This window comes from Orbicella faveolata, unplaced genomic scaffold, assembly GCF_042242905.1.
Source record: "Orbicella faveolata isolate gen_17 unplaced genomic scaffold, um_ofav_v1 contig_25, whole genome shotgun sequence".
Lineage (NCBI taxonomy): Eukaryota > Metazoa > Cnidaria > Anthozoa > Scleractinia > Merulinidae > Orbicella > Orbicella faveolata.
Genome location: NW_028301553.1, coordinates 5935589 through 5990000, shown reverse-complemented (window position 1 = coordinate 5990000; position 54412 = coordinate 5935589). Strand labels below are relative to the sequence as shown.

The window sequence follows — 54412 nt, the reverse complement described above, 5'->3', positions numbered from 1 at the left end:
CAGTAGAATGGAAATAGTACTGTGGCAATGTTCAGTGTTATACCAGGCTGGCCTTCTGACTTGATTCACTGAACAAAGTGTATCTGCCTGGCTTGATGTTTTGCCCCATTTGTTTTCTTTAACAGTAGGCAGCATTGTATGGTTTTGTAGCAGTTGTATCTTTTTCCAAACTTTCACAATTTTCAACAAACCAGGTTGCGCGTGATAAGGTGCATAATATACAGTTTACAAATGTCAGTATTTCTTAGGAGGTCTGGATAATACTGAGATGTAAACCAGAATAGTTGTAACTTGTAATTTTCCTGTCTTATTTCTCCCCAGCCAAACCAAGAATCATTCAACACCCGGCAGATGTGATTGCTAATGAAGGAAGCTCTGCTTCTTTCACATGCATTGCTGATGGCGAGCCTCAACCAACTGTATTTTGGGAAAGAGAAGGAAAAGCGTCATCCACCATGTTACCAAATATGTATTATTATGGAGGACGATTCTTTGTGGCAAGATTGGGTAAATCCTTGCAAATTGCTAAAGTAGAAAAGGAGGATGAAGGAGTGTACACTTGCTCGGCATTAAGTAACATTGGCAACAGTCACGCCAAGGCAAAGCTCATTGTCATTGGTAAGGATTCTTTTGTGTGTGTCTTGTTTTGTAACTGTTGAACAGTAACACTCTGAGGTATCTTTTACTGGATCTGGGAGACAGGATCTTATTTTCCAACTTCTCACCTTTTCAGCATCAAAATGAGGGCTGTAGCAAGGAGAACTTGAAGTAATGTGTCAAACACTAAAGACTGTGTTTGCCAACATTTCCAAACACCAAGAAGAGAGTTGAAAATACGACTTCGAGGTGTTTGGAAATGTGGTTAAACACTGTCTAGAGTCTTTGATATATCTTCTCATGAATTATTAAGGAGTTTGAGAAATATTAATCCAAGCCTCCTTGCAATATTACATTTGATAATCATAACAATAACAATTTCCTCAAATGTGATTGGTGTACATACATGTAAACTGCTGTATTTTGCTCTAATTAATCTGCAAAGTTGTAATCGGACCGTGTAATCGGACAGTTGGCTGTAATCAGCTACCTGTAATTGGACAGTTACATGAGCCAATCATTTTAATCCACCAATCACAACATCATTATTAATAATAACCAATTAATATTTATCACTATTAATAACCAATTCAAGAGACTGACTTTGTAAAATTGTGGAGGTTAAGTCTCTGGTGACTGTTTTGAAAGAAACTTGAGGGCCGTTTTGCAAGCTATTCTCAATATTTTCAATTCTGATATTTGTGGGAAATTGTAATGGTTATGATTAATAGGTAACAGGACATTGTGTTGTCCAATTCAACCTGTAATCATACTCGTGATTAACAAATCAGACTCCCTTTTCATGGTCATCCAATTTTGTTAGTCACTTGTATTCATACAGACTGAATTGGACTACACTCAGTCCTATTACCATTTTACATCAGTAGTTTTGTAAAATACTTCTCCTTCTTATCCTCAGGACCAACAGATGTTCTGCCCTCAATCATTTCTGGTCCATCTAATCAATCCGTTGATGAGCGAACAAAGGTAGTTTTTTCCTGTGAAGTAGATGGTAGCCCAGAGCCATCTATTAACTGGTTTCAGAATGATGACAACGTTCCACTGCAGAATACATCATCTGTCTCAATAACGCAGTCAGGGTTGATTTCCCAATTGAGCATCACTAATGTGAATATCAGTGCCAAAGGAGTGTACAGATGTGTTGCTACTAGCAATATTGGAACAGCCTCGCAGGAAGCACAGCTTGAAGTGAAAAGTAAGTTTTCTTATGTTGAACTGACAGATTTGTAACTTGTCCCTACTTGCTCAGAGCAAGATTAAGTCAAGGGTTTGTCAGAATTTAAGACCTTGTTTAGTTGGGAAGTAATGTATTAATTATCATTTTCAGCCTGAATAAAACTCCAGTTAGCCTGAGAATGGTTAGCTGTCGTATGTACAATGTAGATGAAGGTAAATGCTAAATACACTATAGTTTAAAAATTACATTCTAAAGTCTTATCTGGTCATACATGTATAGTTCCCTAAGATAATAATAATGATATTGTTTCCGTTGGAGTTTAGATCTGTGTATGTTGAAACTCTAGCAACACACTCAGATGCTGTGTTAACTTAATAATGTATCATTAATTTTCAGAGGTGATAACTACAACAACTCCACCTCCAACTACAACACCAACACCAAAGCCTACACTGCCTCCTTTGGATCTGATGATAACTACTGTCACGCACGACTCCGTGTTGTTACTGTGGAGCTCCTTAAAACTGCCAGACTCCTCTGATGTCATATATGTTGTGGAGTACCACAAACGTGGCAGCAATGAGCAGTGGGAAACTGCTGTTAGCTCGCTGAAGCAAAACAAGTTCACTGTACCTAACCTGGATCCTGATACTATGTATGTGTTTAACGTACGAGCTGTGAGTCAAGATGGAACTACACTTACGCAAGGGTTGAAACAAGTGTCCAAGAGGACAAAGAAAAAGCCTACTGTGGTTGCCGTTAGTAAGTGATACAAAAATCTCACCTTTTAAACCAACAAGGAGATAAAAGCATGTGTACATTTACTTGTGAGGAGTTTACAGCTAAATGCAGTGGATTTTTTTTCTTTGGCTTGTCGATTCAGCTTGTTCATTCCAAAGTGAGCCAGTCGAGTTCATTTTAGATTTCAAGATTGAAAGTACACTTCACCACTCAACAAGTAACCTTTCTCTCTCTCTACAGTGACATTACACTATGTACATGTAGTGCATGCAATGAGTAATGGTTTAAGAGACTTCAGATCAAGCAGTCTGGGTTTGAAGTAAAATAAAAATAATCGTTCTGTTTTCTATTCTAGAACCCACTGCTCCTGTGAATCCAATGGAAAATGTGAAGATTGACGTTAACTTAACACCCACTGGATCTGACAAGATAAATATCTCATGGAGCGTAAGTTAATATTGAGCGGTTTTTAGTGTCCTTGATATGTTCCAGTAGTTACTGTAGTACGCAAAATTTTTCAATCAAAGGAAAACCCAGAAATAGAAATGCTAGTCTACTGAAAAGGTAAAACTTAGAGGGGTCATGGTTAAAGGTATTTCCAAGTGTTTTGCATTTTTTAGAACAGGATACATGGAAGCAACCATAAGCTTTCCTTCAATCACCACTAGCACATTTCACCACACCATATTCCCAAACACATCTGGGACCTTAAAGACAACGGCACTTAATACTCCATCAAATGGTCCATTATCAAACAAGCAAATTCATAATGATACCCTTCTTGCTGCAATTTTTGCTTGTCAGTGAAACCCTGTATCGTAATTGCTGACAGATCTACCCTCCTCAACAAGAGATTTGAATCAATCACTAAATGCTGGCGCAAGAATAAATTCTATGCACCCAATCGCAAACAAGATCTCTCCAACCACCCTACTTGAATTTTATATCTGTTGCTTCCAACGGCACGGTCTGGTGATCACTAGGTGTACATGTGTGAAACTCCAGTAACTGTCTACACATTTTCTGTCCCAAAATTTGTATACTTATTATATGGTTAGCTCCGTGAGCGGGCAAGATGAATCAAATCCTGCGCTGTGATTGGCTACCCGAGCGGGCAAGATGGAGCTATCTTGCCCGCTCGGGACTACCCGCTGTGTCCCGCAAGAAAAATTTCCCCGAAAGCCATATAATAAATCCTTTATTGACCGAGCTTGTTCGGTCAAGATGGCTTGATATTGGCCTCGTTCTTTTTTTTGCGAGTTTATGGACCTTGACTCCGTCTCGGTCCATAAACACGCAAAAAAAGAACTTGGCCAATATCCAGCCATCTTGACCTCACACTTGGTCAATAACCCATACATAATTTACATCAAGTTACTTTTCCGTGTGATGGAGCACTGTGCGTAAGGCACACTTTTACATTTAGTACACCTTTTGATATGCAGTATATTGTGTTAAATATAGCATTACAATTGACGTTGAAATGTTATTTTTTCAGCTCTCAGAACCAGTAGATGTAACAAGTGTGCTTATTTTATGGCGAAAGAAAGACACTGATGTGGATTTTTACACTAAGCCTGATAGTGCTCATGGATCTTTTTATTCACTCAATGGACTTGAGGCAAACACAACTTATGAAATACAGGTACAGATCATGAGTGGAAGCCATTCAGGACCAAAGAGTACCTCAGCGTTTGCTACAACACAAGAGGAGCAAGACGGTATGTGATTGAGCGTGATTTCATTTTGAGCTGCAAAAACAGAAAAAAAGAAATAAATTCTTTTTTTGTTACTGTTGTGTGATAACCAAATGCCATCATCATTGTAACATCATTTTTGTTGTGATCATCATCATCATCATTATCATCATCGTCGTCATCGTCATCATCATCAACATCAACGTCATCATCATCGTCATCATCGTTATCATCATTATCATCATCAACATCAACGTCATCTTCATCATCAACATCATCATCACAGTGATCATCATCGTCAACGTCCACATCAATATCGTTTCTCCAAAACATGGAGAACTGGGCCATGTGCTTCCCATCTCCATGCTGCCGTGTCAGATTCTAAAGCATCTACTGCTAGCTAGATTGTCAAGCTTATCTTCATCTCTATCAAGTGTACATGTAATAGCTTACAGTGAGGCAACTCCCAGAGAGGCCACTTGAGCAAATTCTTTGCAAACTGACCACTGGCATTTTAAAAGTTTTAAATTTTAGGTTACTAATCCAAATGACCACAAACCTGTTGCCTTTGTAATGTACAGCTTGATTACATCGATAATTTGTTACGAAACTTTTCTTAACCTCCACGATTTTTATTCGTTAAATTTGTAGAAAAATTCTTTTGGTGGCCGTGGTTAGAGTAGTCGCGCCGTAAGAATATGTACTGAAAGATGGGAAACAAAACCTGTAGAAATTGATGTTTTTAAGGTTGCTTCTTCTTTCTCGGTGGTTTAATGTAACAGCATCTTACTGCGCCTTTCAATAACATGCGGAAATTCAGAGCTCAACCAACAAATGCGTTTTTCGCTACCGTCAATCAAATGTTCGGCGGCTCCTCCCAGTTTCCAACTACTGCCAAGCGCACGGTAATCAAATCATTGAGCACAGTTCAGACAACCAAACAGTGCTCGGCAATAGTCGGAAGCTGGGAGGAGCTGCCGAACATTTGCTTAACGGTAGCGAAAAACGCATTTGTCGGTTGAGCTTTGAATTTTAGAGTCCGCATGTTATTGAAAGGTGCAGTAATGACTGAGAAAATGAGTTTTTTTTTTTTTGGAATTTTTGGTCTCTGTCGTCTCCTAGACATCTCATGTTGAAAGATCTTTTCCTTTTCTCTCAGTGCAATTTTCAGACATCATCATCATCATCAACCATCCTAAGCACAAAACTTGTTCAAAATTCGTAGACTCAGTCATGTAAATGTTAATTGTCAATCATAATTTGAATTTTCTTTTCCTCAGCAGCTGGTATTCTGTTAGGAGGAGTAAGTCCCTCACCAGGCGGTGGCAGCTCGAATGGAGAAGTCAGTATAGTGGAAGCACGTGGAGGCTCAGGAGACACTTGGCACAAGATGAAGCTGTTCATACGCCAGCCATGGTTCATTGGCACCATGGGTGCTGTGGCCTGGATCATACTCTTGATAGTGGTGTTGCTGCTTTACAGGCAAAGACGGAATAAAAAGAAGTCACAGAAGGCCTTGACGACAAGAGGTGACTTGCTTGTTCTGTTGTGCTGTGATGTTGTTTGATTCCACAGTGGTCTTTACACCTGCAGCGAAACCAATTCTAGAAGGACCTAGAAGTATGTAGGATGTTTGTCACGTTTAACGTAGCTTCCACAAATCTAATGTTACTGTGTGGTAGAGCGACTGACAGGAGTGTGGAGGCTCATGGATTTGACAGAAAAAAAATCAGAGTGAAGTAAAGTAAAGTTTAACTTTTTTAAACAGGGTAACCCGTTCAGCTCAAAGGCTGGTATCCGTAGGGGCCCTGTATAAATAACATTGTGATGTGTTCGTTCGTTGATTTCGTCGAGGTATTCTTCCTCGATTTCAATGCTTCAATTCTTATTCAAATTTACTGCTTTCACTCTTTTATTCCTAAGTGTGCGGTCCTTTCATACAGTGTACGGTAGGCCCTTCCTAACATTGGATACATCGTACAGTTTGCTTTAGTCTTCAGACTTTCATTTGGAAACTTTGTTTTTCTTGACAGTGAATATTCCAGGTGACAACGCGCCTCGGAGTTCAGGGTAAGTCTTATTTTTTCTACACGAGTCACAGAGCCCCGCGTAACACATGCATGTCCGTAGTAATTAGGGAGAAAACCGTCTAGCAGTTCCCCTGAAAAGAAGAGACTGACAGGTAGAATATACACAGACAGTTGTTTAGCCTTCCTCGCGTCTCAAAATGGTCATGTGGTTTCTTGGGCAGTCACAAATCAGGGAAAAACAGGGAAAAACTAAGTTACGCTTGCACCGAAGATAGAGCTTGCAGATCGTAAACAAAGTTACTTAATGTATGGGGCAAGTCAGACTTGCAGTGTAAAAGCAATTTGTCCGGTAGAGCGGTTCCTTGCTTGTGTGTTAACTGTTTGTTGTGCTTGTGTGTTAAATTTTTGTTTGTGAACACTTTCAGTACACGTGCTTCAAAGTTCTTGTGGATGGAGGAGAGGAATTCAGAGCCAACACAGCAACTGACCAATAACAGATCGAGTGACAGCTCGGCCTCTGATTGCGCAAAACAGATGGCAAACTGCTGTCGAGTGAGAGGAGGCTCTTCCAATGGCAGCATTGACTTTCCTAATAAGATCACTTTGAACCATTTATCGGGTGAGAATATGGGTGACTTCCTAGAAGCTGTTGTTAATAGATCGATATTCGTTACCTGCATTCGCTTTTAGTTTGGTTCAATTGCTTGAAGAAAAGTTTCTGCAAGTTTTAATCGAGAAGCCCTGAAAGAGTGAATTGATTTTCTTGCGTCAAGAAGCCCGTATTTGAAACTTTAGTGACTAACTGTACGGGAACCAAATCTGGCAGAGCCCATCTCTGGTAGAGGCAAAAGCAAAATCCTTCAAAACCAACCAGAACAAAAAGCAAAATCACTGACCACACGTGTGGCAAGCGCGGGAAATGGTGGCACAGGGCGGAAAAAGGCCGGATACATATAAGCGCCCTGGATGGCGCGAATCCAATCGCGATTGGTTTTAAAACTGTATCTGATAGGCTGGTGAAGACTATCTGCGTCAAGGCTGATTGGTTAGCTTGATTACGATTTCACTGGCTATCCGGCGCTGGTGTAGAAAGTTTTGCACAAAAACTAACTTTGTAAGATATTGTTGCTTTTGTTAATAGTTCAATTTTTTGTGTGTTTTTAATAGGAAGTGGTAATCAGCTGGATGGCCACTACAGCTCGATGAACGGTCAACCGGCGAAGACAAATAACTTACCACACTCCAACAGTCGTTACCAGGAACACGTTAATAAAAGCAACAAGTTCTTGGATTCACCAACAAACCGTAAGTAAAGATTTACTTTAAAGGGGCTCAGTCACGGTATTTTGAGTTATTTTGGCCACATACAAAATTACCTTTAAATGGTAGGAAACCTGAAAATAACAGTTTAGTAAGATAGAAAAACACCAAAGATATAAAGATAAACCATAAAGGAACAAGGATGGCTAAGGATGGAGAAGATTGACATGGATTACAAACGACGAATTTGAAAAATTGAGGCTAAACTTTTCAATATGCGCAAGCCGTGACTGAGCTTCTTTAAAGCGTTTCACTATGGCTTACTGAAACAGGAAAGTGTTTGATAACATTTTGCAACGGAAATGTGAAAGTTCGATTAAAAAGTACTTGTAAGCTCGTTGCACTTTATTTGCTAACTGGCTTTGCGACTTATCCGTACATTACGCGTTTACGTTTTCACGTGATAAGAACTCGCGAGGTCGACTCGCTTCTCGCGCGAATGTTTGTTCGTGTTGTCTCGCGCGACTTTTGGTTCGCGTTTTCCCAGTGCGTCGCAAAAAAAACTCTTTTCTTTGTGACCGCATTTTCACACGTGCTTAGTGTGAGTTTGAATTAAAATGTTTTAATAGGTAAATTGAGAGAATTTTTTTCTACTTTTTACAGAGTTTGGTACACCCAGTGGATCCAGAAGTCCTTCTGAAAGTACTCTTCCAAAGAACGGACCCAAAGAACGAATCCGTTACTATGACTACACTGAGAATGGCACTAATAGGAGCAAAAATAATCCGGGGTCCCGGAGAAGGGATCCTAACCAAACACCTAGCGACTCCAGCGACACGGAAAAGACCAAACCCAAGCTCAAGATCCAGTCTTTTGAGATGGCTGGAAATATGCACACCACTAGCACCTTCCACTCGGAGCCACCCCCCACTTACGAAGCTGTTCTGAAAGAAACTGAGATGGAGATGCAGAAGTTCCCGCTGGGCAGTGCTGACAAGGCGAAGGACGAACCCGATAGGAAATTAGGGGAGGACAAAGATGAGTCTTCCAAACAAGATGCTTCCGAGGCGCGCAAATCGCCTGATTTGGAAAGACCGTCCAGCCCAGCGAGTGAACGGAGCTGTAAGACCTCCACAAGTTGTGGTTCACTTCAGAGGAAGAGAAAGGCTCTTAAACCTCCACCGCGTTTAGCCATTTTCAACTGGGCGGATATGCTTCCCCCACCCCCCTCGGAGCCACCACCGAGCAGCCAGGGGTCCCCACCCCCCTCTCCACCGTTTAGCGAACGAAGCGCCATGACAGGGATGACCGGACGGACCGGAATGAGCGGCATGAGTGGTATGAGTGGAATGACAGGAATGAGTGGTATGACAGGTATGAGTGGAATGACTGGTATGACCGGTAGAACGGGAATGAGCGAGGCCAGTGGCGTGACTGGAATGAGCGGGATTACTGGAAAGAGCGGACTGACAGAGCCACACGGCACCAGTTCACCACGGCGGGCACACAGAAAGGGAGCTCACTCGTTAAACGATGGAGAGCATGAGCAGGGATCGGTTGCAGGCAAGTCGGAAAAATCTAAGAAGTCCCGATCCAAGCCGAAGCCTATCCCTATCGACCTCGAAGGCATCACGAGCGACATAATCATGCAATGGGCCGAGTCTGTAACGAACACGAGCGGCTCCGAAGATGACTCGTCGTGCTCGAGCCCGAGCCGAATAAGCGGTATTAGCAGCGATGGATCGTTCTTCACGGATGCGGACTTTGCTAACGCTGTACGTGTAGCAGCAGAATGCGGCGGATTTAACACCGACGCTTATGGGCTCATGGATTCGCTTGGTATACCTCCTCCCTACGCCGCCAACTGGAAACGCAGCAATTCATTCTCCAACGATAACGAGGCTAGCTTAGGAACCGCCGCTGCGTACGGTCCGTGCCCCCTTAGAAAACGATGGGAGACTGGAAGTGAGGGTGACCTTGAGTACACGCCACCCGCTCGAGTACGTCCTAGGCTAAGACGCGATAACGAAAAAGGTCCCAACGACCAGGGTCCCCCGCGTGTTCACAAAGGGGCCCCTGGAGAGCTTATAAGACAGATACCCGGTATGCGAGCCCCTGTACCTATAGTCCCTTCACAGCCGAGGAGACCCCTTCATAGAGTCGCTCGGCCAGGTGGACCACCTTTGCAAGCTAACCCAGCCATGCTTGTACAGCCTTTGAAGAAGACGACGACACTGGGTGTAGTGGATCCACGCGAACCGCTGAAGAAGAAATACGCCATCGTGAAGAAAATACCACAAAGTCAGGATAACGAGAGAGCAGGTGGATATCAAAGTTGTAGCATGAGCTCCAGCAAATCAAGCACCAGTACAGCAAGCACTGTTAAGAGCAGTTCATGTGCTCCTACTGTGAATGATGACTCTGATATGGAAGGGGTAAGAACTATCAAAACATAACTTCTCTTTACAATATTAATACAATGTCAGTTAGGTAGTTGATGAGAATATTGAAAATCATCAAGTAGGAGAAACCTTTGAATTTCGCAAGTATCTACAAAAACTGTTCATTGAGCCGAGCGGCCTAAAACTCTGCTCAAACAAGCTAAAGATGCAACGCCAGCGATCAATTTCAGAAAAAAAAAATACGAAAAATTAGCCGTCGTGGCTCACGTTCTTCAAAATACACAAAACTTGGTAATTTCACGTTGTTGTTTGCAGAGGACAACTACGAAATGTACAAATATTTATAAAGCACGTGAAGAGCTACTGTTTCGCTCATGATACCTTTTGTTTGGTGACGTTCTCGTTTGGTTTGCTTAAGCTCCCTATTGTTGACTTAACACCAAGTTTTTCAGAACTAACATATTAAAATTAAATTAAAGAAGCTCAGTCACGGTATTTTGAGTTATTTTGGCCACAGACAAAATTACCTTTAAATGGTAGGAAACCTGAAAATAACAGTTTAATAAGATAGATAAACACCAAAGACATAATGATAAACCATAAAGGAACAAGGATGGCTAAGGATGGAGAAGATTGACACGGATTACAAACGACGAATTTGAAAAATCGAGGCTAAACTTTTCAATATGCGCAAACCGTGACTGAGCTCCTTTAAGAATAATCAGAAGGGAGGTCGATGATATGAGGATAAACAAGCTGGCATACCAGGAAACTTTCGCAAAGCAACTTGCACGAAAACGTATCGTGCGTGATACACCCTGGAATGAACACGTCTTGCAGCAACTCTCGTTGTACGAAGTAGAATCGTTATCGTTGCCTCTCGCAACGATTGCGGCAACGTAACGAATTTTACACGTTATCTACGGGTCTCGCCCTAAACAGCGTTTCATGAACTTGCCCCAACATGGTGCAAAAAATTCTCAGACAACGATTTCCCTTCTCAGCTTCATCTCCGTCTTCATAAATTTCCATCGTGAAGTCGCGTGTCACTGATGGACTGATTTATTTTTGTGTCTTCTGCAAGTGTGAACTGATTTAGAGATGATTCGCGTAGCCTTGCAGAGACTTGCACGTGAGCCGTCGGAGGAACTAGAAACTTGTTTTACTTCAAGATTCAGACAACAGTCTGCGATCTCTGTCAAACGCAGTGAAGTTTCTTGTGATGCGATAAGTTACCCCAGTTTGTGATAATGCTTAGGCGCAATGTTAAATCCATTGTAGCCTGTTTAATCTCTATTTATCGTATTTTTTTTATATTTTCCTTTGCAGTCTGTGGCTTAGGTACACAGTGAACCCAAACTCCACATAAAGTAGCAGGAATGCAGGAGTAAACAAGCATACATGCCGCACTGATGTTGTGTTACGAACTCTCGTCGCGTTATTACTCATTCCAAATACGTAAAGCTGTTTAAAGAAGCTTTGCTTCAAAGCTTTAATGCAAAACGTTTATAAATAATACGTAATGATAAATAGGTAGGGCTGTTTCTACTCGCCTTGTTAAAAGCAGGAAGCTTCTGCTGTTGCAAATATCTATAGAGGGGTTACAAGGGAAGGCGTTATACAGCATGCGTTTACCCCAGTTGACTAAAGGCAAATTATTGATGATATCAGGAAAATCGTTGTACAGTTTCATGTTTAACTTTGTGTTTGTGGAAACAGTTCGTATCGATAAGATCACTAAACTGTCGGGCGTTCTTGTTTCATTTCGTTACATTTGTCAAGTTGTTAGTTATGTTGCAAGAGTTTTTCGTTTGAGACATAAACTAGGAAATGGAACTAAGGAATTTTGTGATCGCCATAATTCACGCATTTCGTGAAATATTTTTTAAATAATATCTTTAAGTGAATATTTAACCCGATGTGCGGCAAAAATGAAATAATTCACTAATTTGATGTAAAAAAGACTATATAGGTAGAGTTATAAAGGAATATTTTCGTTGTTTTTACTATGTTACTGGGACCAGCGCAATCTGGATTGACGAGAAAATTTTCTTTTTAATCTCATTTTGTGCCAAATTTTACTCAAGTTTATTTGAAATTTCTGTACAAGAGAAATAAATGTTTTTACGTTTATACTAGATACCAGATTTACTTTCTTCAAAGAATGTACTTATATTCAAAAGCTGCAAAAGAAAATATAACGTTATTTTATTTAAAGAACATTGAATACTTTGTTTTCCTATGGTTGGTAAACAAGTCTGTACCAAGCAGTGTTTTATATCGAGCATTTGGCTGTCAGCAATAGCTACCTTGTACAAATAACAGAATGCAATAAAGACAATAAAGACAATAAATGAATAGAAGTAACACTGGAGTGATATCCTAAAATGTTTTAGAATGTAGAATCATGCCCTCCTCAGATGAGAAATCGGGTGCGTTAGCATCGTTACCGTGCTCAGAGCGCGTTTACGAGGAGTTTCCCTCCATCCCACCCACACCCCCCCCCCCCCCCCATTTTGTCCAGCTTTGCGTTGCAACATTTCGGACGAGCGCAAATTACACAAATGAAATCACTCGATAAGTTCAATGAAACAATATTGACGTTATTTTGTCACCCTCCCCCCCCCCACCCCTCCCTTGTCGCCTAGCGTAATCGTAATGACCTCAGATGGAAGTCCAATCCAACTGTTTTCTGCGGCACAGTTTTAGTTTGTTCCCGATATCCTTATCACGACATTGACATGATATCGTCTGGATTTTGCAATTGCCTATTGTTCATAGTCACGCGTTCTGCCGGTGACGTTGACCAATTCCCAAACCTTTGGATTTCAGGCAGCAAAGATGAAAAGAATACCCACGAAGTAACAACACGAAGGTCACAGGGCTAGGTTTGAGAAAATTTCGCACAAACGAGGATTGCATGCTGGTGAATTTTTGAGTACGTGACATAATCATGCATAGGAGTTCATAGGACCGGTTACCAATAAAACGGCAGTTGTTCGCGCAGCCCATGGCACCAGTAACAACAACAACCTCGTCCTGGGAAGGACTGGGCTGCCGGTTATTAGAAACCATTGACCGATTTTACATTTGGTCTCGAAAACCATTGATATGTAAGAAATAGAAAGCATGTTCCGTGTTTCTATCGAGTTTTAGTAGGAATCTACCAGCTTTCTGTCACGAATGCCGTTCTCTGATTGGCTGCGCTACTCACTATCTATTCTGTGAACTTTGCTTGCATGTATAATAAATGTATGGAGTTTAAAAGAAATGTTTCCAAATTATCTCCAACAGATGCAGGAAGTGCAGAAAAAAATTCATTCAACATGCATTTCTGTTATCTACTATAGGTGTGAGTTGCGTTGTACTATTTTCTGGGTGGTTATGAGACAAAGAAAGTGTTCAGTCAATCAGTCAGTCAGTCAGTCAGTCAGTCAGTCAATCAGTCAGTCAGTCAGTCAGTCAATCAGTCAAGAACCTCTGTAATATTCGCACCTTCAATATGACCGCAATAATTAAAGGCGTTTGGTTGGTTGTTAGTTTATATACGATCAGCCAAAGGAGCCACCCGCTCCTCATTGCTTTGATTTTGGCGCAAGTCTTTGACATGAGCTGTTCAAGTACTGCAAACAAGAAAGAAGCTAGCTAGTAAGGTTATACGGAAGCTAAAATTTATTTCGATGGGAAAACATCTTAATGTTTGATTGAAACTGCTCAGATATCGAAAGTTTTAGCACACTGATTTTTGAGAGTTTAGTTGCTAAGCAGTCTGGTTGCTAAGATAACTGTCTTGTTCGTATATATATTTCAGACTTCGATATCATCTTACGCTCGATTTCCAGCAGTTTTGGGAGTACAGTTGTTAAATCGAGCCTAATGTCATCTACGCTATCGTGGTTCATGTTCAGGGCCATCCCCCCTTTTTTGTTCGTTTATTGTCGAATGCGTTTTCTGATTTCGGGTCGGTCGGTCGGAAAAGGAAAAAATAAACAAAAATAAAATTGGAAAAGGAGTCTGGAGCTAGGAGGCCCGGTACCTCAGCATAATATCCGTGGAGCCTGGAAACAACAAGGTGTGGTTACAGAGTCAACATGACGGCAATGGGGGAAGGAAAAATCGACGTCGTTGTTGAAATCAAACGAGAGCAGGGAAAAAAGGATGAACCACCAAAACTGCACACTGATCTGTCAGCATCCATGACTGAAACAATGTGTCATTGCCTTAATTGCCTTCTGCGTAACTCTTTTTCTTTTTGAAAACGCGAAAATCTGGGTCGGTCGGACGACGCTAAGGCCATCCCTGTTTATTGTCGAATGCGTTATCTGATTTTGGGTCGGTCGGTCGGAAAAGGAAAAAAAAAAAACAAAAATAAAATTGGAAGATTGAAAAGCCCCATTGGGGAGGTAACAATAAAGTATGAATGTAAGAGGAGTCTGGAGCTAGGAGGCCCGGTACCTCAGCATAATATCCGTGGAGCCTGGAAACAACAAGGTGTGGTTACAAAGTCAACATCGCGGCAATGGAGGAAGGAAAAGTCGACGTCGTTGTTAAACTCAAACAAGAACAGGGAAAAACTAAAAGTCTGTAAGGCAAAAAATTCCTTATCTTTCAGATTAAAGTGACAATTGTTTGAAATAATGTGTCATTGCCTTCATTGCCTTCTGCGTACCTTTTTTTTAATTAAAAACGCGGAAATCTGGGTCGGTCGGACGACGCTAAACAGAGGAAAAAAAGGAAATGGCCTAAACAGAGAAAAAAAAGGGGATGGCTTTGTCAGAATAAAAAAAAAACAGCGCTTTCTCACGCGTTTGTAAACTGGGGAAGATTACTTTTCGCCCTAAAAAATATACTACAATGTCAATATCTAACTTAACAAGGTTTCAAACCCAAAAGAAATCAAAGTTTAACCACCAAACTATCGCTCCTGTACCCGACTTCTTGGATCCTTCTTGACATGAATTCACTGTCGAATTCATAGTTTCAACGCGGGCGCCAGGCTAAATAATGGCGGGAAAGTTGGTGCAGACGCTTCTCTTTTGGCGCGAAATAACTATTTTTCGCCTCGCCGTCTCAACTTCACGATTTTCAAAAACACGCAAAGTCATTGTAAACTGGACGAACAAATGTTATTTTGTTCACTGGGGAATGATCTCATCTCAACTGAAAAGAACTTTGATACATTCTGCCATTAATCAAGGTGAGAGAAGTTCACGTTCGAGAATTCCCTCGTCCGATCGATCTATTTTCTAGAGCTTACAATGATGTCTATCCAAGCGTCGGGCATTGTTAAGCGTGGGTTATTGCTTATCATTGCTGTTTTAAACCAGCTATCTAGAGCTGTACCTACAATAACACTTGTTGAGTTTCTCAAGACAGGGGACTCTTCCAGCGTTCATAGGGCCTCTGAGTCGGTCGTTTCTCTAATAGCACAAATGGCAGAGGCCATGCCAAATTTATCATACATTCTTAGGGCAGATGGCCATTGCTATAGCTTTGCCTGAATTTAACCGGATCTTGGACTTTCGGTGACCCCTATTTTTCTTTTGATGGATCATTTTCTCTACCGATTTTCTTCGTTTATCGACAAAATGAAGAAAATCTATCGATTAGAAGTTTGAATTTTTTGTAAAATGCACCATCGAATTCCGTTCTTTTTATCTCTTCGTTTATCCGTGCGGCGGTTTCAAATACCTCTTGAAGGGTTAAGTTTTGTGAAATTGTCGGCAGCATTTGGAATCATTTACCCAACAGACCCAACAGACCCACTTCTACCAAACATGACTAAGATCGTTTGGCTCCGTTGACCCGCCTTTGATCTTTTTCACTATAAACCACGCTGAATTACGTGCGCCAATTTTTCAAAATCAGGGTAGTTTTCCGCACGCTCTATTTCTGAAACGAAGTCGGTAACCCCATTTTTTTTTGGCATTTCTGACACAATTAACTCAATATCTGACTGCAGTAAAAAATTAAAAATATATATATCGACTGGAAAATTTTCGCGCGAACGTCCTTAAAAAAGACAAAACTCTCTTGTGAAGTATGGCTATCATGTGATTGCTATACTGCCCCACACTGAGTTATTGCTTAATAAATATAAAATTCCTCAATATTTCATAAAATGAAGGAAAATTTAGCTCTTTTTCTGGGGATGTCATTGTTGGAGACCCTTTATGATTTTTTGAGAAAAGCACACAATATAACCCAGATTTTACATTTTGATGAAAAATGTATCTTCGAAACAAAAAAGGAGGACAATAACAACTACACTTTAGGATTAGTGCTAGTTATCAACAATTGGTTTTACTTAAGCAACCGTTGAGAGCAAATTGGCGTAAAAGTTCTTTTTCAAAAAAGCTTTTATCACAAAAAATCTGTTTGTGACGTCATCACGAAAGAACATGTCATGCGCAATGGACATCACTTTTATGCACCTGCTATGATTCAAAATAAGACATTTCACTCTGGAACTGATTTTGGGTCACTGTTTAAGCACAATGAACTATAGAAACTCACATTTAAACATCGATAGGGTTCACCACATTGGGCAGCAAAAGTTATGATCTGAATTTCCAAGTCTAGTGCACTTTCCGAAGTCCTAGAATTAACGTAGTCCAGTGGCGTTAATTCCAATATCCTCAACCTGTCCATGTTAGTTTAAAATTTGTTCGTGATTTCGTCTTTTCCTTGTCTTCTTCATCATTGGCGGCAGAAAAATCTTCTTCGGATATTTTCAACAATGAAAAACCTACAGACTTTCGAAGTTTAGGATCTGCTACGTCCAAATTTACCTCGCCAACGAGTTCGTCGAGGTCGCTATGCTGCATTGTTTGTGATAATTATCTGTATTCTAACGAAACCTTTTAGACAAAACAATTAAAGAGATCATTCTTTTCCTCAAATTATTCCATAGTCTCGACTTTGCTTGTACTTTGTCATAGCTAACAGCACAGGCGGACCACTTGTGTTCGTGGTTAATAATTGATTATTAACACATAGAGTGGTCCGCCTATGCTAACAGCAGCCTTTATTGTCAGATACATCTTGCAATGCATTATGGGTAACTGTACTATTGTGACACAGTATCCCCCTTCCCGCCAAAGCAACACATTTTTATAAGTCTGAGAGCAGCTCAAAACATTCACACTTCCATAGGCACCGTGCCTACTGCTTGTCATGTAACTCCCTAAAATACCTTTTATATGCCCTTTAATTGACCTGCTTTTAGACTTGCTCTGTTTTGGCCTGACACAGTCGCGAACCAAGTTCAATCTGTCAGCACTTAAGCACTCTTGGAACCGCAAACTGCCGCGGACATTCAGTTCTTCGAATGCAGCATGTCAAGTTACCGATCGCCAGACTTAAATGATGTCCTTTGACCACCAAAACGTAGCTATTTCTTTACTCTTTACTCTTTACTCTTTACTCTTTACTCTTTACTCTTTACTCTTTACTCTTTACTCTTTACTCTTTACTCTTTACTCTTTACTCTTTACTCTTTACTCTTTACTCTTTACTCTTTACTCTTTACTCTTTACTCTTTACTCTTTACTCTTTACTCTTTACTCTTTACTCTTTACTCTTTACTCTTTACTCTTTACTCTTTACTCTTTACTCTTTACTCTTTACTCTTTACTCTTTACTCTTTACTCTTTACTCTTTACTCTTTACTCTTTACTCTTTACTCTTTACTCTTTACTCTTTACTCTTTACTCTTTACTCTTTACTCTTTACTCTTTACTCTTTACTCTTTACTCTTTACTCTTTACTCTTTACTCTTTACTCTTTACTCTTTACTCTTTACTCTTTACTCTTTACTCTTTACTCTTTACTCTTTACTCTTTACTCTTTACTCTTTACTCTTTACTCTTTACTCTTTACTCTTTACTCTTTACTCTTTACTCTTTACTCTTTACTCTTTACTCTTTACTCTTTACTCTTTACTCTTTACTCTTTACTCTTTACTCTTTACTCTTTACTCTTTACTCTTTACTCTTTACTCTTTACTCTTTACTCTTTACTCTTTACTCTTTACTCTTTACTCTTTACTCTTTACTCTTTACTCTTTACTCTTTACTCTTTACTCTTTACTCTTTACTCTTTACTCTTTACTCTTTACTCTTTACTCTTTACTCTTTACTCTTTACTCTTTACTCTTTACTCTTTACTCTTTACTCTTTACTCTTTACTCTTTACTCTTTACTCTTTACTCTTTACTCTTTACTCTTTACTCTTTACTCTTTACTCTTTACTCTTTACTCTTTACTCTTTACTCTTTACTCTTTACTCTTTACTCTTTACTCTTTACTCTTTACTCTTTACTCTTTACTCTTTACTCTTTACTCTTTACTCTTTACTCTTTACTCTTTACTCTTTACTCTTTACTCTTTACTCTTTACTCTTTACTCTTTACTCTTTACTCTTTACTCTTTACTCTTTACTCTTTACTCTTTACTCTTTACTCTTTACTCTTTACTCTTTACTCTTTACTCTTTACTCTTTACTCTTTACTCTTTACTCTTTACTCTTTACTCTTTACTCTTTACTCTTTACTCTTTACTCTTTACTCTTTACTCTTTACTCTTTACTCTTTACTCTTTACTCTTTACTCTTTACTCTTTACTCTTTACTCTTTACTCTTTACTCTTTACTCTTTACTCTTTACTCTTTACTCTTTACTCTTTACTCTTTACTCTTTACTCTTTACTCTTTACTCTTTACTCTTTACTCTTTACTCTTTACTCTTTACTCTTTACTCTTTACTCTTTACTCTTTACTCTTTACTCTTTACTCTTTACTCTTTACTCTTTACTCTTTACTCTTTACTCTTTACTCTTTACTCTTTACTCTTTACTCTTTACTCTTTACTCTTTACTCTTTACTCTTTACTCTTTACTCTTTACTCTTTACTCTTTACTCTTTACTCTTTACTCTTTACTCTTTACTCTTTACTCTTTACTCTTTACTCTTTACTCTTTACTCTTTACTCTTTACTCTTTACTCTTTACTCTTTACTCTTTACTCTTTACTCTTTACTCTTTACTCTTTACTCTTTACTCTTTACTCTTTACTCTTTACTCTTTACTCTTTACTCTTTACTCTTTACTCTTTACTCTTTACTCTTTACTCTTTACTCTTTACTCTTTACTCTTTACTCTTTACTCTTTACTCTTTACTCTTTACTCTTTACTCTTTACTCTTTACTCTTTACTCTTTACTCTTTACTCTTTACTCTTTACTCTTTACTCTTTACTCTTTAAGATGACATCTGTAGTGCCAATCACCCATCAACTTACTGACCTTTCCCAACAGGTCTTAACTTACCTGATCTACCGATTAGTGGTACTACCCCTGGGCTACTGCTTCTTTGCCCCTGAGAAAATAAAGAAATTTGAACAGTTTTAACCTTTTGTTTAAAAATGACATTCGCACTGAATTGAGATTTCGAGACCGCATTAATGAAATATAATAGCATTTGGGCGCACAATGTTCCTTCTTTATATTAGTTTTTAAAATAAAAAGACCAAATTTGAACAAATTTGAGGTTCAACTTTTAAACTTTGTTACATTACGAAAGTCTCCAGTACGAAAACGAAGCGTGCTCTTAGTATAAAATTTATAAATTTATCACTGCAACCTTGAGTTATTGATATTATCCTTCGTAGTTTTAATCAATGGTAAGGTTGGTGTTCGTGTACATAACCACTGAATTTGGGCAAGAGTTTGCATATCATGCCTGAGTTTATTGACGATACCTCGCAGAAGGTCCAGCATCACAGGCCTTTTTACAGTGAGGGAAATACACTGGTTAGCTGAAGCACAAAAGTAGAAAAGATAACGGTTTTTGAATAGAAAGTTAAGTCTAATTTTTACAGCTGCAAATCTGCAACATCTTCCCACAGAGAAGTCGACGGAAAACAGAAGTTTCTAACTTCCTGAATATTCCGCAGTCTGTAATGTTATTGCAAAGCCACGGCAATCCTACCCACTCAAGGAAGGGACGAGGAAGGCACAAAAGGCGACATTTACATTGCGCCGAAATAAATATTCTTATTATCCAACTCGTATTAAATACGAGTTGGTTTCGTTTCTCTTCTTTGTAGACACAAGCGTACTTCATTTATTATTGAGGTATCGCTTTCACTTGTTTGAACTATTGCTGCTTAGGTAAATAGTTTAATTAAATGGCCTCCAAATCACAGCTGTGAACGGTTTTAGAGATGGTGGAAGTTTATGGGCAAACTCATTACGACTGTCATTTCTTTCGATTTGAACGTTATCGTTGGCTTAAAGTTGTTCGTTTACTTTTCGTTTTATCTTTTTTCAGACCAAATGAAACTTTGCATAATTATGCAGCTACCTTTGTGAAGGTGCAATGTTGCATGATCATTTTATACGGTATGTGCTATGTTGTAATTATGGTGATTGTATTCGAGGTGTAAGGTTTTCTTTCTCGACAAAAAAAAAAAAACCTGCAAAGTGTTAACGAACTTTGGAAGGTTTGGAATTTTGCGGTCCTCCGGCCTGTTAGCAGAAGCGGAAAGCGTTATTTTTTACGGCATTTTTACTGTTACAGTTTTGAAAAGATAACGAAATGGTTACGAATTATCTTTCGCTCTCTCTATAATTAAAGCATTAATAATAATACCAAGCAAATTACTTACCAATTAGACTACTCAACCAATTTCAAACCGTACTAAAACCAAACCAAAACCGAAGTAATTGCCTGATTACTTTCCACACTCAACTAAACTGAAACCGCTCTATTGGTTACGAACGCCAGCCATATGGTACTGAACAATACAACATTAATTATTCCTCTCTACTTCTTTTATATCTTCCGTAGCTGACTTATGACATAAAATAACCATTCCCTCTCCACCCCCAACCTCAAAAGACCTTAGAAAGAAATAAAACACTCAATAAAACCCTCGTGACTTGGTAGAGTTTTTAACTCTGTATTGCCGTCTTTCGCCAGCTACGCGGAAATGGTCAAAGGTATTGAACGCGGTGAATCCATGAGGCACATGAACCCAGTTGCAGAAGAAGCCATGTCAATAGCACGCTCTTCAGATGATTCAGCTGCTGCTGCGCGCGGCAGTGTTCCGACATCTTGGTACGCAATATTTACTAAATTAAAAAATAAACAGTTTTTGATTTGCTAGCAATTAATCATTTGGGTCAAACGTGCCATTTTGAGTAAAGCCTCTTGAAAACTGAGCCCAAGCTAGATTCTTCGTTTCTATATTAACCAGTCATAAAATTGAAATCAGTTCTTAAGTTTATCTTTCAGGAAACATCGAAACTGCTGTTCGATCATTTTTTCGTCTGAAGGATTACTGCAAAGTCGATCAATTATACTGACTAGATATAGTACTGAATATAGTAATCCTCCTCTCCGCCCTTGTCCGTATTTTTACAATACCAAAATGAAGGCATTGAAAAGAATCTAACTTGATTAGTTAAACAAAGGAGGAAGAAACTTATAAGATTATAAAGCCGTCTTTTCCGTCAAAATAGAAGCTGTACATGGCTGTTGTTAAGGTTTCCTTTAGCTTTTGGACCGTCTCATTATTTTCCACGAATAGATCGCCGATGAGAATCCAACTACACAGCCATATTCCAAGTTTCCTCAGATTTCTCATACATAGGTAGATAGATAGGCATTAGACAAGTATTGTAATGAAGCGTAAGTAAATTTAGTACTGTAAGTAGAGTAAGTAGTTGATTTAGAATTGTAATTAATGTACGTATATATATTGTAAATATTTTAAGTGTGTGGCAATAAAAAAAAAAAAATTTTTCATACATTTTAGCGCCATTTGGTTTCTACCGTCTCATTTTGTTTTGTCAGAAACTACTCTCGCGTGAAAGATTTAACGAACAAAAATTCAACAAAGTTAAGACCTGTCGGCGGGCCGGGGTTCATTCTTGGATGGGTGACCAAATACGAATACCCCATGTTGTAATAACTTCTTGTTGTTGTTGTTTTTTTTTTCCATTTTCCTTCTCTTTCCAAGGCGATATTAAAGACTGCAGAACTCCCAGCCTTGTGTAATGTCTTTTTTCTTTTATTTATTAACTATTTATTCATATTATTTCGCCATGCCCGTATTGATGTGTAGTTATTTTCAATACCGTATAAAAATAGCGAAACGCGTCGTTCGGATTCTTCTTAATTCTCTTGTCTGTTGATCGTCTAAAACTTTTAATCACGGCTTGAATCATTCGAAAATTCGTTCAGCTCACCAATTTTGAGACTCCAATATCTTCTTTTTCGGCAATCGAGTACAGTTAAACCTTTATAAGAGGGAACATTAAAATATTACGGAGAAAACGAAAACTGTCAGAGATACCAAAACTGAAAGTCACAAATTTGAAAACCGTGAACCGGAAAACTCATGAAATGAAATTCAAAGTCCACCGCAATACCAGGCTCGATTTCCGCTCCATCCTCCCTCGAGTCCGGACACACAGTTTTAACGTAACGGTGTGTAAATGGTGTATCAATCAGTAACAAAACAGTTCAGACTATTAAAAAATAAATTTTGGGAAACAGCTGATATTTGCGGTAAATTTAATTTCCTGTACTATAGTTACGAGCAGCAAATTTCTTTAAATAGGTCAACAGGACAAGGATCACCCACTTGGAGGAGGGGGGGGGGGTGGGGATAAGGCCCCCCTACTGAAATAGACTTGAAATCTTTCAGGCGCCAATCGATGCAAGCCGAATATTCTCGAACAACAAACGCAGGAAACGCTTTTTACCTTCAATACTTCAGTGCTTCTTTCATTTATCGATATCATTTTGTACGTGTGGTTTATAATTATTGCTAAAACCGAGAGATACAGAATAACCCGGGGAGAATAAATAGTGTTATTCTGGGTGATCCCAGTATATTGGAGTCCAAAAGCACATCCCTACTTTACTGATGTTAATATTTGGCTGGGAACTTTAGAGTTGTCAACACTTTGCCGAAATTTTTGGGCTAGTATTAGTTGTACATGCAAGGAATATCAGTTTGATTTGTTTCGTCGCGTGTTATTTTTACCCCGTCCCATCATCTTCGTAACACACGATCGAGGCTTAAAGTCACGTGCCCAGAGAGAACAACACATCAGGAAATTCAAGATGGCGCCTCCGCCGCCGCCACCACCACCGCCACCTCCGCCTCCACCTCCATTAGATGGAGGTATCCCTCCACCTCCTCCCCCTCCAGCACCTCCGATTGAGCCTTCGTCAACTGCTCAACAACCTCCAGGTACACCAACGGTATCTCAGCCCAGCACAGCTGCTCCCAGCGAGGAGAAAGTGTGGGAGAGATCATGGAGTGTAGCGGAACTAAGAAAAGGATCGTCAAATTGGACACTTGCAGGCGATGCCGGGGTGAGGAGATCATATTTTACAGTTTGTGTGCTAACGGTTTCGACGTGTTTCGGGATTTAAACACATTTTCAGGAGGTTGTGTTTATGTCCCTTTTTGTAAATTTAAATAGCTTGGCTGTTACATTTAGGCACCTCATTACGTGAAGGTGACATTTAACTTACACATTGTATAATTGCACCTGATTAGCTATCTATTTGCCCACTGTAAGAGCCAGATTTACTTATTAAGAAGTAACTGGTCGAAATCTAAAATAGGAAATCATAATTTTTGATGCCATGTTCAGACACTTTCTAGTTTAAAAATCCTAAAAATATGAAAATTATATAGTATTTAATATGTTTTATTGTCAAATATGAACTTCATTATTTAATTAAGCTTATAAATTATGCTCACCAGTTGTAAAAATAATTTTCCCATGCATATTCACTGTTGAGGATTTAGACCAATCAGGGCTTATTGTCTTCAATGATGAGGAAATAAGTATTGTATGGTAGCAAATGTAGCATATCACATTGCCTGAGCAGGAGGAAATGTTTTGACTCCTTGTAAAATAATTGGACATAAGCATTCAAGAGGTAGTTATTATGCTAGTAAGACTGAAATAAGCTTTTTATAGTGGTGTTTCATTCAGAGATTTCATGGATACTGTGATTATAAGCAGCTGAAAATATTTCTAGCAACCTTCACAACAATGCAGGAACACTGCTCTTATTTGATGAGAGGGTTGTTGCCCTAGATTTGAGAGGAAACAAAACAAACAACTGTTGATGTGTGGTTCCCAAAAACAAAAATTAGTTGTATTTAGTAGCCTTATTGATGCTTATCTGCTCATACACTATATACTTTCTGCAGAAGAGAAAAGTGCATTGGATCAATTAGCAAAATATAGTACTACATGTAAGCCTCCGTGCCAATGTTGTAGGGTCGAATTTAGGAATATTAACACAATTCAGGTGACAATCTGGATTTTGCATAAGGAAATACTGTGAACAAATTATGTCAATCAGTTACAAACTGCCTTAGACTGCCATACAATATTTGTGTTGTCTAAACCTAAAAGGGAGGATTTTAAGTGAGAAGCACTTAATTAAATTAAGTTGTTTTACTTGTTATTTTTCTAGCTTCTTCTTTACTTGCAAGAATTCTCTCAGAAGATGATTTTACAAACTCATGAAATTGAAACTCAGGTAGATGGATTGGTCAGCAGTACCAAGGTACGTCAATGGAAAATGCTCACCGCATGAAGTATTTAGATTTGATTTACGGTATCTTAGATAATTTTCAATTTACACTTTCATGTTTATTGGCACACTGCCCCAATAGACTGTATTTTGCTTCATTCATTGGAAAGCTGTGATCAGTTCAAATAGTTCAGATCTTGGTCAAATCTTTGAAGATACACTGTACATACTAAATATTTTTACCAATATTAGTAATTTGATTATAGAAAGTACCAGTAGCTTTTTCATCCAATGACCTCTCGCCATTTCAGTGTTATTCAGGTGTATAAAAGATGAAAAGGTGAAGCTCTGAAATAACATTGATCAGATAGGGAGGGATAAAAATGCTTCATCCCTCTTCTGAGCATGGAGATTTTTTAAAGTGTATTTGCATGAGATGTTGGCTTGTCTCATGTCTTGTCTTGTCTTATGTTAGATTGTAGCTTGCAATAATAGTAACTATAGCTTCAATAATATTACGGTGTTTGAAATTAGTGCTTGCCCACTCACTAATGGGAGTGTAAAAAGTGTTGGGCAAGTGCAAATCATTGATCTCTGGCCCATTTGGTTTTGATCAAGTCTTGGGAAATTATTTAAGCTTAAATATACACTCCTTTGTATTTCACACAAAATGAAATTGGCTTCCTTGCAGTGATAATTTACACAACAGTTACACATGTATGAAGTGATATTGCTGGTCTTTAGTTGAGTAGGCAATAATTAGTGCATGAGAATTGAGATGTGCCGACAAATTGTTTAATCCATTGTCTTGACTGTAGGGATGTATGGCCATCCCTTTTATTTTTCTCTGTTTAGCGTCGTCTGACCAATTGTCACTTTAATCTGAAAGATAAGGAATTTTTTGCCTTACAGATTTTTAGTTTTTCCCTGTTCTTGTTTGATTTTAACAACGATGTCGACTTTTTCCTTCTTCCATTGCCGCGATGTTGACTTTGTAACCACACCTCGTTGTTTCCAGGCTCCAAGGATATTATGCTGAGGTACCGGGCCTCCTAGCTCTAGACTCCTTTTCCAATTTTATTTTTGTTCTTTTTTTTTCTTTTCTGACCGACCGACCCAAAATCAGAAAATGCATTTGACAATAAATGAAAAAAAAAGGGGGATGGCCTAGGCGAATTCAGTAGTTAGCTGTTTTCAGTTAAAACTACAGAAATTTAGAAATATTTCCATGGAAGGAGTGTCAAAAGTTGATGATAAAAACAAGAATAAGACAGTAAAATCGGACCGGAACAAGAAAGCTCAACACAAAATGGCAGACCGGGTGTCTGTTAGTAAGAGATATTTTTGCTGATTTTCTTTTGTGGAGGGGGACGCATCTTCCTGGCCATAGTTGGTAGAGTCCTCTCTTCCGACCATGTTCTGGGTGAGTGAAAATTATACCAGGGGAATGCATTTTGAGAGTCACTTGCCAGAATGCCCAGTGCTGTCAAAATTTAGTTTCCAACACTGATATGACAAACCATTTGTTAATTAAGGTCATTCCGCTGAAATAAAACCTGCACTGAGATTTTTGTGAAACTTTGCCTATCGATTGTTTATATTATAGGAACTTAAATTTTGAAATAAAAATGAGGGGTCCCCATGTTTGTTTAGGAGCAAAAGCACCTTGTTTATACCCATAAAAATCCTTACAATAGCACCATGATTGTAGTTACAATTGCTTGCTAAATTCATGTTTCCGACAATTGCTTTTTGTTCTACACAGAGAATTGGTCCATATTTATTTTACACAGAGAAATTTATTACTCAGTTCAAGACAACAGAAAAAAATGATAGGTCACCATACTCGTTTGCGAGAAAATGACGATTTACCTCCATGGCGAGGTCCAGCTGTAAAGAAAAAGCCGCCATTTTATAATATGCGTGTGCTAATTACGCGTGAAATTATGCGCAGTAGGGATGTGCAATGCAATGCTGGGGAATGGCCTTAATTCCTAAGAGTAGTTACCTTAATTTCACCATTGTCATCAGGAGACCTGTAATTTTAAAATATTATGTCTGTTGTTATTATTTAAAATGTTTTTGTCTCGTTTTTCCCAGGGAATGGATTCTAAGGTTCAAAATACAATGAACAACTTCTTGATGTTGTCCAATGCTCAGTTTATTGAAAATGTAAGTGTAGTCTCTCCATAACCACGGCTGCAATTATATTTTTTACATTATAGTCTGTAAAATGTGTGTAATCTTGTAATCAGCGAGCATTTGATAGTTAAATGTCACAACTGGAATGAGTGTTTGTATAGTGAATTCTTTATTTAAGAAATAGAAAACATGTACTATGTTTCTATCGAGTTATAGAAACCCGAGTGGAAGTTTGGGATAATGAGAAATGCTGTGGGAACACAAGCCACAGGCGAGTGTTTGCACAGCTTTTTCGAGTTCTCCCAAACTTTCACGAGTGTTTCTATAACTCGATAGAAACACGGAGAACATGTTTTCTATTTCTTTTAGAAAACACCGCAATGAAGAATACAATGAACAACTTCTTGATGTTGTCCAATGCTCAGTTTATTGAAAATGTAAGTGTAGTCTCTCCATAACCACGGCTGCAATTATATTTTTTACATTATAATCTGTAAAATGTGTGTAATCTTGTAATCAGCAAGCATTTGATAGTTAAATGTCACAACTGGAATGAGTGTTTGTATAGTGAATTCTTTATTTAAGAAATAGAAAACATGTACTATGTTTCTATCGAGTTATAGAAACCCGAGTGGAAGTTTGGGATAATGAGAAATGCTGTGGGAACACAAGCCACAGGCGAGTGTTTGCACAGCTTTTTCGAGTTCTCCCAAACTTTCACGAGTGTTTCTATAACTCAATAGAAACACGGAGAACATGTTTTCTATTTCTTTTAGAAAACACCGCAATGAAGAAAAGGAAAACAACTTGTTAACTGTGATTATCAAAATGTAAATTCTCTTTGCTTGCACCATCATTACGTCAACAGCTTGTGCTAGTTCTGTGTTTCTGTGGAGTTATAGAAGCACGATTTTTTACCAATCAGTGCATGTATTTTCTTACGTTTGTTTTCTAATTACTTTTTTAGCGTGTCTATGAAGAGGATGTCAGTAAAGATGAAACAAATGAAGAACAAGAAAAACCTGCTGAGCCAGAGAAGGTATTTAAATTTGTAGTGTTTCTTACAATAGGTCGTGTCATTCTAATGAATAGTGGGTACCCTTCAAGTAACCTTACAAACAGGTGACTCTCAGTCTGTGTTAAGCTACACGTGAAATCTTGCACCATCTCACGGCCACATCAGGCAACCGCTAACAGCATATCAACAATCTACTTGATAGTGTATAACATGTAACTATGTACACCTATAACTGGCTTGGTAAGACTCTGTCCCTAGGGGCTCATCGCGTTCTCTCCTACTTTTCTTCACCAAGTTTTCCCCTGCAGCTTTTACTTTCTCTTGCCTCCCAGGGCTCGAAATTGCGACTCACTGGTCGCCAGTGCGACCAAAAATTGAGCACTGGCGACTAAATTTTCAGAACTGGTCGCCAGCTGGCGAGTCGCGTTTTGTCCGATAACTAAAGGAAACCACGACACAACTTTATTTTTAAATCTTTATATTAGGAAATCAATCGGATATGGTAGCTAGTGTACAACTCACCTTTCCGTCCCCAGTAACATAATGTCTGAATATTACAAGATAATCGAAAAATTGAATGTATTTCGACACGTCGATACTGCGTTCACGGCACGCCATATTGTTTGAGTGGCTTCTTCCTAAACTGGGATTGCAGGCGCACTTCAACACCATGTGCTTTTCATTTGCCGCGAAAATGGCGGCAGATACCAATCAGTTGAAGGAATATACGCGAGTTTTTACGTGTGGGGAATGAAGATTCAAGCGTGGCGTTGTTTGTCGGCAGCGAAAGGCGGCGAGGAAAGCAAGTCGAAAATAAAGAACGGCATTTCGAAGAAGTGGCAAAGGGAAAATACGCAAGGACCCGTGTTTGTCTGACAATGAAAACCACGGACTTAAAACGTTTTATGCTTCGCTTCGTTTAAAATGACTATGGAGACAACCATCACCTTCGGACCAGAGACATATCACCTGAGAACAACAGTAGCTTTATAACTAAGTGTTACTCGTGTTGTTTTTAATTGTTTTTGCTCTTCAATTGTGACTTTTCTTGCATGCAAAGTAACGTATAAAATCATGTTCTTGTGTAAGTTAAAATTATATAAAATAAGTTGGCGACCAAAATTTACGATCTGGCGACCAAAATTTTTCCATTAGTCGCCAGCTGGCTCCCGAACGAAAAAGTTAATTTCGAGCTCTGCCTCCACTAACTCTCCCTGGGTCTTCCAGGATGCAATGGTATCTCTGTCTGTCTCTGTCTTAATCCCTTTCACACCGTGGGGGCATAGGTCCTTAAGAAGGTCTCTTCATCGCTCTCTGTCTTATAACTTTCTCTCCAGCTGTTGCCAGTTAACACCTGTAGTGGTATCTCTAATGTTACAATATTTGTTTCATACAAACTTCATGATCTGCCCACCTATCAATATCAATAACTTTATTCCATTTGAAAGGGTTACTGTAAAATAGTTCATAGCACTAAGAAACCTGTGGTCCTCTAACTTCCTCTTTTTCTTCAAGCTACAATGTCAATTTGCCTCCACCCCTGTATTTCTTCAACTATTCAAAGGGCAGGATTTGGAAAAATTGTTTTTATTAATAATATTGGCATTTAATCTTTACCATCAAAAGGCGAAAACAAGAGAACAGAGAGAAGCTGAAGTTATCCCTAAACTGAGTGAAGCTCTTAGACATGGAATTGGTGTCATGGATAATGCATTTGTTACACTTGAGCTTACAACGGAACGTAAGTATTATTATGAATCATGGAGAAATTTTGGTTTTGACCTAACTTGATATAATTTTGCCAAAAAAAAAAAAGAAAGAAACTCATTTGCTTCTGAATAAGCTCTCTGATTTAGGGAGAATGGAGTTTTGCATTTGCCATTAAATGCTCATCACTTGTTTTCAGCTCTAAAGCTGATGTCAATCATGTAGAAAGAGGTCTCACCCTTGTTACAATGATGTGAAGAATGTTGTGTATGAAGCTGGTAACTGAAGGATTAATGTGTGTCTGTGCATTAATTGTCCACTACACAGACTCTGATGATGAAGAAGAGGATGAAGATGTGAAGACAGCATTTAAGCCTCAAGTTATTTTGGAGCCCAAGGTTGGTTTCGTCTAAAACAATATTTTGAATCTCTAATGTACCGTAATGCTGCAGAAATCAAGCCTAGTTAGTGTACAACTAAACAGCAGGCACTCATCAGGGATTCTGATAGGTTGCAGAAAAAGGAAAATTTTGCGGGATTTTTAGAGACAAATGTGCGGAAAAAACGGCTGATTTTGCAGGAAATTACGGTATTTTTTGGGGCACATTTCCCTGAAAAATGATCAGTAAAAAAACAGCCAATTTCATGGGAATTTTCTGGCAAATTTCGCTGGAAACTGATCAGTTTTGCACTGATTTGAAGAACGTTTTTAACAAAAAAGATGGCAATTTTGCCATTTTGTGGGGAAAATGATGAGCATTATCCTACGCAATAACAACAGCAACAGAAACACCAACTACTTATTAGTGTTGCCTCTCTAAAACTGGTGATTTTGCAGGAAAATGTGAAAATTTGAATCTGGCAGGACTTTGCAGATTTACTTGAAATTTGCATCTGTGTTACTGCACAGAATTTTAGAAGCCCTGGCTTACACATATGTTGTTTAAGAGTTTCTAATTTACTGACCAGTAGGTCTTTAACCTTCCAAGAATGATCTGTGGCTTTTTTCTCCATGTCAAGCAGACTGGACAGGGATAAAGAAAATCGTCAACTGCAGTGTAACTCCTATTATCCTATTTAGAGGACGGTCTTGCCTTGATGTAAAACTACTGTTTTGTACTACCAAATTTCACCCAAGTCTCTTTAACACAGATTTTGGTAATCAGTCTTGCAAGTTGATAAAACAAGCTCAAGGACAGTTAGTAATTAAAAAGTAAAGCAGAGTCTCTCATACCCTAGTCACACAGTTATTTGCCAATTCTTGACAGAATGCACTGTCTGGAATCAGTTTGCATTATATATATGTTATTAGCCAAAGGATTGTTGTATGCAGTACATGTTTGCCTACATATGTGTTGTGAAGAGTTCTTTTCATGCTCAAAGGTTCCGTGTCCACTCAGTGCTCATTATAAGCCTCTGTATCTTTTTGTAGGATGTATATGGCAATCGTCCATTACCACATCTGATTGGAACCTCAGATTTCTTCAGGGATGAGCTTGTTGGACTGGGAGAATCATCTGGTGAAGGTACTGAGAACTGAGTTTGAAAAATGATCATTAGGTTACCACAGGGATGTAACTAAGGTTGGCTGGGCTAGCTTATTTCCACGGCTGAAAGAGAACTTAAATCTGGCTGGAATTTTACAAGAAAACAAAGACTTTGGAGAAACTTTGAAGGTGTAAAGCCAGAAAAGCCAGATGGGCTGTGTTTTGTTAGCGAGATCCCTGACTAAGATTTAATTATGGACAATAATTTGAAGTGGGTGCCCTCCAGGCCACTTCATGCAGCTGAAGGAAATGGAGATGAACACAAATAACTACATAAATGAACCAACTGGGCTTAAAAGACCTTAGTTAACTTCCACATTATGTTCATATAAATATGTAAATTTTCATAACAGTACACAAACTTGATTTTCTAATCTCAAATGCACAGAAGATGAAGGTGCAGAGGACGAGGAAGAGGCGTCGTCCAGCAGCAGTGGAAGTGAAACAGAATCTTCAGCAAGTGAAGAATCAATCAGTGAGGCAAGTGATTCTTGAAGAATTTCTTTGATCATTACTAACCTGATGAAATCCAAAATTAATAATAAATGTAATTCATGTTCGTTAACGTTCATGTGACAAGCTAACATTGTTGTAATTGTCAGGGGTGTCGATAAGGGCTGTAACCTGTATTACACCTGTTATGGCTGAGTATGCTTAATGGGTCCTTGATGCTTCAAGTGAGGCTGCCTGTTGTTGATACAATTCACCCATAAAGTAAGAAGTTTGTTACGGATGTGAAGGTCAAGGCCAGCCTACAAGTGAATCAAAACTTAATGACGCCCATGATAGTTATGTCATATGAAACCCTTGACTCCTAAAACTGTCCACCATCTTATTTGCCCTTACAGTAACAGTACATTGTCAAGTTGTCTTGATGTGCCATTAAATTCAAAGAAATAATATTACATGAGTAATCAACTAAAATTGGAGGGAATGCATTTACATGTTACAGCTTATTGAAGTTAGAATATTATTTTTCTGTACAGAGCTCAGAAGAGAGTGGCAGTGAATCTGAGACAGAGCAACCAAAGGAAACAGAGAAGAAACAAAAACACAAGCCTAAAGTTTGTACCATGAATGCATGCGTAACCCAATTTAACAGATGCCAAAGATATATTCAAACAATTTTGTCTTGTGCAGTTTCTAGAGGGGAAAAGCGCAGTTAGTGACCCAGTGGTTTGCGAGTTTAACTCTGATTCAAGACACATGGGTTTGAGTCCTTCTGGGTTTCCTGGGCTTTGTGTTTGTGGGCAAGACACTTCACTCTGTCGTGGTCTCTAGCCATGCAGAAAGAATATTAATTTGACTTTTTCTGACTAGTGTGATGTTGTTGTAAGATAAACTTTTCTTAATTGTAGGAAGGAATGATAACAAAGTAACCTCTCTGGACACCTTTAGTTAGTACTGTTCATTTGTTGATGTACATGTACACTGTAAGGATGATTGTGACCAAAGAAGTATAGTGTTTACTAATGGAGTCAAAGCTTATCTACATCACTCAGGGTCTGTTTAATTTTTTTACAATAGAAGATTGAATCAGAAGATGAGGATGATGAAGATTTGTTTGGAGAAAAAAAGAAAAAACAAGAATCAGACGAAGAACAAGAAGAAAGTGACGAGGAAGAAGAAAAACAACAACAGCAACCCAAGAAGGTACAAACAAAATGAAATATGTCAGTGTGTAATGGTTTTGATTGGTCATTTTTCAGTCAATAGGCATTTTTTTCACAACAACATACCAGTAACAGCCAATCCAGGAATAATCTAAATGTATTGTTACATTTGCTCATTAATCTCAGAATTTCTCACAGGAGACAGAATAAGCAAGTGACAAGGTTCATCTGTTCTTTTAGGCTATCAGTTCTAATAGAGTTTTGGCAAATTTCAAAAAAATGATTGTGTTTACTTGAGTGAAAATGAAATGTACAGGAAACTTGAGAAGTGACCTTTGAAGCTTTGTCTATGTTGGAAAACATATTTACATGTATCCAAGGGTTTCATTAAGGATCAGGCACCAGACAAATTGACTGGTTGAGAGGATGATTTTGTGTGCCTGGTTTGACCATCTAGAGGAAGGTTTTTCTTATAACAAAGTTCAGTCCAAAAGGTTTGCCCATCTGTGAAAACCAGTTGCCCTTCTGCTGAAAATGTTAATGAACCCCTGATTTATCACAGGAATAGACAAGCCACTCACAGGCTTTTGACTGGTATATATTTTGTTCTGTCTTCAGCCTAAGGGTGGTCTAGACTTTGCTGCAGAATTGGCAGCGAAAATTGGAGTTGTACCTGTCAAGCGACAAGACAGTGATGATGATGATGATGATGATGAAAAGGTTGCCGATGGTGAATGGAGCGATGAAGAACATCAAGAGCCACAAACTCCTGAGGTACAGGAAAAACAGCTGCTTAGCGCAACCAAGAGTCGTAGTGACACCAGCAAATCTAAAGAAAAGAAATCTCATCATCATCACCATCACCATCATCACCAAGAGAAGAAAGACAGGTCTGAGTCACACGGGGAACACAAACACAGAAAGCGGCGTGGAAGTAAGACCAGCCACACCAGCCATACCAGTGTGGACACAAGAAAATCAGTTCCTGCCGAAGATGGTGAGAAAAAGCAGCTGCATTTCTACAGTGTTTCTGATGTTTTACTTTAATTTGAGATTTCTTCCTGTGTTTATAAGTGGAAAGCAAATAATGATGTTTCAAGTTAACTACCAAATGAATGAATTATATTATTGTCTCCTGGTATGGAAAGTTCATCATTTTAATTAAAACCATGAAAATAAAAAATCTAAATTTCCTTGATTGTTACAAAGGCATCAGCTTGGAGTCCCAAAGGTGGGATATTTTGCCAAAGAATTGGCTCTATTTCTTTAATAACAGTCCATAGCAAGTCTATGCATTTTCCTGTAGAGCCATCGCATTTCACATCGCATTTCCCTGAAACCAGCGCAGGCAATCACTTGGGTATTGAAATGCCATCTGCTACAATCCCTGTAGTCCTAGGATAAAGCACGGCTTCCCGGTCATCATCATCCATTCTTTCCACAGTTGTCACATTAGGCATTCATGAAGTTATTTTAGTTTTTCAATTTCCTGGTTACTGGATGTCGTGATGTCACGAATTCCTCTCTTTGTCTACATCTACATGTATCATTCTCTGTTGAATGCAAGGCTGGAAAAAAAAAATTGAATTCCAGCTTGCCGTTTGGACAAACAATTCTGAAATTCTGCTTGCCCTGGGCCAGTCTTATTGTCCTTTTTCTTTCATATAGTTTGCAGACAACGTGCCTGGGCCGTTGATCATCGAGCAAGTGAGAATGAAAAGTTATTAGCTAAGCAGGAAAATCTACTTGTCCAGGATGAATGGACAGCACTTTTTTCGAGCCCTGACATGTAGTTACATCTTCCTTCCTTCCTTCCTTCCTCTTTTCTTTCTGCCTGGCTCTGGGCAGTGAGTTTTACATGACAAAGTTTACATTCCTGTCATAATGTTTTGTCTTGTCAGATTTATTCAGTCAGTCTAGTCCTCAGGAGGATGGTCTGTTTGGAAGTGAAGGAACACCATTTGCAAAGAAGGGAGGGCTTTTCAGTGGGGGAGGGAATTTGTTTGATGATTTTGAAGATAAATACAAGGTAACAATTTAATATTTTGATCTCTGCTCTCTGTTGTGGATCTGACCCCAGCATGGCTACAAGAATGCATTTCAGCTGGTGTGAAATTCTTCCAAGTTACCACTTCTAGAGACCCAAGATTTTAGAAGCCTGGGTTGTTTTATTTCTTATATTTTTGACCCTACAATGTCAGACAATTTAAGTCCTTGGGACACTGATGTTTTGTCACGACTTATCTGTGTTATAGAACTGAAGTTTCAAAAAGTACTGCTATCCTTTAAAAATGCATTGCTGTTTCTCCCTCCCCCTCCCCCTCTCCCTCCCCCTCCCCCCCTCCCCTTCCCACTATAATCAGAAATTACAGGTGCATGTGTTCAACATTGTTGGTGGGGTGGGGCTGGGCAAATGTAGTGGCATTTCTGCCCAACTGTTTGTTTGGTGTGTATGAAAACATCACTACAAGTGCAAAATTTTTCACTACTTTTCTTCTTGTTAGCAGTTTTAAGATGCTGAGTTTTTGGAAACAGAGTAAATTTTTTTGATATGCACCTCTTTCAGATACTTTTAGTGATTAAGGTAGATAATTAGCTCTTTACCTCCTGATATCTTCGTTGCCACAGCATTTTCATTTTCAAAAACAGTGGTACATCAAATGGCTACCACTGTACATTGTATATTGTGGTTCTTTTTTTTTCTTTCATACATTTATTATTAACATCACAAAACTTGCCGTTTTAGGGAGAGGACTCATTGTTTGCAGAGGAAAAACCTTCTGAAACAAATGAGAAGGAAGAGCCAACAGAAGGTGAGAGTAAAACTGCTGAGAGGAGCTTGTCTGTACAAATGAGGTGAAGTAATTTAATTTCTGTAACTTCATGTTTCATCTGTTTCCAGAAGATGAAGAGTCAGTGCTGATTAAACCCAGAGCAAGAAGTACAGCTAGTGGCAAGAAAATCCCAGCTGGTGCAGTCTCCATATTTGGAGGTGAGTTTTACGATGTATTTGTGAGAAGCTCATGTAGTTGAAGTTTCCTAGGCCTTAACACTAGTCTTGAATTTTGTGTTCAAAAATTAGGAGCATGTACATGTACCTATGGACATTGATGAACATTGCACAAGTTGTGCACAATTTCGTGGACATGAGGCTTACATGATATGGACATTTTTTCTTTCAGAGTCTGGTTTGTTTGGATCACCAACTAAAGAGGTAGGGAGCTTAGCAAGACATATATTATAATGTATGTCGTTAAATATTAATAAGGGGCTGTTTTAGGAGGGAAGTGTTTGTTTTATGTTTTAAGCCATTTTCCCAACTTTTTTCCAAATTTGCACTACTTACAATGTAAATTCTATCCAGTATAAGTATCATGTGCAGTGTTTAACTAAGCAGCCAAATATTTGTATTACTTGAATGTATGTTTTGTGCAGTTGCTATTTTAGCTTTAACCGTAGCAATCTTGCTTATGACTGCCTCATTTTATTCCTTCTCACTAAGGGTGTGACAAGTAGTATAACTAAACGTCAAGAAAGCCATGAGTCTGAGACAAAACCCAAAGCCAAGACAGGAGGGGGTGGGGGTGGACTGTTTGATGGCGATGATGAAGATGATCTGTTCAGTGGTACAACATCAAAACCATCCCCATCCCCAGCTCCAGCAGCCCAAGGTATGTCATTTGTAACCTAATGTTAATGTATCAGTTTCCTTTATGGCCTTCACAAGCTTGTAATGTGATGATAGGTTTTTAACGCATTACTATGTGAGAAAACAGGACAACCAACATTTGTACATGCGACTTCAGTGTCTTAAAAAGTCTCTATTATCACTGTCCACACTAATATGGATCCATTTTCAAATTTCTCCCCACTTGACAGTGTTCTCAAATGTATGCATTTGCGATGAAAATTTTATCATTTCAGTGTGGACCATAGGCAAAGGCATATCAAAAAGTACAAGCATGTATATTCAAGTGGAGATGAATTTGTGCAGACAGGGCTTTATTGTATGCTGTTAACTTCAGACTGCTCTTTTCCCCATCACAGTTGCATCCAAAACAAAGCACACGAAAATAAACCCCCAAATCTTTGAAATCTCACATGTTAAAAAAAAGTTAAAAAATGAGCCTCCTCTCAATAGCTCTATCCCAAATATAATCCCGCAATAATGAGCGTTTTAAAAAATAATATTACACCCCAACTGTTTTGTAGTCACTCTGATATTGCTGTATTGTGAATTTAAACAGAGACAACAAAAACAAAATCGTCAGCAAATAAGGTTGACCTATTTGGCGGCGATGATGAAGATGAAGATGAGGGTGACTTGTTCAGTGGAAAGCCAGTGGCAAAAGAACCTGTGCAGGCTCCACCCAAGAAAAAGGTTTGTTCAACATAATAATTCTCTCTTCCATAGGCTCAATGGTTTCTTTTGGATAGCTTGAGAGGATTAGGCATTGACACGTACAAAGCACTGTTTGGCGGTTTATTGTGAGAGTTGAGTGTCTTCTCCATACAAGCACAACATAAGGTCTCTAGCCCAGATCAAATGAGACTGGCCTTGATTTTTGCAACTGCCCAAGTTTTTAGACCTCTTGATTAATATCTTCAAATCTTTTTAATTATTACTGTCAGGCACTTTTAACGTGAGCTCAGGAGATTGTTCAAGCAGTCCCTATGTTACCAACATTAATTAAAGTTGTTGAATATTTTCCTTCAGTAGCATGCCATGGATCGAGAATTTAAAAAAAGTAAAAGTACTTACTTAATAACTATCTGCAAACCAATGTACCATCTTTAAAGTCACCACTGCCCACACAGTGCCTCAAGCAAAGAGGAAGTAATAATTATTGAAATCCAAATGTAGTGACTTACTGTTTGTTGTTGTTGTTGTTGTGGTTGTTTACTGTGTGCTGTAGCTTCCTGCTGGTGCCGTGTCAATGTTTGGTAGTTCTCCACCTCCTCTGCTGATAGGCAAGAAAACTGAAGATGAAGAAGAGGTGATGACTCAGTTAATGTGACTGGTTCTTTGTAATGGTGTTAATCACCTTATACTCTTTACAAGTAACTTGACTTATATCAGGACTTTTGTGGCCAGTTGGAAGTATAGACTCATTATTGATTGATTGATTGATTGATTGATGGATGGATGGATTGATTGATTGAAGGCTTGATTGATTAATGAATTGATCGATTCATTAATTGATTGATTGATCCTCCAATTGAGAGGGAGACATCTGAAATTTGCTCCAAAAATAATATTATTCAATGGTCAGGGTGTCACAAAGCTCTTCGGAGATCAGTTTATTGTCTATAACTTTTTGTTGCTCGGTTTTGAACATCCATTTAGAGACACTAGACTCTGTAGTGCAGTGTCATCAGTACTCAATTCTCAGAGGATGATCACTTCAAAAGAGACGACTTGTTTCCCAGGCTAACGTGATTCAAAACTGGAATTACAGTTTTTTTTTCTCTTCTTGGCCCTCAGCAAGGTGATACTGGCCTGTTCAAAGAGTCCAAGGCCACCCCACAACCCGAGAAAACTGAAGTAAAGCCTCCCCCTGCCTCGCAGCCGAGCAAACCAAAATCAGGGGGAGGACTGTTCAGTGATGAAGACGAGGAAGATGGGGGAGGGCTGTTTGGGGCTCCCGCTGCAAAGCCACAACCGAAAGCCGAAGTGAAGTCAAGGCCAAAAACAAAAACGACGATCAGTCTGTTTGATGATGATGAACAAGATGAAGATGATTTCTTTACTACTCCAGCAGCTTCCAAGACAAACAGGTAATGAAGTTATGATGTGGGTTTGCTAAAGGAGTTAGATCACAGTGCATGAACTTTGAAATCGTCGTTTGTTTTTCAGAAGCTTGTCAATTTTCTCACACTCATCCACTGTTACCCCTTTGTTGTGCATTGAGACCTCTGTTGTTTTCTTTACCGTTGCCCGCGTTTCAATTAGTGTCTGTTTGCTTTTCAGTGTCACAGCTAAAAAGCAACCTAGCAAAGAGGAACCAAAAGAAAAAGTTAAGGTAACAAACTGGTCACTTTTCTTGTAAATCGCGCCCAAACTGTTAAAGTCGTCTCGGCAGGATAATTTTTGGACTGCATACCTTTAAAATCGTGAACAGATGCACGGAAAGCAACGGAAGACAGATAAATGTCACTGTACATGTATGTTGAGGTCATTCCCCAGTATTGCATTGCGCATCCCTACTGCGCATAATTTCACGCGTGATTAGCGCGCGCGCATTAAAAAATGGCGGCCTTTTCTTTACGGCTGGACCTCGCCATAGAGGTAAATCGTCATTTTCTCGCAAACGAGTATGGTCACCTATCATTTTTTTCTGTTGTTTTGAATTGAGTAAAAAATTTCTCTGTGTAAAATAAATATGGACCAATTCTCAGTGTAGAACAAAAACAATCGTCGGAAACGTGAATTTAGTAAGCAATCGTGACCACAATCATGGTGCTATTATAAGAATTTATTGGGTATAAACAAGGTGCTGTTGCTCCTAAACCAACTTGGGGGCCCCTCATTTTTATTTCAAAATTTAAGTTCCTATAATAGAAACAATCTATAGGCAAAGTTTCAAAAAATTCTCAGTGCAGGTTCTATTTCAGTGGAATGACCTTAAACGGTAGCTTGTCACTCGGAAAATATGTCAATATGATCATTATGATCCTGCTGCCGACAAAGAAAAAAATCTTTTAGCGTTTCTTTTATTTTTAAATGTTTGATCGCTGACACTCAAATGAGTAATCGACTGATTTGGTTTTTTTTTTTCTCGCAAAAAGGACGCTTCTTTATTGCAACACTCATCATTTACAACACTACCTAACATTACTTACAATACTAATATTACTTACAGTTATAATAACATTACTTACAATAGCGAAATAGCTTACAAAACTCTAACATTGCTTAAAATACTAACACAGCTTACAATTTGACATTACTGTTCAATATTGTTTGCAATTTATTATGAATTGAATAAAGGTAAATAATGTCTCCCTCATCCTAGGAAACCAAGCCGGCCAGCGAGAAGTCTTCAGGACTTTTTGATGACGATGAAGCCGATTTGTTCAATTCTCCATCACCTAAACCTACTCCATCTCCTAATGCGACTCCTAAAGAGAACAGAAAAGTACGTTGTGAAATTCCATACAGCTTTGTTTCGAGCAAAACGTACAATAACCGCCAATGCTTAGTGAATGCACAAAGCGTTGCTATTCGCTGTAATATTTGATTGATGTCTGACAACTTTTTTACGTCTTTCTGTTGGTTTTCTCAACATCTTAGCCATTTAAAAAAAAAAGAGTTACTGTAAAATTACGATAATACACTCTAATCCCTGGGGTTATATTTGTTCAAAATTCGTTTTCGGTTGGCTTTTAGGTCCAGGTCAAACTTTACATGGGACGAACTAAATGGCAATTTGATTCGATCTAAACGGGTAAAGCTCGACCGTTGGGTTAAACGTCGAACTTAAATTTAGATCGACGAACACGTTCTATCCGTCTGCTCTGAACTCAAATCAGTCGGACGAACTAACTCAGTTGAGTCAAACGTCGAACTTATCATGAACTTAATTCGCTTAGTTTGGTTCGTCTCATGTGAAGTTGAACGTTTGACCTGGGCGTTATTCGAGGGCACCTACTGTCGGAAGGATTTGTGCGTCTGAAATTTGGTAGAGGGTATTTTTTGGGTAGAGCCCACATTCAGGAAGGCGTATTGGACCGTCACGGTAGTCCATTAGGATTCATGCTGTTTTGAATTATTTTGAATCAGCTTGATGTAAAAAAAACAACAACAACAACAACATAACACCAGATGAGCTATTTAATCGTATTGGTATTTTTATACACAGACCGAACCAAAAACAAGGAGTTCTTCAAAGATACAATCCCTTTTTGATGCTGACGATGACGATGAAGGCATGTTCGGAGGCACAGCGGACGACATTTTTGCTGCCTCGCCGTCACAGGTATATAAATAAGAAAAAAAAAAAGATTTTATGTCATGGTGACATTACTAGTAACAGTTATCGTAAAAACTTATCCAATATTGTTCTCAGTCTCCCCAGAAATCGTTTGAGCCTGTGTCGCCTTTGTCAGCGGCCATTTCACAAGCTGCACCATCACGTGATTCTAAAGATGGAGGCCAGGCTAGCAAACCGAAGCCTAGACCAGCAGCTGCAGCAGCAGCGCCAAAGCCAAGTCTTTTCAGTGATGAAGAAGAGGACTTGTTTGGTGATAAATCAGTGGAACAACCAAAGGTCGAGGAGAAGAAGGAAGTGATAGCAGAGAGTCCCAAGACGAGAAAACCAGTAGGAGGAGTACCCATGTTTGGCGGTGTTGATTTGTTTGCTGGGAAGAAGCCTTCATTTACTGAAGAAAAGAGTGATGTAGAGAAGAAGGAACCAGTTAAAAAGGAAGAAGGTACAATGAAGTGTAAGCTAGAGTCGCTTTTGTTACTGACTGCTTGTCATGTAGTCTCATTAGTCGACAAAATTTATCCTTACAGTATATGAGACGTTTGTCGTATTTGAACTTTGTGTCGTGGCTAAGCTGTTCAGTCGGTCAGTGATCGGGTACCCGACTGATGCGTAGAAGATCATGGGTTCGATTCCTGTCAGAAAAACGTGAATTTTCTCCCAGGAGCTTGTGTCACAGACAGATTTACTTCTTTCCCATCTCCCTTGAAAGAGCTGGTAGAAATTTAAAGCTATGTAACTCTCTTTGAAGAAAGTTAGCGCCTGGGTTTTTTTGGCCTGTTAAACCCTGATGTCATCATGTCAATATATGAACCTAGTAAATGGCCCAGCCCACTGAGAGTCTCTCCTTAGCTCAGTGGTTAGAGCGCCCAACCGGTATCTGGGAGGTCAAGGGTTCAATCCTGTCGGCGACTCAGATATTTTGTTTGTTCCACGCTGATGACAAATGAACATTTCTTCGTTATCACGATGTTAACTCTCCTTACTTGTCACCCTACAAATTTTGCAGCATCAGTTAGGAGAATTAGATCATCAGTGATATCTTAAAATGATATCGTTCTCCAATAGTTACTTTTTTTGTATCTATACTCGAGCGGGTCACTTTTTATTTGACTTTGCGAGTTCCTTTTTTATTTTAAAAGACAAACCAGCTGCGCCCAAGAAAGGAGCAGAATTGTTCGATCACGAAAAGGAAGAAGAAGAAGATGAACTATTCTCTTCAAAACCCAAGAAAATTAAATTTCCCGCCGCACCCGTCAAAGCCAAACCAAGCTCAGACTTGTTTGGCGATTCAACAGAAGATGATCTTTTTTCCACACCGAGCAAACCAGCCACAGGTAAGAGTAAACCCACTTGTCGGTGCTGAAGATTTGTGATTAAGTTTATAAAAGTACGCGCGGAACATTGTGTAGCCAATCTTAGCGAATTCCAGAAAACGCCTGTATAGTGTTCATTGCAAGTTATAGCCCTTATCGTTCGATGCATATTTTTCTTCCATTTCATTGGCCGAGAGCTCACCACGTGACCTAGAAATAATGGTCTGCTCATGCGTAGTACCGTCTAAATGTGTTTAGCCGCAAATAACATTCTGCTCACGTGTACATGTAACCACGTTCTCAGGTAAAAAAAAAAAATAGCGAGTCGCTTCCTTGAGCTGCCAGAGAGTGATTTCAATGTGAAAACAAACTTGGTGATCGAATGATAAAACAATTATTGAACTCGGTTATCGCAAAATATCGTGATTTGTCAGTGTCTCGCAGATCAAATCAAATCACGATATTTCGCGATAACCGAGTACAATAATCGTTAATTAGTCTCCATGGGTAAAGAACTACGAGCAATCCAAGTTAAAAGTTCAAATAATCTGCGTTAGATTCAGATATTTTCACGAGAGGTTTTCCAGACGTTAGTGTCTTACTGGAAAATACACCACTTGAAAATAATTATAGGAAACTTCATCCTGGGCCAATGGAAAATAAAATTCTTATCTTCTCGCGTCGTGTATTATCCACTATCTGTACAGGTAATCGTATTGGCTAACAGCAGCGTAGTGAACCAATCAGATCTCAAGTTTAAAACGGACCGGTTAAAGGCGCGGGAAAACACGCAACCGTTGCCGAGGGCGGGAAAAAATTGCGTAGCTCCAAAAATCTTCGTTTGATTAGGTAGAAATGAGTGAACTAACCACTAGTTTCTCCAAGCGAAAAACAAACTCATAAAGAGATGCATGAAGATTTCGCAGGGCCTCTAAACTCAAAGTAACGTGAAACTAGAAAGTTCTTGTTGCCCGGTCATCATATACGATAATATTCTTTCCCAAATTGTTCAGTAAGCAGACATATTGAATCAACATTTTTTTTTCCAGTAAAACCGGTCAAACCTGTAGTAACGTCAAAACCAGACGAAGAGGGTGAACCTGAAGAACCTGTGAAGCCTGACGAACCTGTTAAACCGGTAGAACCAGTTAAACCTAAGAAGCCTGCTGGAGCCGTCTCCATGTTTGGAGGTGTGGACCTCTTCGGCGCCAGCAAGTCACCGCCGTCTTCAGCAGTGGCTGCTAAAGCCCCCGTTATTGCTAAACCAAAAGGTAAAAACAGAGATTTTTTGTTGAGATACACTAGCCAGTGAAACATGTTACACACTCTGTTATAGATAAATGCTGCTGGCTTTAGTTATTTCTAGAGCACTTCAAACGTCAAACCTAGAACGGATTGCAAGATATGAATTCAGTGCCACCGCGGTATGATATTGAGAGTAACTTTTTTCTGTTGTTCTTAATCACTGTAAATCCTTTAGGAGGTGCTGACGATAATGAAGATGACTTATTTCCTTCAAAACCTAAAGTCAAGACTGTAGAAGAACCTAAACCAGAGGTAAAGTTGACTTTGATTTTAACCAGCCAACACTTCACCGACCGAACCGGCGCCCGCGATCCGGAGTCCAGCGTGCTAACCATTAGGCTACCGCGCCTGAAAAAGGCTTTGATGAAACACAAATATTCGCGAGTCGAGGCGCCAACAGTATCTTTTGACTGTTAAGTTTCGAACCTGTGATCCACCGAGTGCTCTGATGTAGATCAATTTTATTTTGGAAACCGCTGTGGAATGTCTCTTGTCTATCCTTTCCATTTCTTTTAGCTGTCACTCCCACTTCCGGTACCCAAACCATCCTCTTCCCCAGTTCCTCCAAAAGTTAGTCCTAAAACGTCGCCGGTGAAGCCTGGGTCAGGAATTGAGAAGCTGCAGGTATGTGAATGTCTGTTTATGTTCCGCAGTTCAAGTTTTGTGCATTGTATCACGATGTTCGTATTATATAGAAACGAAACAACAACGAAAAGTACTGACTCGCTGATTGAAAGAAGTTTGCAATAGACCATATTCGTATTCTCGATGTTTGACTGGAACAATCTTGCAATGGAGGCCCGTGCGGGGAAATATCATAAAAAAGAGACAAACCATTTGCATTTGCAAGGACTCCCCGCATTTGCCTCAGTTGTAAGGTACTCCAGTCTGATACCGAGAAGACGAATATGGTGTATTCAACAACAAAGTTTGTCGGTGAAACCCTAGTGTGTGTGACCTTTAAAAAGAAAGCTACGGAGCAGTACTTTATGGGGTACTGTTTATTATGCTGTACAAGGGGATTCTAATTTTTAAGTCTGTCCATAAAATCTCCACCCTGTGGCCATTGAAATGAACGCTATCAACCAGTAATTTCATGTCACTTTGTATGCTGGAATTTTTAGACTTAGGAGCTCTAGTCAGTGAAAGCGTCTGAGCTCATTAAGCGCTGCTGATGAGACTTTCGACCTTGGAACAAAATCTAAGTGTTGTTTGTTGTTGTCAGAAATCGCTTGCGTTCAATCCCGCCATGCTGAGGCCAGGAGCGACCCCACCCAAGAAAGAGGCAGCACCCACTGTAGCGTCATTTGACGAGCCGGCTAAAGTCACCACCCTAGAGAGTGCAAACAAGGTAGACTGAAAACATTTTTGTTACTCCATTAATTCACTGTGTGTAGTTATAGTGTTCTCGATTTCTATTTTTTCCCGAGGATAAGTTATGTTTCATTGTCTTGTGTGTAATGCGCAAACATGACCGGAAGCTAAATGAAGCGACACAAAGCGCGAGAGCGTAGCAGTTAGCGTTTGAACACAGGATGGGTTTTTTTGGTTCTTGTAATTTTTGATATTTATTAAGTCACCTTTCTGTTGGTTTCCCCAGGATCGCGCCAAAATCCAGGTAAAACGGCGCCCTCCAACGCGTCAAGCACGCCGGGCAGCGGCTACTACAAACAGCGCCAGTGATGCAACTCTCTTCGGATCCACGACGAATGACGACGCAAGCGCGAGCGCTCGATTGTCCTGGGGAGGATTTCCCACTCAGGAGGGACTGGAGAAGAGTGAAGTAGATTCACGGCCCCAGGGGACTGGTACTAGAGACTCGGATACGAGTGATGAGTTTTTCGGATTCACGAGTTCTGGATCTTCAAAGATCGCTAAAGAAGCGGACGATCCTTTAGCAGGTGGTCTTTTCTCATCGTCCGTGTCAAAGCCGAACGTTTCCAAAGCTAATGAGCTTTTTAGCGATGATTCAGATTTATTTGCTGTTTCTAGCGAGAAAACGAACAAAAAAGAGCCCGCAGTTGTAAAGGCTTCGGCTGCCAATGGAGGTGATATCTTTTCCGTTAGTAATGCGAAGGACACAATTAAAAATAAGGCTATAGAACCTTTAGTTGGAAAAGACACGTCTGCGAGTTTATTCACTTCGGAATCTCCCGGAGATGGCATATTTTCTGCGGTTAGCGATAAAACGCCGCAGAAAAAACTTGAACCAAGCTCGGAGAAAACGCCCAGCAAGGCTGCGGAATCGAAGATTTCCTCACCGCTTGATAACGACGATCTATTCTCTTCTGTCCAAAAAGACGATAATGACACAGGAAAGAAAAAAGCCACTAAACCTGAGGCAAAAGTTACAGCGAAGGAAAAGGCGCCAGCCTTTGACGAAGACTTGTTTGCTTCAAGCTCAGCGAAAAAAGAAACTAAAGCCGAAAAGAAGGAGAGCGAAAAAGCGACAGCGGATAAAAAGATTTCTTCGCCTCTTGGAGATGATGATGATTTGTTTACTGTGAGCACGCCAGCCAAAAAGGAGATAAAAACAGTTGCTGATAGTGCTGTTAAGAAAACGGCAAGTCCTCAAACCACCAAGAAGGCCGCGACAAAAGCCAGCTCTATTCTTAATGTAAGTACTTCTAATCGTCCTAATCGTCTTTTTCGCCGCCATTATTAGGTTTGTCACGCGTCGTTGCCAAGCCCGTTGCGTGACGTGCCAAGTAATAGTAGTGAAGGAGACTAACGATCGTTTAACTGAACGGTATAAGCTATGTAATCGCCCTGGTATCAACATGCAAACTTTCCTGACCGGTTTATTTACATTTCGTAAAATACTAGTTGCCAATAATTTGATTATGTACCTTGCTACATATATCTCTCCGTGCGATAAGGCACATAAAACTCTGACATTTTCTTTCCAGTCACTTCGATTTGCTGCTAGAGCCCAGACAGTCGCTCAGTACTCGCACTCTTCAATCATCCTCCTCCATTTTGTTTTGGGTCGACCTAGTCTTCTCCTTCCCTCCGGCCTCTACTCCAATGCTGTAACGCAGTGCTCTTCTCTGTCCTTTCTCATAATATGTCCAATTTGGTGATTTATAAACTCTTCAAGCTCTGATGTAAACATACAAATTCTCCTTACTCGTCTCCATATATTTCTCACAGTACTAGCAGGGAGAATTGGATGTAATAAATCTTTAAGTTCTGATGTCAACAAACAAATTCTCCCTACCATTTTCATACATTTCCTATAATATTAGTTGGGAGAATTTGATGATCTATTAAAGGACCTCTGTCACATACTTCACGGAATTCTCTTAAGTAGCCTCCCATACGTTTGTTGTAGTACATTTCCCGGCATTTACTCCAGATACATATATGATATCAAAACAATTTTCCTTTGGTAATCTTTTGTTTAGTTATTGTCCGTAATAATGACCCGTCCGTAGTTTCTTGTCAACAGAGAATATCATGTTGATGGTGGTAATAAAATAACTGCTTACCAAAGAAACGCTGTCGTGATAGAAGGTCCTCACACTATTTTCACGAGAAATGATGCCAGTTAAGAGAAATTGCACATTGGTAGGCGGGGTTAAGGTTGTTTACAAGAAGGTGATTGATCACGTTTATTTTGTGCCCCGACATGTGCACACACAGAATCTTTGCTGGTCAAACGAGCAAAGTTAGACGTAAATGAGTTTTGTTATTCAATGCTTCTCTCAGAGAACATGTTCTTCTTTCGTGATCCAAACCACAGACCTTAACTCGTGAAGGTAAATCGATCTTCCCTTTTAAAAAAGCTTTGTCAAAAAACACAGTAATTAAGATATTAATCAGACTAAATGGAGTTGAGAAGGTGGTCGTTGTTTCTGATCTGGCTTCCTGAGTACCAAGCACTTTTCAATTGACGTCGAACCCGATGTAGACTGTTAAAAGCCCATACCTTTCTACCTTGGAAAAAACGCGCGCTGGAACAGTGCCCACGCGTGTCGTATTTCTCTCGCGCGGATTTCCCGTGTTGTCGTAAATATGTTTCTTCACGCCAGAATTTGATGTCTTGTAATTATGAAACGTTTGCTTTCTTTGGCACCAGTTTGCTTTTGTAAAACGATAGCAGTTGTCTGCTTACATAACGATGTGACAAAAAACCCATTACACTTACCGGTAGTTTCAGGTAAATGGAAAGGTTCAAATTACCACCTATCGTTTGCATGTTTTTCGAGCAATTACTGTTGCCATGGTTTTGAAAAGAGAGCTTCTCGCCCAGCAAGATTGTTGACAACTTAAAACTTAAAACTGGCTGCGGAAAAGAAATTGTTCGATTCTATTGAATATTACGAAAAAGAAATTAGGATGTCTGATGCCACGAATGTTATCCTTGTATAAAATTATGCGAAGAGGAAGTTTAAATTTCTAAAAATAGATCTATTTGTATTCTCATTTGTATACGAGCTTTTAAAATTTTAGTTTGCTAGACTGCTATAATAAGGACTAAATGTCGGCTGTTTTCAAATGCCCACTCCCTTACAATTAATTTTTGTGGAAGTGCCGCTTTTAGGCTTGGCTAAATCCATATAAATTAATTTTCTTTGTGCTCTGAGTGATGCCGTGGAAAGTAATTTTTACGATTGATTAACGTTAACTTTGTTGGGCGCCGGAGACACGGCAGATGTCATTTGTAGAATTAAATTACTCATAAAGAACTGTAATATGTGCAATTCGGAAGTTTTCATAAAATTGTCAGAAAATTGGGAGTTTCTGAGAAACTTTCAATGGTTGAAAAAGTGGCTGGAAAAAGTTTGGGATCTTTTGTTGTCCAATTACTGTGATATTTGGCTTTAGGTTAAAATATGTTTATATACTGCAACCGCCCATCCCACACAAATCGCTGACATTAGGGAAGAGTTAAGGATAGACAAGTTGCGCAATGGTGGTCCATTATTTAATTTAAAAAAACCCAGCCCGTTTATGTCAGTCTTAACCTAATGGAGCTAAGTCACGGTTTGCGCATCTGAAAAGTTTAGCCTAAATTTTTTGAGTTCCTCGTTTGTAATCCTTGTCAATATTCTCCATCCTTAAACATCTTTGTTCCTTTATGGTTTATTATTACCTCTTTGGTGTTTTTCTACCTTAGGAAACCACTATCTTCAGGCTTCCTTTAATTTAAAAGTGATTTTGTACGTGGCAAAAATACCACGACTGAGCTGCTTTAAGATAACTGGTAGAAGATTTTACTGATACTAATTTGAGAGTTGTTGATATTCTGGGAAGCGTGACTTTACTTGAAACATTTAGCTTAAGTTTTTTTTAAGCTCCCTGTTTCACAATCGTCTCGATCTTCTTCATTCTTCGTACTTTTTTTTACCTTAGTAAACTATTATTTTGAGGTTTGATTTCACATAAAATTATCCCGTATACATCCGCCTTCGTTGCTCTACATGCTTCCGAAAATCCACCAGTGTCTGATCACGAGCAAAAACCTGTCAAAGCAACCGTTTTGTTTGAAGGTTATTTCACGCTAAATAACTAACGAAAAGAACGCCGGTCTTCTTCTCTTCGCCACATCACAGGTTGTAATGTCTTTTCTATCGTGTTTGTTTATAGGACGACGATGATGAATTATTCTCAGTGAAGAAAGCGGAAACTCGTAAGGTGAGGAAGGTGGTGAAACCGCTGGGCGATGACGACCTGTTCGGAGACTCGGGCGACATCTTCAGTGATATACCAAGCAAACCCAAAGGAGCTAAAAAGAAGAAATCTGCAACTACTGCTCCTAAGGATGACATCTTCGCCGAAGAGGCCGCAGCCGGAGGTTCGTGGTGTTTTTTTTTTTGTTTTTTTTTCGTGTTGTTTTATTTTCGGTTTGTTTACTTTATTCACTGCTTTGCTGGTGTTTTGCGCAGCGGAGCAAATGAAGATTTTGTGTCTGAAGGCATCGTATCGTTTCATGGTAAGATGAGATGTTCCCAACTTTTAACGGCACAGATTTCGTCCAACGATGACTTAAAAGAGGAAAAATGAGGGGCCATTTAGCGCAATTTATGTTTTTGATTTTCCAGTCAATAAAATGAAGTAACCATTACCTCAAGGACCTTCTTGGAATTTTCAAAGGAAAGGACACTTTAGAAAACCTTGGTGGAAATATTTTAGTCTTATCTTCCTCGGGGTTAACAACTCGACAAGATCGCTACTTACGCGCGTTGTTCACACGAAGAAAGGTATCGGAGCGGGCAAGAGGGATGGGTCGGGGGGAGGGAGGGGAGTGATTGTCCCTCCCTTGGACTCGATCCATGTGGCATAACTGGTGACCCTGTGATCTGTTACATGAAAAACGAGGCATGCAGGCGACTGCCTTGTTTGCATGCCCGTTTACACAGAAACCGCTGACAGCTGTAGTGATGAACAGAATCTTGGCATCACCAAGTTATACAATAAATCTTTGTCTTTCTTAAGGAGACGAGCAAGCTGCAGAGAAGACAGCGAAGAAGACAACGACGAAAGCAAAGAAGAAAACAGAAAAGAAAGCCAAAGCTTCAATATTTGATGATGACGTTCCAAGTATCTTCGATGATCCTCTGAACGCCACCTCAAAGTAACAAATTTTACAAAGAGAATTTCTTTTGAATATAAATCACGAGTATCCTCTTACACCGAGAAATCGTAGAGTAATTAAATATTTGATATTAATGTAAGAAGGTACAGCTTATGATTTTCATTTCGATCACTATGCTTTGTAGTATTCCTCCTCCTTTAAAAATAAGCAGCTATGGTGGTCACCCCCAAAAAATTCAAGGGTAAATATTTTTACTAAGATTTGTAATTTTTTTTAATGAATGAACGTGATGGAACGAAGCGACGTTTCTCCTCGAGGTGAAAGAGATTAACCCTTTTAACTTGCAAGAATGGCCAAGTATGAAATTAGAGAGAAAACAAAACAAAAGTTATCGTACAAAATATTGAAAACAACAGAGCGACGGTGTAGTTCTTTCATTTGATTGGTCACACGCTATGATTACATCCACATACTTAAAACCACTTTGTATAGAAAGGAAACCATACCACATGAAACACTGCTTGCTTGGTCGTACACGAAAGCTACCAGTGTTTCATCCAGAAGGTTAGAAATTAGAGCCACATTTTTTAAATTTGAGCCAGATGTGATAAAACGCTTTTTAGCACTCTTGTCCGAGTATCACTGAAATTTAGAAAAACACAAGTTGCGTGCTGTGGGGTCAAAGTTACCCCAAATTATCTTAAATTTAGCAATTTAAATTGTCCCTGTGTAGTATCAATATTCAAGCAAAATTGCTTAACACCAGACAGTGATGTTAATTTGCCCTGCAAGCCGTATTTCGGAATTAAATATTTAGTTACTGCTATTTTTGAGGTGGACTGATTGCGTGACGTCATCTGGCGCGAATTCTTTTCACATGAGCGTAAAATCACTTTATCGGCTTAAAATTATTCTCTCTGCCTTCGCAAGCAAAATGCCAACGCGCGACGAATCCCAGTAGGTAACCTTATCTCAGCCAAGGAACATTTTGGCATCGCTAAAGTGTTAAATTGGAGAAGTTTTCCAACATTCCTGCTTTCATATTCCAAGCAGGGAGGTTCGGAAACTGAACGAAACAAGAGTTGTTGTTATTCACACATCTGTCAGAGTTCGTGGCCTTTTGTTTTTCGTTTTATGGCGAATTGCAATCAATTATCTCCGCTGGGAATCGAAAATGTTGTTTACACGAAAGTGAAAAAGTTTTAAACGTGTTTAGTTGGACAGGCATTTTAGCTCATTGGCAAGGGGAGATGAATGGGAGCGGCCAATTCCAAACTTAGAAAAAGACAGTGCTTGGGTTTGGTAAATGGAACGATTGGTGACGAAGTTTTGACAGATATCTGACCATTTTGACCATTCTTTAGTCATAAAGGGAAAAGCGGAAATATGTAATATACGCGCATCATTCACATAGCTTTCAGAGTACGTGTCCTTTCTATTTTCGTCTTTGGCCAGTCGAACGTGGAATCTGCTAATCCCGCTAATGGGATTCGCAAATGTTGTCTAGGGGAAAATAACTGGAATGAGCGTGTACAGTTGTAAAGTGTTTGCTTGGACGGACACCTTAAAAATGTGAGCCTATCCGTGAAAGAAGAGGAGAGTGGGGAATTCCATATTAGAGAGAAAGTGCTTAGGGCTTGGTAAAGAGTGTACCGGCTGATTGAGTTTTGTTAGAAGTCCGACCATGTCGAACCGTTGTATAGTCACGAAGGGAAAAGGGTAAATCTGTAGTAGATGCATAATTCACATAGCTTTTAGAGTTCGTGTCCTTTGCCTTTTCATGTTTTTGTCAGTCTAACGGGCGATCTGCTAATGCGATTGGCAAATGTTGTCTAGAAATGAGAAACGTGGAAGATAACTGGAATAGGCGAGTACAGATGAAACGTTTTTGGTCTGACAGACATCACAAAAAGGTCGCTTATCTGCCAGGGGAGAGGAGAGGAGACTGGGCGCTTTAGACAGAGAGAGAGAGAGGGTGCTTAGGGATTTGGTAAATTATAAAATAAAGTACGAGTTATGAAGTATTGTAGGAAACATTTAGAAAAAAAAATAGAAAAAAAGGGTGAAACTCTTCTGTAAGCATCATTCACATAGCTGTCAGAGTTCGCGTCCTTTCGTGTTTCTTTTCAGGACAGGCTAGCGTGGGATCTGCTCTCAATTATCGTCTATGAGAGTCGCAAATGTTGGCAAGAGTCACGGTTGATACGGCATGAGCGTAGACAGTCAGTGTTGAAACGTGTGTGTGGTGGGACAACCCTTAAGTTGGACTGACTTGTCTTACTGTGGAGACTGCCCCGTGGAAAAATGGCAGCGGACGTTTTCAATTTTGGAGGTGGAATGATACCTGGCGTTTAGTAAATAGAACGCTTGATAACGAACTTCTCGTTTGAATCCCACGATTTTGTTCAATCCTTTCGTCAAGAAGGCAAAAGGGTAGATATCTAGGGATGCATTATTCGCATAACTGTCAGAGTTCGCGCGTGCCCTTTCCTTGTTCATTTTATGTCAGTCTAACTTGGAATGTGGAAACAATTATCTCTGCCGGGAATTGCAGATGTTGTCTGCGAGAAACGGGGGAGATTCAGTGAGAGTTTACGGTTAAAATGTCTGTAGTGTGATAGACGTCCCCCGTGTGGAGTCTGCCCCGAGGAGAGTAGGCAGAGGGTAATTTAGTCTTGGAGGGATAGGGTGCGTAGATTTTCGCAAATGCTGTTCCAAGTAGTGAAGGTTTCCTCTGGAATTCGATCATTTCGTTTCATTCCTTTCAGTTTGTTATGAACGCGAAAGGGCTAGTATCCTTCGCAGGCATGAAGGATTTTATACACTATAAATCTGCGTGGTTGGGCATTTCCCTTTGGCGAACTTTTCGATTTTGGTTTGGAGCGAATCGTTCAGAATTGGATTATGAGTTCGTGGAAATGTCATACAACATTTTGATTAAAATAGGCGAGCGGGAAAAATTAACGAGCAGAATTTAAGACGACATCTCATGCTATTAATTGAATTTATGTCTGCCGACTATGCACAAAGTCTTAGCCGGGAAAAATCACGTTTTCCAACAGACTAGCCGGGCGCTAAATTGCGTCAGTGTTTAGATTATTTAATCTATTAGTGTTTCATCGATGTTAGCGTTCAGCCAAGTGACTTATCGGATTATAGCTTTGTTTTCAGCAAGTGGGTATAGTTCGAGAATGCATAAATGACATATGTAATCTAAGCAAAAGTGGTTTTGGGGGTGTTTTTGGACGTTTTGTGCACTGGAAAGAAAATATTAATAAAGGTTGCACGCGAATGAAACAGGCCACATTCAGGCCAATGTAGGACAAAAGTTCTTTCTAGGAATTGTTTTGCCCCTCAAAATAATTTAGACCAAGCAATATTGTTGTGGCGGCGGCCTTTTTGAGTCGTTTCCGCTGCTTGACTTCTGTGACCGCGGAATTTTAGTTTTATCTTTCACGATCGCACGTAAAAACAAACAACGGCAGTTTTCCTTTTCCTTTTTTGGACACTGTGACATTTCCGTGCAAAGATAACATCGAGTTCATTCAAAAAAACGTAATAGGTAATTATATACTGTCGGGAAAAGATTGCTCCAGGCTGTATTTTTAAACACGCGACAGTTAACTTTGTGTTCGTGGTTGTACGGTTGAGGGTCTTGTAATTATCCAAGATATTTTTGTCGTTTCTTTTTTTTTTTTTGGCAGCAAACGCAAGAACGATAGTAAGTTAGTTTTAGTCGATGCTCTTAATAATGAGCCATCCACTTCAAGGGTCGCATAAACAAAGTTAAGTATAATCGGTTTTTAGCGCCCCCATGGCACTTCGAGGAGGTACAAAGCTTTTTTTCCTTTACAGATCATTTCCAGAAGTAGTGAAATGCAAACACGAACACCGACATAATAAATTATTCAATGCATATCATTGTCTCTATGCAGGGCACGTGGATTCTGTGAATCTATATATATCTTACTGCTGTCTTCTCTAATTTTAAAGTGATCGTGGCAAATGCCTTTTCGTATAGGCATAAATATCTAAATTGCCTCTTTTATCAGTAATTGCCTCATGTCACGATATTTCTTCGATGCCAGTTTCTTTGTCGTAACGGTTTTTCTTTTCGTTCAGGGTTTTGAAAGACTAGTAAAAAGGCCTGCGCATTATAGTTTTAACTTTCTACTGGCTGAAACACTTGGCACGCTTGTGTAGTAGACGATCAGTGTAACTTGTTCATCACGCCATTTCTCTTTGTCCTCCCCCCTCTCCTCCCTGCTGTACTTTCTCCACCACTACCAACCCCCCTCCCCCTGACAGAGGAATGGTAAAGTAGTTTTAAGGGGAGACGGGAAAAGAAAGGAAATCTTAGATACGCCGTGCTGTGCAAAAGTCACTGTTTACATACTTGCGTCCCGGGGTTGTTAGGAAGTGAATTTGTTTTCAGGTATTTTAGTGCTAAAGTATAATTTTAAGTGAATAAAGAAATTATTATTATTATAATTGTTAGTGTTTCTTTATTTTGTCACTTGCTAAATCGTTTCTTAATCCGCTTACTTACAACTTACAACTTACAACTTCTATTGTACTAACACAGTTCTTATGTTATTATCTCTCACTGCGCGTGTGTCCTTGGTTTGGCGGGAAATCCCTAATCGCGGTAGCCACTGTTGATATTGTAAATAAAACCGAAGTGTAAAACTAGTTTCCAGTGGAGAGACCTGATAAAAAAAATTGTGTTTCCTGGCAAATC

At 39.3% G+C, this 54412-nt stretch overlaps 2 protein-coding genes across 7 annotated transcripts in view; both read left to right on the top strand.

Annotated features, from left to right (window-relative positions):
• LOC110065738 (uncharacterized) overlaps positions 1-12292 on the top strand; it is a 28239-nt gene extending 15947 nt beyond the window's left edge. For 2 of the 3 annotated variants that reach the window (XM_020772900.2, XM_020772899.2), the window contains exons 6-16: positions 322-618; positions 1517-1813; positions 2192-2557; positions 2892-2983; positions 4035-4257; positions 5514-5762; positions 6267-6303; positions 6689-6882; positions 7431-7568; positions 8187-9958; positions 11255-12292. In XM_020772900.2, coding sequence (XP_020628559.2) covers positions 322-618; positions 1517-1813; positions 2192-2557; positions 2892-2983; positions 4035-4257; positions 5514-5762; positions 6267-6303; positions 6689-6882; positions 7431-7568; positions 8187-9958; positions 11255-11266 — 3677 coding nt within the window. In that variant the 3' untranslated portion in view covers positions 11267-12292. The remainder of the gene's footprint in view (positions 1-321; positions 619-1516; positions 1814-2191; positions 2558-2891; positions 2984-4034; positions 4258-5513; positions 5763-6266; positions 6304-6688; positions 6883-7430; positions 7569-8186; positions 9959-11254) is intronic. The other variant, XM_020772901.2, reaches the window with a different exon arrangement.
• A 10746-nt stretch (positions 12293-23038) lies between these two features.
• Positions 23039-54162, top strand: LOC110065752 (uncharacterized). 4 transcript variants are annotated; one of them, XM_089295040.1, is made up of 31 exons: positions 23039-23312; positions 24435-24527; positions 26595-26666; positions 27604-27675; positions 29281-29395; positions 29689-29759; positions 30794-30887; positions 31297-31388; positions 31895-31972; positions 32436-32561; positions 33140-33518; positions 34423-34550; positions 35268-35334; positions 35424-35513; positions 35704-35735; positions 36024-36192; positions 36769-36902; positions 37438-37518; positions 38007-38299; positions 38493-38544; positions 39538-39660; positions 40384-40500; positions 40591-40954; positions 41652-41846; positions 42875-43096; positions 43306-43382; positions 43647-43754; positions 44356-44481; positions 44731-45747; positions 48723-48930; positions 49572-54162. In XM_089295040.1, the coding sequence occupies exons 1-31, from the start codon at positions 23058-23060 to the stop codon at positions 49712-49714; spliced, it is 5193 nt and encodes a 1730-aa protein (XP_089151166.1). In that variant the 5' UTR covers positions 23039-23057; the 3' UTR covers positions 49715-54162. The 4 variants fall into 4 exon arrangements, with proteins under 4 accessions (XP_089151166.1, XP_089151165.1, XP_089151167.1 ...); XM_089295039.1 differs by having other exon boundaries at positions 43297-43382; XM_089295041.1 differs by lacking the exon at positions 23039-23312 and adding an exon at positions 23802-23888 and having other exon boundaries at positions 43297-43382.
• The last annotated feature ends 250 nt before the right edge of the window (positions 54163-54412 follow it).

What these genes read in the sequence shown, in the direction of transcription:
- LOC110065752 (XM_089295039.1), top strand. Translation starts at nt 23,058, where the DNA reads ATGGCGCCTCCGCCGCCGCCACCACCACCGCCACCTCCGCCTCCACCT. An exon ending in GGGAGAATCATCTGGTGAAG is followed by an intron (nt 30,888 to 31,296) that starts GTACTGAGAACT and finishes TCAAATGCACAG; the next exon opens with AAGATGAAGGTGCAGAGGAC. An exon ending in AACAAAAACACAAGCCTAAA is followed by an intron (nt 31,973 to 32,435) that starts GTTTGTACCATG and finishes TTTTTACAATAG; the next exon opens with AAGATTGAATCAGAAGATGA.